At 41.4% G+C, this 68,891-nt stretch overlaps 1 protein-coding gene across 4 annotated transcripts; it reads left to right on the forward strand.

Moving 5' to 3' along the window:
* The first annotated feature begins 21,462 nt into the window (after positions 1–21,462).
* Positions 21,463–49,970, forward strand: Slc35b3 (solute carrier family 35 member B3). Of its 4 annotated transcripts, none has more exons than XM_028763245.1 (10): positions 21,463–21,543; positions 26,064–26,351; positions 27,784–27,905; positions 37,066–37,220; positions 38,520–38,627; positions 41,640–41,737; positions 43,730–43,822; positions 44,213–44,324; positions 46,771–46,840; positions 49,226–49,970. In XM_028763245.1, exons 2-10 carry the CDS (start codon positions 26,151–26,153, stop codon positions 49,374–49,376), a joined length of 1,110 nt encoding a protein of 369 aa, XP_028619078.1. In that variant the 5' UTR covers positions 21,463–21,543; positions 26,064–26,150; the 3' UTR covers positions 49,377–49,970. The 4 variants fall into 4 exon arrangements, with proteins under 4 accessions (XP_028619078.1, XP_028619080.1, XP_028619079.1 ...); XM_028763247.1 differs by having other exon boundaries at positions 21,532–21,623; XM_028763244.1 differs by lacking the exon at positions 21,463–21,543 and adding an exon at positions 21,652–21,820.
* Positions 49,971–68,891: the final 18,921 nt, after the last annotated feature.

Genomic DNA, 68,891 nt, shown 5'->3' on the forward strand with positions numbered 1-68,891 from the left:
GGTGCTGGAGTTTGAAATCCAGTCCTCCATAAGTGCGGTCCACGATGTTAATTCTCTGAACCATCTATCCAGCCCATAAAGATAAGGTTTAGAACCAACACATGTATTACAAATGGAAAAGATATGCAATATCATTATTAAAACAAAAACAAGTATGAAGCAGTGCTGGTATGAAACACTACAGCATGAAAATGAGCACCAAATGAAATGTTGGAATATAGAAGGGAGACCATCCATGATGCGAAGAACAAGCACGGTTCATACAGAGCAGATGAACCACAAAAAGCGAGTTCTTCCCAAAAAAGCTGGTTATCAATCAATTGGCAAGAGTGACGATGGTACAGGACAGAGTTGTAGATAGTAAGCACTAAAACCTCAACAAAACTTGCGGCTAAAGTGATTGCTTGGTGGCTACAATGCTTGCTGATTTTCCTGAAGACCCAAGGTTAGTTCCCAGCACCCCAAATCAGATGGCTAACAATAGCTTGTAACTCGAGCTCCAAGGCCTCAGACACCCTTCCTGGCCTCCTCAGGCATCTTCCCCACCTCTTACACACGGACAGACACACAGACACATAAATCTCTTTGTTAATGGACACAATTTGGGAAACTTGTGAACTGAAAGTGTAATAAAATTATGAGCAATTTGATGCCACCCAATAATATATTTTATTGTCTAATATAGCATTGGTGACATTGGAGATGCACACTAAAAATCATGAAAATGTTAGGCAAGCTTGTTTGTGAATATCAATGCCAGATCCATAAACTGTTATTCAATCCATTTTAGTGATAAGACATGACTGTATCATCCAGCAGGTGATACCAGACAGCATCACAGCCATGGAGCCAAACACAACAGGAGTTTTTTCTCTTAGAGTTGTGGAGGTCAGAATCTGCACTCCAAGTAATAAATCCTTAAAGTGAAGGTCTAGCCTTGACTCTCTCTTATATTTTTGGTTGTGAGCCTAGCCTTTAATGGCTGAGCTCTCTCTCCAGCCCAGCCTTGACTCTCTCAAGTCACAAGTTGATGTCGTGATTTATTTGGAAAAACACACCCCCAGCCTCCACAGTAGGCACTATGTTGCTGAGGGTCTTGAGTTCACAGGTTTAACATCTTAGAAAAAAAAAGTCTATATATTGAAATTCTTAAGTAGACTCAAACAGAGCGTAAAGTCTAACTTATAAGTAGACTCATGAAACAAAATAGAAAGAGCAGAATGGGAAATGTTTTACAATGATGTGCTATGAGTAAGGAACTATGAATCGAGTTAATACTTATTGTATCAGCAATGATAAAGCTAGCTGAAATATCTAAAGACTCTTGGGTTTACTCTGGGAGTCATGCTTTCTATCACAGTGTACAGTTAAGGAAACTCCTGCAGTGGGTATTGGAATCTGTGCGTGGGCATGGTGGTATCAGCCTGATGTACTTCCTATGTTAACACACTGTCGACTGGTTGCTTGCTCCACCTCTTGACCTATCATTGACTTTATTTAATCCTGTTTACAGAAAGCTCTTTGTGTGTGTGTGTGTGTGTGTGTGTGTGTGTGTGTGTGTGTGTTAGGGCTAAGCCACACAACAACCTGTTTACAATAAACCAATAAAAGGAAAGTTCTTGGATTAAAGGTGTGTGCTAGGGCTGAGCCATACCACAACAAGAAACAGATTTTTTTCCAGTTAACAATCTTGGGGTTTGCAGTGTGATTAAATATCCTGCAACAGCAGCTCACTGCTCTAAACTGAACACTCTGGAAATCATTGTACTATACTGGAAAAGATAATGAACTACGTTGGTTTAATAGAGCATATGACAAAGCAATGAAAATAAACTATGTCTTCTTACATAAATGAATATCCAAAACGTAACGCTGAACAAAATACGTTACAGAAAAAAATGCATCAACAGGTAAAACTAATTTGTTATTTGCATATGTAATTAAGAAAACCAAGAAAAAGAGGTCATCAAGCCATAATCCCATTATCACCTGAGAAGAAGAGAGGGTATTATAAAACCCAAGACTGTTCTATCAGGAATTAATCCAAAGCAATACTTTATGTTAGCCCAGGTAGTACATTTATGGAGGTTTTTTTTTAAAGTTATTACTTTATACATAGGTCATGAATTGTCATGAGTTCTTTTACATACAAAATTAATTCCACAGTTTAAAAAAAATAAGCAAATGGCAGGGGTCAAGAACAGAAAAGACATTCTGAGTAAGAAAGTCAGAGTGCGTTTGCATGAAAACTCCGATGCTTTCACATAACCATCCTTAGTCGTTACACTTCTATTACAATGCTGTCTCCCTTCCGGTACCAAGAGCCACAGACTTGGATCCTGACAGATAATGGCTCGTATTGCTGTGGCTCTTGGTATCTGAAGGTTTTCCAGGAAACAAGAATCCCTGAGTATATTGTGGGAAGAATATTGTCCATCTCAAGTATTAATAGAAATGCTACCCATGGAAAGGATTCTCAATAAGTAGCTACCTTCCAAACTTCCTGGGTTCCAGTTTCCCAGATTAAAGGCTCAGTGTGAAATAGCTGAAAAGATCATTTAAAACCATGTGTTTGTAATTTTACATTTATTAACTATGTATGAGAGAGATAGAGTTGTGTGCCTGTACAAGTGTGTGTGTGTGTGTGTGTGTGTGTGTGTGTGTGTGTGTGTGTGTGTGTCAGAAAACAATTTTCAGGAGTGGGTTCCTTCTTCCCACCATGAGTCCCAGGGATTGAACTCTGTTCCTCAGGCTTGTTTGCAAGCTCCTTTACCTGCTGAGCCATCTTGCCAGCCCATTGTTTATCAGATTTCTGTCTAAAGTCACAGGCTTTGATTTTTAAACAGCTTTGAGAGATAAACACATACCCTCGACTTCATATATTCAGTACCTAGTATAAAACTTTGCAGATAATGACTTCTTAGGAAGTAAATACTGTTGCACTGATGTAAATCAAAGGAAGAGAAAGCCACATTACTATAAAGAGAGAAAGAGGCAACACGGGCGTTGGAAAATGCCATAGCTTTTCACTGCTGTGTGGAGAAAAAAACAAAGCAGTGTTTTAAAGGCCAAATTTAATGGATTCCCAAGGTTATGCCACTGTGAAATTATGCCTCTGTGGAAGAGGAATTCGAATCAGACCTTCCTAAATGCAAAATATCACGAAAGATAAAGTAATAAAACATAGTATACTTTAAGTGAATAGTCCAATTAGCCAAACACCAGGGAGAACTTGAGAAAGAACATAACTTTATATGGGCAAAGAAAGGAGTAGCCATTAATGTTCACCGCAATGACAGCAAGCACGTGCTCACACGCCAGCTCAGCAAAGCCTCCTCCTCAAGCAGCACAGGCCATCTGCTGTGACCCCGCCGTTCCCTGTGTCCACAGCTAAAATCATCCAGATCCGGGGGAAAAAATCAAAAGAAATAAAAACTGTGCTTTGTCCATCTTCAAAGAATAAGCTACATACCTAAAGAGCTAGAGACAAAGCAGAGTAATGTCCAGGTCACCTAATTGTGTCTTGTCTTTTTAGACACTGTCTTGAATATTTGTCAAAATGAAGTGTCACAGAAGAAACACACGAGCTCATTGCTGCCACTCACGGCTAAAATACTGAAGAAAATATTTCTTTTGAAACTCATCTTAAACACTTTTAGAGCACTTAAAAATACATCTCCCCATTAGTTCTGTTGACTTTTTAATTAATTTATTTTACAAAATTTTCAAATTAGTTTGTCTTCTTTTTAAAATATGCAGCTGAGCTGTTTAACTGTCAGAACTACAATATCATTATCCTCTAACAAAAGTGTGTGTGTGTGTGTGTGTGTGTGTGTGTGTGTGTTTTATTTCTCAACTAGGAACATCAGAAGCCTTTTCCTTCTGGATTTTCGTTATCATTCTGGGGTGATCAGCTGTCGTATATCAAAGCTAGGTCTCCCAAGCTATTACATCTCCCCGTCTGGTTAACCTTATCAGGAAAGCACAAGAAAGCCAACCCCACACATTAGAATTCATCTGTTCCGTGAGTTATCCTGGCCATAAAGTGCCGCGCAAAACTGAGATAAATTATGATGGAGACCAGAAATGGGTTACATTAACTCTGGGTGATTGAATTGGACTGGAAGAGCTGAGTGAGTGTCAAGCCACAGAGTACAGTGCTTGGTTGGGGACAGCGGCACATAGATAAAGAAGTGCAGACTCAGAGATACCTGTCATTCAGCTCACCCTGATGCAGCCCTGAAGAAGCATGCTGAAAATATCCAGCTACAAACACATCTAGACTTTGGAATCTTTACCAATAAGAGTATAGGACAGGCAGGCATGTCTCAGAGCTCTGTGAGTCTTTATACGACCGCCCTCAGCTCCAACATTTTGAATCAACTCAGATTTGATGCAGATACTATATATAAGGATCCTAGAAAGATGCTGAAACTAACACCCTCATGAGCAATAAGAACTCAGGAAAATCTGTGAGTAAATTTCCATTAGGACCGACAGCCCACTCCAAAGAGTGATCCCAGCGGGTGTCAATGGTGTTCACAGAAGACACACAAATATCTTCATCATCTCTACTGGCACTAAGTTCAGGTTGGAGTGGCATTGCTAGTAAAATTATAGCACACAAAAAAATTGTTAATGTTCTAAACTATTATGGAGATAAAGAGTCGCTAACTTTTAACAGCAGGGAATGTGCCTCCCAGAAGATACAGCTTGTGGTCGACTCGTCACCTCTTGCCACACAGTGAGAAATCTGTTTCACACTCTGAGAAACCCATCCCATCCCTTCCTGCCCCGTCCTTGCATTCCCACAGAAAGTGCAGAACTTCCAAAAATGCATTACCATGCAAATGTCTAGGGTGCTTTTTACCACACATTTATATTGTGAGGTAATCAATAAATTATTATTTCAATATTTATTGGAATCTCAGAATAAGAAAGGAGATGGATTACACAAATTCGTCTTCTGTGATTAATGGATGTTCCAGCAGAAGGCAGCGCTGATGGAGGAGGTCAGTATGCAGACTATATTACTGAATATTTCAGCTCAGGCTGTAAATACAGTGTCTGTTTCTCTTAGGGACTGTCACACTGAGTGCAGTATAAAAGGTAATAAATTTCAACAGATTAATTAACTCTTTGGTTACTGGGGCTGTGTATCACCTACCCTGGCACCTAATAAAAATTCCTTAATGCCAGGACATAAAGAAGGGCCTCTTTGGAAATGAGTTATTAACAGCGTTTCGTGAATAGATGGAGAAATTGTAGCCGAGCCATTTAAGTGTCATAAAGAGCGGCAAAGGCTGCTGGAGGCCTCTGAGGGACGCCAGGCAATACCATAACAATCAAATCTGAGATGGAAGAGGGATTGAGCTGTCCACTCAGAATTTTTATATTGTCAAAGAGCGGCGAGGAAATAATATGATCAAGAAGTGAATTAACCTTGTGTGTGAAAGAAAGGGGATGATCTGGAAATGGCAGTAAAGGAAAAATCACTCCATAATGCAGACCTTGCCAGAACACCACACACACCGGAGCAAGGGGCGCAGCTGATGCCTGGGCGCTGTCAAGGAATGGATGTCTGCCCTCTACCCCATTGTCATAACCCCATTACCTGCTTTCATAGGGATGCACGTGAGGATGAGATTTGACTTTTTCGACCTCTGTGTTGTATGTTCACAGAGCGCTAACTCCGGACACTGTTTCCGCAGGCTCCCGCAGAGCTAGTCTTTGTCCGGAGCAAACACTCAGAAGACATGCACCAGACTCATCTGCCCTCCACCTCACTCTGCACAGCTCCATTTAGCAGCTGGACTGCACCCCCCCACACACACACACACACATGTCCTTGATGGTTGTTTGGCAACTATATTTTAATATGGTTTTATTTCAGAGCAAGAGTTTCCAGCAAGCAGAAACCAGTCAATTTCAAATGCTTTATCTACTAACGTTCAGGTCTTTCATTTTCTCTCTTGAGGTTAGACCTCAACATGACACTTGTTTAAAAGTCTTATTCACTACAGTCCAAAGAGAATGCAAAAATCAGAATAAAGTTTAACTCAATGGTATTTTTCTGAAGGCAGCACCTTTAGCCTAATTTATTTAAGAAAACCAAACCCAGCATCTTCTAGGAGACAGGGGCTTGGCAGACAAATCATCTACCACACACCAGCCTCTGATGTGACCGAGTTATGCAGATGAAGGCAGTTGCCTTAGATGAAGATCCTATAAAGGGTGTGCTGCTTATTAACTAGGGAGCTGCAGCACAGAGAATTCCTCAAGCCGCAGAGCTAATTTGAATTCTGCCCTCAAATAGTTCTGTAGGAGAGTGGGTGCTTAGGCATTTTGCAGAGTTTCCTCACCAAGCAATAGTTAATACAGGGCCTGAGAATCGCTCTTTTTGGGTAATGTGTTTGCTACAGGAGCGTGAGGACCTGAGTTTGGATCTCTGGATTTGTTCCGATGTGCTGCAAGAGAAAGTTTCTTGGATGATAGTTGAACAAGGCACTGGTCTGGGAGTATAGGATAATGTCATTAGGAGTCCCGTTCTGTTTTGTTTTGAGAATTGTAGTACTTTGTTTTGCCTTCATTCCCATGGGTTATCTATCTAGGCTCGGGTTCTTGGTCATCCAAGCACTGTTGAGTATGCGTTCCATCTCATGGATTGGGCCTTAAATCAAATGATTGGTTACTCCCACAAGCCACCATTGTGCCTAGCATCTCTTGAAGGCAGGACACCTGCAGTGGTTTGAATAGGAATGGCCCCAAAAGACTCATGTGTTTGAATGCTTGCCCATAGGGAGTGGCATTTTAGGAGGTATGGCCTTGTTGGGGTAGGTGTGGTCTTGTTGGAGGAAGTGTGTCACTGTAGAGGTGGGCTTTGAGGTCACATGTGATCAAGCTATGCCCATTGTGGGGCACAATATCTCTTTTTCCAGCCTGAGGATCAAGATGTAGAACTCCAGCATCATGTCTGCCCGAACACTGCCATGCTTCTCCCCGTGATGACAATAGACTAAAACTCTGTAACTGTAAACCAGCCCCAATTAAATGTTTTCCTTTATAAACATTGCCTTGGTCATGGGGTCTCTTTGTAGCAATAAAACTGTAAGTAAGACAACACCATTGTAGAGAAAGGGTTTGTGGATAGCTTGTTTGCATTTCTCGTTGATGCTGTGCAGAGTATCTTCCTATGCCAGCGACCCTGGAATGTATGGGTGAAAGCTCTCCGTAGGTACCAGTTCCACATCTCTGTTGTCAATGAGTTGTCTAGATGTTGTCTTCAGCATTAGAGACCTTGCTGTCAGTTTGTGGAGAGCAACCTAGAATCTTGGCAACTGTTGGTTTGCTTAGGAATTTCCATGGAACCCCTTTGCCCAACAACTCAACTAGATGCAACCAAACCCTGACACTGGAAGCTTTGTTTAGTGACAAGAGATGTCCAGCTGGGACTCTGTCTTCCTTATTATTTGGTGATTTTGTTTTGATTGCCTTCATATATGTATGTATTTTAGGAAGTTCCTACTACATTAAGCTTACACGTTACCCCTCAAATGCCCTCCAATTTTAGCTGTCTCTCACCATATCCTCCCACAACCCTTTCTCCCCCCCCCCTTCACTTGATCATCCTATTCCAGCCACTTCTCATCCAGCCATCCGGCCATCCGGCCACCCGGCCACCCAGCCACCCAGCCACCCAGCCACCCAGCCACCCAACCACCCAGCCTTAACTATCCTTTCCATTTCCCTTTCCTAAGGAGATCCATCTGTCCCTCTAGTCCCTTGGTCTATACCCATCCACAGCCAGACATTATTAGAGTGACATCATTAGAAAGTGAGAGACCTTGCAACAATAAGACCTAAATGTGATGTCTCCGTCAATGCCCTCCCCTCAGAGCTCAGGAAACCCCGTAGAAGAGGCAGAATGAGTGTAAGAGCCAGAGAGGATGAAGGACACCAAGAAAACAAGCCTCTTTCAATCAACCTAACACTCACAAGAACTCACAGAGACTAAAGCAACAAGCACAGGCCCGGCAAGGGTCTGCACCAGGTCTTCGGCACCTATATTATGGCATCTAGTCTAATGTTTTTATGGGATTCCTGGGTGTGGGAACAAGTGAGTTTCTGATTCTTGTGCCTTCTCTTGAGCAATTATTCTTCTGTTAGTTCATATTGCCCAACCTGATGTGGTAGCTTTTGTTTTATCTTTTTATGTATGACTTTGTTATACTTCTTAAAAAATGAACAAATGAATGAATGAATGAATGCCTAGCCACTAGGGTAAAAGTTAGCAGTCATTTATACTTGCTGGGAGAGGGAAGAATCAGTTTTCTCCAATAGAATCACACTGGGTATATCAACCACACCAGGGCAGGCCTCATGTTCAACATATAATTACCTCCATAGGTTTTGCTTTTTGTTTTTGTTTTGTGTTTTGTTGCTTTTGATTTCTGGTGTGTGTGTTTGTGTGTGTGTGTGTGTGTGTGTGTGTGTGTGCTTCTATTTGGTTACATTTTAGTGCTTTTATTTTATTTTTTGTTCTTTTGGGATGTGGTATTACTTATTTTTTTGGTTTGGGTTTGTTGTTGAGTTGGTTTTTTGTTCTAGGGAAAGAACTTAAAGTTCAGTGGGTAGGGAGTAGGAGAGGATTTGGAAGGACTTGGGGGAGAGGAAGACAATGATCAAAAGGTATTTAAATTTAAAAATGTTTTAAGTGATAAAAATACATTTAAAAGTGGGGAAAAAGACAAAAGAAGAAAAGCAAAGCTGGAGGTCGATGTGGTACTGCAGGTTAGTCTTCCTGGAGATGGGAGGCTCCCTGGAATCTCCCAGAAGCTGTCTCAAAGGAGGGGAGGGACAAGGACTGGCACCTGAGGTTGCCTTATGACTGCAACAGGAGGGCTGTGACATGCACGCACCTGTACATACACACACACACACACACAAACACACACACACATACACTGTTAATGAACAGATCCATTTAATACCAACTTGAACAACTTTCCAATGAATATATTTCTATACTAAGCACTCATCTTAAAACTGCTCATAAAATGATGCTTGTGCATTGGGGGTGGGGTGGAGATGTTTACTGTCTCAGCTGTCTCTCACTTGTCTACATGATCGGTTGTCAGCTACGCCAGCATAGCTGACTGAGTTCCTTGGATCGGCGGAGGGCTGAGGGCGAGAGAAAGAAAGACAAGGAGTCATCTGGTAAAGACCAAATGCTATATTTTCAACTGCATAGCTCCCTTTTATACTCTCCACAAAACACGAACACAAACAGGAACAGAAACAAAACAGGAACAAGGATCAAAACAGGAACAAGGAGATACACTTGGCAGCCTATCACCTAAGTTTGGATTTCTCCTCAAGCAGTCTTTTTGGGGAAATGCATAGAGACGGAGGAGTGGACATAACAGCACAGGTGCACAGGATGGTGACTCACAATCAGTCATTCTTTTCTGTGTGGGAGCATTGCTATTAGCCCACTCATCTTCTCGGCACTCATACCTTAACTGCCTTCTCCCCGATAATCCCTCTCCATTCAGCCCTGCCCTCTTCAGACAGACTGTTCAGAGTTGTTCTCACTAGCTGGCTCCATTTCTGCTCCCAATACCCCAAGGAACCTGCTCTACCATGCCAACTCTCAGAAACGGCTGCGCTAAATCCAAAGGTCACTTTTATGTCTTCATTTTGTTCAACCTTTAGCAAACAGGACACAATTACCCACCCACCTGCTGCTTCCTAGACAACAGCTCCCTGACTAGCTGCTTCTGCTTACCCTGGACCCTGCCTGGTTTTTCTTCTTGTTCCTTGCCCTCCCCTCCCCAGCTGTCACTTACTGAAGCGGTTTAGATCCTCCTGTGGACTTCTCTCTGTTGTTAACATCCACTCCCATGGTCAAGTCATCATTAAATAAATCCAAAATCCATCTTTTGCTGATCCTACATACTAACAGCAACAAATAAAAAAGAACTTTATATATACCGGGCTGGCTGCAAGCTCTTTGTATAGCTGAAGATCTATGAGTTCTGGGATATAGACATGCCATGCATACAAGATGGAACCTTTACATATGCAAGGCAAGCATTCTATAAGGTGAGCTACACCCCAGTCCGTGCTTACTTACATTCTTATCTCTTCTCGGTCCATACATGAATGCCAACCTGGCACCATAGTGTGCCAATTTAGAAGTCTTTCAGACCTCTCAGATTGAACAAGTACAAATTGGAACTCTTGACTTCCACGAATGACTCCTGGTCTTCCCCTCCCTATACATGTGCACACATACACACACACACACACACACACCAAACCTCTCCAGCCCATTGATTGATATATCTCTCCAGTATCTCCTCTGTCCATTTCACCTGGCAGCAACTGCTTGGAGGGAAGACATTTCATACCATAGAGTCTCAGAAATCCTCATGTCTCTTCCCCGCAGCAATGGTACTGTAAATATATACCATACCAGTATTTTTATGTGCGTTCTGATGTCAGACTTAGGTCCTCTTGCTTGCAGAAAAAGCACTTCACAGACTGAGCCAGTTATTGTGTGCTACAACAAAGTCTACACTGGGTTTAGAAATTTGTAACTTGTTCTTGTGTTATTGGAGTTAAATGCCTTCCAATCACCTCTCCTTAATATATTTGCATAACAAATTACCTCAAACTCGGGGACTTAAGCCAGAAATTTAGTATGTCTCAGTTTACAGTCTGGTATCTGCTGTTGGCAAAGCTCTCAGTTCCCGACCATAGCATCCACCCCAGCTGATAGGAGACCTCACATCATGGCAGGTGGCTTCTCAGAGTGGCCTTCTGAGTGTGAGGAAGGTAAGGCTGAGCTGTCTTCTTTAGAACCTAACCTCCTAAGTCAAAGAGCCTCACTTCCACGCCATTCTATGCACTCAGAGGAGTCACTAAGTCTCAACCAGACTTAAAAATTAGTCTGCCATTTAGGTGGGAGTTTGGAGACACATTAAGTCACAGGTGCCCTTTCTTATTGCTTTTTTGTCACTGTGACCTTTTATTTCCTAGAGTTCGCTAACCTTTCTGTCTCCAAATGCTTCCACACATGCATGAGTCTGACTAGAGAACATTCTCCAGCTCACTGTACCTCAATACCACTTCCCCCACCAACCAATGTCATTTATTTCCCTGTATATTTCAAATGGAGGACTCACTGTGGCTCATGTATGATCACATCCAAAATCCTTTGTCTTGTGGAGAATAGGCACGCCTGTGCACACTCACGTGCAGAGAGAGAGAGAGAGAGAGAGAGAGAGAGAGAGAGAGGAAGAAAAGAGGAAGAGGAGGAAGAGAGGAGGAAAAGAGGAAGAGGAGGAAGAGGAGGAGGGAGGAGGAGGGAGAGGGAGAGAGGTTTGTGAATGAACGTGAGAACGAGTGAAGAAAGGTGTAAGGTACACATTCACAAAATGTTTTTAAAGAGCTACAAAGCAAAGCCACTCAGAGGAAAATGTCGAAGATGATAAGGTAGTTAATAAGCTTAATGTGCAAAGTGACATTACAGTTCTCTTTAAAATATTTAAGGGGCTACTGTGAGGGAAAAGATTAAGTTTGTACTTTATAATTCATGTGACTGAATTAGAGCAGATGAGTAAAAATTATGGGAAAACAGAGCTTAGTTGAATAAAAGATGGAGCTTTGTAATGACTAGAGCAATCTGAAAAAGTAGCCAGTTCACTTCCCAGAGAGATCATCCTGTCATTCAAAATGTTTAAAGATAAGTAAGCTATAACCAACCTGCCTGCAATATAAGAGAAAAATTTCAGATCCAGAGAATGGCTGGACTAGAAATACTTTTATATCCCAAGACCAACAGTTCTCAATCTGTGGGTCGTGACCTCTTGGGGGAGTTGGTGAGCTTTTCACATGGCTCACACACTAGATATGCTGTATATCAGGTATGTAATTACAAAATTACATTTTTATTTTTGAACAACAAAAATAATTTTATGGTTGGAGGGTCACCACAACATGAGGAACTGTATTAAAAGGTTGAAACATTAGGAAGGTTGAGAACCACTGATCTGTGACTCTATACAACTTTTCCTGGGGAGACATAACACAACACACACACACACACACACACACACACACACACGTCTACTCACCCCAGATAGGGAACCCACAACAGATGAAGTACAGAAGCCACTAAAACCCAATTTGGAGAGCCAATGAGTTTTATTTGGGTTACTTACAGGAATGTAGGTGAGGGGTTACTCAGCGGGGCAGAAATGACTCAAAGACAACTGCATCAACAAAGTCTACCCCAACATGGGTGACAACTCACGAAGGCTAGGAACCTGGAGCACACTGCACAGCTTGTAAACAACTCGACAAGTTGAAAAGTATCCAGCTCGGCAGGTTGGAAATTGATCTTTCTAGTTGACTCAGTTGGTCTGGCCTCTTCCAGGAAGCACAGCTAGTCTTCCCTTCTAGACAATTCATCTGGTCTCTGCTTTTTCCTGGCTGCCTCGCTCAAATCAGAATGGTTTGTACCCATTTTTACTGCTTATATACTCTTAAGGAGAAAGGGTCTTAGTCAATCTGGTTTAGTTATGTGGACTTCCGGAAGCTATTTTGAGTTGTTTACTTCCTGTTTTAAAATTCCCCTGAGGGATGGAGGGAGAACCTTCCCCTAGAAGACCCTGTTGTTTTACCTCCTTGTAAACTACCTGTCATAAAACACCCTGGTGCTTCACTTTCCTTTCCATGGCCATGTCTTTAAAAACCTTCCATCCAAGATGGAAGGTTTCATCCTGGGAGGAAACCACTATAAAACAGACACCTGAACAAAATGTGTGTTTAAAACAGCTAATTATTTGAATGAGGTATAATAGAAAGAAAATTAAAATGTAATGTTATTGATGACGTCCTTCCTCCTACCAATGATAAATATAATGATCATGTAGGACAATGCATTAGCCTACTTTCTGTTGCTGTAACAAAATGCCTGTTTGGCACTGCCACATAAAATATCTATAACTACTCACACTGGTCACAATCACGAGCTGCTGTGGGCCCATGAACGTATTCTTGTCTATTGGGAATGGTGCACCAAAGAGACTTGTAGCTGTCAAGTGACCTTAATGGATTGACATGGCTGTATAAAGAGCAGTGGTCTGGACAAGAGCATTGTAAGGTCAGGAACTCTGAGGGGATCTCCAATTGGGATCCACAGTCCAGGGCCCCATGTACAGTAGCATCCTAGAGGATTTTCACTCACACTTGGCTATGACCCCGTGACACAGCCCATTTCACTTTGGAAAGCTACAGTACACCCAAAACAATTTCATATCTCAGTTTAGTTGTAGCCCTACCTCCATGGCCACATAAACATAGTGGCTGGACACATGTGTCCTTTGGTACTTTCTCCATCACCTGTTTCAAAGAAACAATTAATAAAACTGAATGTCACAATTAAATGCACAATGACCATTTAGACCAATATATATATGTAAAAATATAAATGTGAGAACAGCTCTAAATAGTATACAAATGTGTGTGTGTGTGTGTGTGTGTGTGTGTGTGCATGTGTATTGAACTTATTGCCATGCAGAACAGGCAGGCAGAGGACACACAAAGGCCTGACTACCACCACACAACACAAGGGAGGAAGATGACATCCAGAGACCCATCCATCACCATGACATTCTGAGCAGGCAGGGAAAAATGCCCAGAGACCCACCTGCCAATGAGACAGGCTGACTCCATGACAAGTTTCAAATTGACAGTTCAGGAGACTAGGCCTAAATCTCTGTTTCCAAGAACTGGGCAAATCCAGGCAAGTCAGTTACGGAAAAAACCCCAGGCCTTAGGCAGCCAGTCAGAAACTTCTCTGCCATCAGAAGCTGCCCTCCCACCTGGCCTGAGGCAAGGGCAATGGGTCAGCAACAGTTTCCAGACTTTTTCAGCAACAATTTTCAGACTTCCTCAGCAACAGTTTCTAGACTTCCCCAGCAACAGTTTCCAGCCTCCCACACCTCAGCAACGGTTCTAGAATGTCCTAGAGATAGAGCCAATGGATTAAGAAAAAGATCACCTACCCCTCCCCAGAATTCCCCTAATGTGTTTTAAAACGGGCCTGTGAGTTCCCTGGGTAAGACTGCAGCATGCTGGACTTCCACAGAATAAAACCCTCTTTGCTTTTGCATACTATTTGAGTCCGGGTATCATTCTTCAGCGAATCATGGACCCTTGCACTGTCACACACATGGACGGCCTGTAGATACCTAGAGGTAAAGCCAGAGCAGGTCATCCAGAGGCCTGACAGCTGTGAGGTCCAACCACAGTGGGAGCCACTAAAATATGTATGTATGTGGTGGATAGATAAGAGAGAAAGAGAAGCAGAACTGTTTGAGCATTATGGAGAGGGAACAGAAGACTCAAGGCTGGAGAGGTATAGCTTATTATGAGTAGCCAGCCTTGCCATCTGAGGCCATGGTAAATTCCCAGCCTGTGCTGCTGAGGGCCATGCTTGGGTCCATGGTCATGAGGGGTCAGAGTTGATGACTGTGGGTCATATTACCAACAGAGATCATGTGTATATTCATGATCTGGGCAGCCTCCTGGGACTGTGTAGATGTCTAAGGACTATACAGATTTGTCCCCACACCTCACTGGCTGCGGCACTCTGGAGAGCAGTCCATGTACCTCCTCATCTAGGCAGCAAAGTAGAGTTGGCCCTGGTTGATGGGGGGGTGGAGGTGAGCTGGCTCAGAGGGTGTGAGCACTGGAAAGCCAGCCTAGCTCCTCACTGACTGCAGCGCTTGAAAGAGTGGGCCCCGTGCCTCAACTGGGCAGCACAGTGGAGCAGCCTCTGGTGGCATCAGAGTGCAGGTGAGCCTCTGGAGAGCTGACTCTGCCCTCTACCGGTGACAGCATTGGGCGAGCTAGCAGGGCAGTGCTAGAAAGCCCATCCTGCTGGTGGGGATAGCAGAGAGCCAGCAGGCTGACCAACTTAGCTACCATGCAGACCTAGATCTAGGGCTTTGAGCTGGCCACCCCAAACTCTACATCATCTATGAACTGTTGAAGCATGTGAAAGGGCCAGACCTGCTGATCAAACCTGCAGGATCTCCATGACACAGGGGGAAGTTCCAGTGAAGATTCAATATTGATAGTGTAGCAGAAGCCAGAGGCTTCAAACCAGACCAATGACTCATCGACATTTGCAAATAAAAACATGTGGATAAAGAGGTATACTGTGGGACACACTAAAGCTTCCAAGATAGGATGTTTCCTATGCTTTGCTTTGTCTTGTTTTTTGTTTGTTTGTTTGTTTTCCATTTTCTTTTAGGGGAGAGGTTGTAAGGTCAGAGGGCATATCTGAGGGCCATGCCTGGGTCCATGGTCATGAGGGGTCAGAGTTGATGACTGTGGCTCATATTACCAATAGAGATCATGTGTATATTCATGATCTGGGCAGCCTCCTGGGACCATATAGATGTCTAAGGACTATACAGATTTGTCCCCACACCTCACTGGGCAGATATGAAGGGACGGGGAGATGAATGGGACTGGGGTGCATGATATGACTCTCACAAAGAATAAAAAAAAATTTTAAAAAAAGGTCTTATAAAAAAGAACTTATTACATCTGCACAATCTAAACAGTTTTTTCACCTATAACCTAAAAGCAATCTCAAAAACTGTAACTTTAGATAAAAGAAAGATGCAGAAAGTCATATATTGTATGACCATCTCAAGTTTCTAAAAAGTAAAAACATTGGTGGGCATTTCTCATCTACATGCTATTGCGGGAAGAACATGAAGCTCCAAGTTCCATCAGCTGCCACAGGATAGGAAAATTAAAAGAATTAAGTGTGTGATTAAAGTTTTACCACTTATGCTTTGGTAACTTAATTTTTAATTATGTGAATGTATTTTCTAATGTAATTTTACAATTATAAATAGCAAGGTAAACTAAGAAGGTAATAAACTATAAACTGAATTTAAAATCTCATCAGTGGATAAAGTGTGACTGTGGCACCCTCTTTGGCCTTTAGTGTAATTTACAGCTTATTCACTGACCACAAGGAGATAAAATGATCTAGTGTAATTCAGTCCTGAAATTGTTCTCTTCCGTGAGAGACAAACCTAGACACATAATTACAGATGTATAGATACAGAAGAAGTAAAATAAGCCTCCTGTTTGTCTATATTTAATATCATTGTCTTTAAATTTTCATTCCTTTGCAAATTTCATCCAGAATAACACCATACATTATGTCCTGACTAGAGATTTCAGGAAAATGCAAAACTACGAATGATATCATTGGTCATTTCAGCAATGATGGTAGACCTGCTCTAATAATCACTCCATTAACTGCTGCACGTAAGTCCCAGCATGAAAGCAAAGATCAGAAGAACACCATCTCCTTTGTTACAGTGGGGTAAAGTGGAACACACCCGGTGCTGCCATTCCTGTTTATTCCAAGATAACAGCATTCTCCTTTTCTAGAGGAATCCAATAGATTGATGTTATAAGAAGACATGGAATAACATTTTCAGCCAATATCACAGAACCTAAATGCCTAATGAATACACGTCACCCATAGCATTTCTAACATAAACACTGGCTTGTGTTGTCACTAAGACCTAAAGCATATCAAAGTAATCACCATGTGGAGAGACAAACAGACATACACATATACATACATATACATAAACACACATACACATATACATACACACACATACACATAAGCATATACACATATGCATACATGCACATAAACACACATACACATATATGCACATACAAATAGATACACATAAATACATATAATCATATACATACATATGCATAAACATTCATATATTTGCACATATACATTCATACACATAAACATATATACATATACATAAACACACATATACACACCTACTCATATACATACATACACATAAACACACATATACATACATAAACATATACATATATAAGTATGTATATATACTTTCAGTGAGTGAGCATTTGTTAAGGTTCTTGGCATTTCCTCTGCTCTGCAGGTCTTGGCTTGACTGAGCATTGCTGGGGAGCCTGCTTACTCGGGAGACAAGGCCTATGAATTCATAAGCCGCAATCACTGCAGTAACTGCACTGGTGCTGTGCATCCTCAAGGCGTGTGGCTCATAAAGTGTTGTAGGAACGTTTGTGGGGGCTGGGGTCGTGTTTCCTCTGGGAGGCAGGGTGTTTGAAGAGTATGGTGCATGTATGTCAGGTATGGGTGGGTCTTGTCTCTTCACTTGCTCAGTTGGGGCATGCACACTGTGATCGGGATGTGCACTGGAGAAGGAAAGGAAATGTTTACCTCTAGCCCCCCGGCTGGAGTGTAGGGAATTTTGTTTGGGGCTGGATACCCAGAAATTTCCAACATGCTTATTCAGGATTAGTATATTGAGAGGCAGAAACGCATAGTTGGGAAGAGGGTTGGGAAACTTCCACCTATCCAGCCAGGGCAAGTGCTGCGTGACAGAAGTTTGCACAGGAGGAGGAAGGACCACAGTCTTTTAACCTGTTTGTGTAGGGTAGGTGGAGGGCACTGGACTTATGCAGGAGGAGAATGAAGAACTCTAACCTGACCAGTGAGGGTGAGCAAGGACTCAGCAGAATATGCAGCAGGGACTTGTCCAAGAAGGATGCTCACAGGGAGCAAAGTACGCTTGGGAGTTGGAGGGTCTGGAGATCTCTAGCCTACCCAGGCGAGGTGCTAGTGGGAAGCCTGATTTGTTTCCGTTTCCCTGGTAGAATTGTTCTTCCACAGAAACCAGAGCTTCCAATCTAGAGCAAGAGGCAACACAAATTCTGTTACTGAGTCATTTGAACTCACAATGAGAAGGGCATTCCTTTTCTAAGTTTTGGGTCTCAGACTGTGACTATTCTAGCTACTGGAGAGTACATGCTTCTGGTTCTGTAAGTATCTCAGACAACAGCATCCCCATCCTGCTGAGGTCACTGTTCCTGGTGAAGGAACATTGCTGGTGCTCGAAGAGGATGCTCACTAAGACCAATGACCTCTGGTGGCAGAGCCAGTGTGTGTATCCCTCAGTCATATGCTCCATTGTGTCATCTTCTTACCGTGAATGTTTTCTGTGGTCAGTGGTGATCTGTCAGATAAGTGTGTAAGTCTATCATACTGGAGCACAGGCAGAGAAACTGTGAACAGAGCCACTTCATTTCAAGAGTGCTAGTAATTTCCTTTAAGGCAAACTACCGATCTTTACAGGAAATCCATTTGAGATTTCAGTCCTGATAAAATTATACCCACTTCAAAGGGCAACACCCTCCATAATGAGATCTGGAATGCCTTTCTTCCTACTGGTCTCTCCCTTATCTACCTTCTGCTGCCTGCACACTTCAGTCTCAAATCCTTGGTTGGGATAAACCAAAGTAAGAAAATGTTGCAAGCACTTTCCAAATCAGATGTCCACAATACTGGCAGACTCCAAACTCCTGGTTTTCTCATCCACCCTACTTCACATGTACCACTTCCCTAGGAATATAGCTCTTGCCTCCTCTCTACATCTAAGTAGCATGTTGAAACTACAGAGAAACAAGGTAAGCTGCAACCCTGTATGTCAGTCACAATTCCTGCAGGGCTGGATCGTAACTGCATACTCCAGTCATTTTCATGAAGGAGCCAACCGATCTTGCTCTACTTTACTAATGGGGCCTCTGCCAGCTCAATAAGCACATAAAAACCTTTCATTCTCATAAAGCCTCAGTTATTTCATAGCAGCTGCTATTGGAGCTACTTGGATAGGTTTACTAGAGCCCAGCAATTCACATCATGGCTTACCTAACTACTGCAGAGGACCAAACAAACCATGGCAACCTGCAGATCATAGCTATAAAACCCAATCTGGTCAGTGTACCCTGAATCTGGATATGACCTTCTGCCTCACTTTCATGCTTTCCCAGATATAATCTATAATACATGCCAGGCAATTGTGTTTCAATTGCTCTGTCCTGAGAAAGTTCTAGGAAAGGGCTGCTCTGTTAACATTTAGTATGTGCTTGCTGGCATTTATTTACATGTTTCTCTGATCATGTTTTTTCTGAACTCAAACAAATCTTACTTGGATTATTGCTTTCTTTAGTTATACTCATGTGCTTTTTGTACACTGAAACTGGACTAAGATTGTCTGCAATGTTACACCGTAGTCTGCTCCATTCTCTTTCAGGTCCTTGGATCCCAGGTCCAACAGACAAGATCTGTGCAGGTTGGCTGAAAAAAAAAATGATACCTCACTAGGAGAAGAGAACACCTGAACATTTTCCAAGTCTACCCAGTAATGAAATCTCAAATTTCCTTATATGTGCAATTAGTCTCTAATTTCCTACCTTGGGCCCTAAGAGGTAGATTATTTCAAGAGTTTCACCTACCCCTTCCTAGCATCAACAGTCAGCACAGATCAGAGAAGACCTTGTCTGATGTTAACTTGAATATCACTCATTCTCTGAAGGATTCTACAGACCTCAGGGACATCCTTGTGTGACATACTATGGCCAGCACGCCTTTCACCACTAGGACTGCACTTTTGAGTCTTCAATAATAGTATCAACTCAGCATCTGTGTCCAGTGTCCCTTGGTGACTTGGTAATTTGCTTTCCATGGAGTAAGTCCTTGTGCAAATAGCTTCAAGTATGTTGGGAGATGAACACCTTCTGGAAGCACTTGCAGTGGCAATACAGTGTTCTTCATCAAGGGGTCTGTTTCCCCCTCAAGGAAAGAGTTTGGGCATGAGGTTATTGTCTGTGGGAGTAGTTTCCTGGTTCTTCTGTTTGTTCTGTGGTTAGCCAAAGCAATCAACACGCTGAGACTGCACATCTGTCTTCACATTAAGAGCATGCATTTTTCATGAGTCCACAGGCAATGGTAACCCCGTTTCTGCTCTAGCTTTGTGGCTGGCTGTAACTGCAGTTCCCTTGCTCCTATTGGCAAACAGGGCTGCTCTTACCTGCAATTCTATCACTCACCTCATCCCTAATTCCACGGCAACAGCTGGGAAATGCTTCATTTTCATTCTCAGTGGACCTATCTGAGGGCAATGTGCCATGCCAAAGGAACAGGAAATGCAAAGCGTGAGGCATATTGTGCCTGACTGGGGTTAGATGAACTCTAAAAGGCTGTTTGGATGTGACCTATCAAGAACAAGTTGCAAACCATGGGGAGGGAGTTTTAGGTTTCAATGAGATGGTAAAAGCCATTAAAGGGTTGTGAGCAAAACAGCATCAGATCCTGCTGTTGGGCAGAATTAGGCTGTAAGGAAGTAAAATATAAAAGAGAAGCCCACTAGGCTACTGTGATTGCCCAGGCAAGAGTGGGTGAACATTGACTCCTCTTCTATTCTGGGCTTATACTACCATTTACCATCTCACCTGTGTCCTCTAACTCTTTAAGGGCAGGAAGCCCTTATAAGCTACTTATAAATTATGCTAATGACCTACACATATGCCCATTCAACAGGTGTTTGATAAATAATGTTCCTTTTTGGCTAACAGTTGTTCAACTGCTACCATTTGCTATTGTTGACTGGCAGAATGACATCTCTAAATGGGCTTTGTTATTCTCTTTAGGGTGTTTTTTCTTTCCTTTTAGTTTCAACTTTCGTACAAAACTGGTTTATCGGGGTTTGTATTTTAAAATGTCTAGCTGGACCTTTCCCCCCTCACCACTTAAGAGCTTCACTCCCAAGGCACAAATGCTTCCCTTCCTGCATAATTCTTGTGAAATTTTAAAACTTGCATGCAACTGATTGGATCATAACGTTTCTGTTGGCACTATTCACCTTTCTTCCTACCGAGGCAGACTCTCGAATACTATTCCAATTACGGTAATCGTAATAACCCTTATCGCTAAACCCATTTGGCATTTTCTTCATTGTATCACAGTAACTGTAGGTGTAGCTCTCAATGTGGGTTAGTTTATGATATTTGGAGATCAAATATCATAGATTTTATAATACTTGTCAGGCGCTCCAAGCAGTGAGTGGCCTGTCAACAACCCTGGTTAATTTCTGGCCAATTACAAACCATCGTCACTGTAAGGGCATGTGACGTAGACTCCCTGTTTCTTCAGTCCACCTTGGCCAGAAGGGCAGGAGTGAGTCCGGAGAACTGGGACAGAAAAGGAGTTGAGAAGCAACTCCATTCTTTTGAATCAAAAGACGGAGGCTGGGGAAAAGGAACCTCAAACTGCTTAGATCCGGTTCGAACATTCTAAACTTGGCTTCCTTCACACGCCTCGACTCCTGATCGCAGATATGAAGTCAACTGGGTCATAGACTCCACGATATGGACAAGACTCTGCTTCAGAACACCAAGGGGCAGGCGCCAGAGATAGAAACAGCAGAGGGCGGGCGAAGGGGCGGGGCCACGCGCCGGCGCACGCGCACAAAGACGCATAGGCGGAAGTGGCGCGCGGGGTCCGGCGTGTGAAGACCTTCCGGGGAGGTGGCGGCCGAGGTGGCCGTCGCGGGAGCTGGACCAGAGCCGGAGGCGGAGGAGGTGACAGCGGCGGAGCTGGGAGGGGTTCTTGCCTCGCGGTCAGGCGTCCTCAGGCAGCAGTCACCGTGTCGACAGAGAAGGTGGACGCCGCCTTCGTGGTGGTCGGGGGCGCGCGGACCTGTGAAGGGTAGCAGGAGCGCGCGCTTCCGGGAAGAGCATCCTCCCCTCCGGGCCTGAGAACCCTTGCCTGCACTCCTCCTCTAGCCTGCTCACTGTGCTCAGAGACTTGGTCTCTTGGATTACCTTGACTGTTTTTGCAGCTCAGAGCCACTTCCGGGTCTGTGTCCGGTCTCTCCTTTACCCGGTGTCTATTTGCCTTGCAGCGAATTGCCTGTTCTTTCAGGGCTATTAAGTTTTTGTCGCTGAAATCTCTGTATGTTCTTTCGGGCTTTGCAGCTGAATTCTCTTCCTCTTTCTTTCTTTCTTTCTTTCTTTCTTTCTTTCTTTCTTTCTTCCTTCCTTCCTTCCTTCCTTTCTTTCTTTCTCTTCCTTCTTCCCTTCCTTTCTTTCTTTCTCTCTTTCTCTCTTTCGGGCTTTGTAGCTGAATTCTCTTCCCCTTTCTTCCTTCCTACCTTGTCTGTCTTTCTGTCTGCCTTCCTTCTTTTCTCCTTCCTTTTCTCTTCTTCCGGAAAGACATTGAAAGATTTTGTTAGTTTGCTCTCACGAGTTGTTTGGTTTTTTTTATGTATTTTAATGAATTACATCTGCACCACTTCTACAGTAAATTATCAGAATCCCGAATTTTAGTTAAACGTTTCTCTTACAAATGAGCTGAAATAGTTTGAGACTTGGAGGGGAAAGATAACTGACAACATTTGAAAAATACTTTAGATAGCATTACTTCTGCTTAAAGTCTACTTTAAATCCTAATGTTAGCCCTTGAGGGGAAAGGAGTTTCAGAAATCACCAGTCTCTCACCCTTTGTGTGATAAGGTACAGAAGAAATCACAGTCTTGTTTTTTTCTGCTCTATGATCTTATCCCACACCTGGAACCCAGTTGTGAAGACATGATTGTTACTAGAGTGTCGCAGATTACCGGTGGAGTTGGGACTTTTCCAGGCTGTGCACATGATAAGTTTTCTTCCCATTCCAGCTCTGCAATAGAAAGCTTTCCACCTTCACATTAGAAAAAGACTGGGTTAAGCGCTAAGGTGAGACCAGGGAGATGGCACAACAGGTAGGAGCACTTGAGGCCAAGCCTGGTCCCCAGAACCAACTAAATGCAATGAGAACCAGTTCCCAGGAGTTGTCTTCTGACCTCCACTTGCCATCTGTGGCGTATACACACAGACTTGTTGAAAGACATACGCTTGTATTTCAGTGCGTCATTGTATGGCAACATCACCTGTTTCTGATTGTGTGAGCCTGTGTGTACAGTATGTGCTTACCCGAAGCACTCTGTTTAATTCCATTTTAGCTGTTATGTCTACCTTCAGTGTGCTAAGAAGAGACCTGAGGCAGCAATCCACTTTCAGGATTTCTTTCTGTTTTAGATTCAGGGGTTATTGTGAATTTCTAAAGCAAAGCAAGATGTTGGCTATTTGATTTGAAAACTTTTAATCCTGTTCTTGAGCTTTTGTTTGTTTGCGTTGTTTGTTTGTTTGTTTGTTTGTTTGTGTGTTTTAAGATCTCTGTAGCCCAGGCTGGTATTAAATTCTCTATGTGGTTTAGGCTTTTCCCCCTGTACCATAAGGACTTTGTCCGTGTGTGTGTGTGTGTGTGTGTGTGTGTGTATGTGTGTGTGTGTGTACATGTACATGAATGTATATGAATGAGAGAGATCTACTGGGAAACTGAAGCTAGAATTAAAGTCAGTTGCAAACCTCCTAACACAGGTGCTGGTAACCAAACTTGGGTCCTCTGCAAGAGCAATAAACATTCTTAACCACTGAGCCATCTCTCCAGTCCTGACTTCTGATTCTTTAGATAACAATATCAGTTATTAATAATAGAAACAGAAGTAAGATTGCAAGCATCGGGGATCAGAGTTTGAGAGTAGCAGAGGCCTTCCTTGATCATGCTTTCTGACCATGCTTTCTGAGTAGTGTAAAGCTCCACACTGAACGCCAGACTTTAACAGGGCAGGTTTTGTGGTGCTGAGACATCGTGTTAGCAATGACAGTAAATCCATTTCCTTGTTCATCAGAAGTGTTTGGTAGGGAATCCAGGAGAGATGAGTATTGTGTTGGACACGTTTTAAGGGTAGTGCAGAAGTTACCTATGCATGCAGCCTAAAGCTGCAAGGACGTGTTGGGGAGTGTTGAGGCGGTAGAGGAGAATGGAGAGGAGTAATGTTGGTCACGTGTTTAATAGAACACAAGAGACTCTTTTTTTGTAATAGTGGGTGGTGGAAGAGACATTTGTAGGACAGGTTAGGTGGGAAATCCAGATCTCTGTTTCCTACTTCATGTCAGGAGGGTGAGTCAACTGAAGCACACTAGACCACTTCAGCAATGTTTCTGAAAAGCTGAATAATAAAAGGGAACATGTTTGGGCTGTCATACCGTGTGCTGTGCACTTTTACATTTATCTCATAGATTGCACAAAGATTCTTAAATCACTGCATTTTACTTTGCCAAGTAGAGATACAAAGCCTGAATCTCAGAGAGATTACTTTGCCCAAGACTCCTCAGGTGGTCCCATAGCTCAGACCTCAAAGTTGCAAATCATGGGGTGCTTTCTTGTCCTGTTAGCTGTAGTTACGTTGCTGCTATATACTTGGCATTTTATTTATGAACATTTCAGAAGGGAACAAAGGTGGCACAGTTGCCTTCTGGATAAATATTTCGACGTCAGTAAAAGTAGGGAAGGGATTTTATGAGACTCGCTCTGTGTATGCATGTTTGCCTAGCTGTAGCGTCATTATCTGCATTCTCCCTGTTGTTATCTACTGTGGATTCTCAGTCTTGCTAACCAAGTTTGCTAACATCATAGTCCTTTCAAAACCGTATCCAAGTGAAGGGTGCTGTGAGTGGAGTTTGAGGGTGGCTGTCAGAGGTGTGCCGGTTTATTTATTCACTAGTATGGATAAGAAATACTTGTCAGATACCAAGGTGCAGCTCTTGCCTGTGTCTTCTAACCAGAGGGATTAATGAAGGGTGTCACAGAAGCGGGGAGGGGTGTCAACACTAAACGTAAATCTGACCCAAAGAAAGACATCAAGCAGAAGGGACATCATGAACAGGAGGGCATTTGGAAATCTGGGGTACTCAGGAGTAGATGAGTGGTTTAGACCCTTTATTGAAAGACATCAGGGAAGAGGCGCTCAGAACCTACATTTATTTAAGTAGTGCCCTATGCTTTGTCAAGGTGCATACAGAAAGCAGGCCAGAACATTTTTTTTCCTCAGTATGGAAACACAGGACAATGGGGGGTGGGCAATTTAAAACATGGCTTATCATGAAAATTCTGTTTCGTGGATGTCCTACAATATGGCATTAAAAAAGTCTTATGGAGATACAAATGATTGAGACACAGCAAGGGAAGGGAGAATAAAGAAGAAAACAAAACACTTAATAAAAGTACTTATAAAGTTTAGACACAGGGCACAAGTCCCACAGAATAAATGTTTGGTGCTTATATATTAAAAGTTTGATTTTACACAGAACCTCAACCCCATAACAATCACCAAGAGGTGACTCTAGTTCTTGTCACTTCAAACTATCACATGACAGTTTCTTTTATATTTTTTTAAGTGAGGCCCCCTGCCATGATTGTTCTCTCCTGCCCTCAGATTTGTGCTCCCTGAAATGCCGACAGTGAGACTATCTAGGAAGATAGTCCTTCCTTCCTGTGTGTGCTCTATGATTCTGCACTTCCCTTCATGTTTACATAGAATTCATTATTTTCCATGTATGTAGATGTAGAGAGAAACTGACAGTCATCAGTGGTGCCTTCACATTTTTTTTTCTGACAAAATGACGAATTTTCTGCCTTTTACATTCCAAAGACGTTAAAGTAGAATACTTTCCTCCATATGGTAAGACTTCTTAGTCATGATGGTGGCTCATGCTTTTAACCATAGTGCTCAAGACACTAAGGCAGAAGGACTGTCACTTCCTTGCCAGCCTGGACTGTGTACTTTTTTTTTTTCTTTCAGCCTAAGGAATGTTGTTGCTAAATCTCACACCTGAATCTCACACTTTATTTTTAAAACTTCAGTAGCAAATAGACTGTATGCCAGCCCTTAAACATCACTCTTTACTCTCTTACAAGGCTGGCTGTAATTTGAAACTATGTTACATTTTATTAGAATTAGATATATACTAGATGATATACGCATACTACCATGTGTAGCCCTAGTTTTGGTTGCTATGGAGATGAAATATGATGCTCTCCAATGCTGCATGAGTATAGGGATGGATATTTGCTTGTTTGGGAGCTGAGGTGTGGGTGGTAGCACCGATACCCAGAAAGTAAATTTTAAATCCATAAATTTTAAAGAATATTTTGGATTATTCTTTGACTCTGACACTTCATAGACAAGGTAGCTTACCATAACTGCTCTTCCCTTCGCTAGGCCCAGCCAGCAGAGGAAAGACAGGACCCAGCAGTGGAAAAGAGCAGAGACAAGGTTGCAGGCCTTGAATGTGGCAAAGCAAAAACAATGGACCTCAAGTTCAACAGCTCCAGGAAGTATGTCTCCATCACTGTACCCTCCAAAACCCAGACAATGTCACCGCACATCAAGTCAGTAGAGGACATCGTGGTGCTGGGCGTGAACCTCAGCAAGTTTAACAAGCTCACACAGTTTCTCATATGTGTGGCTGGAGTTTTTGTATTTTACCTAATTTATGGATACTTACAGGTAAAAAGTAGTCATCTGTCAATAAAGCTATTAGTTATTTTAACACTTAATGTCCATGTTGGTTTTAAGTACTTATTTTCACCATGATATTTTTATTTACAGGCTACTGGGTGACTCTTAGCTTGAGATTTTTACAGAATAATAATAGCCTCCTAAAGGAGCTGCTAAGAGTAAAGATCAGAATCTGCAAATTAAGTATCTTAAATTGGAAAGAAATCTTACAAAATTAAAATTATGAAAGTAAACTTGTAAATATTTAATGAAACATACATAATTGTAGCTGTGTGTTTGAATCTTTTAAAATGTATTCATTTACTTTTTATGTGTCTGAGTGTTTTACTTGCATATATGTAAGGGTACCACGTTCCTGTCTGTTGCCCAGGGAAGCCAGAGGAGGGCCTTGTGTGCTCTGGAATTAGAATGCAAAGAGGATGTGAGCTGCATAGATGCTAGGAAGTGCACCTGGGTCACTGCAGACGCAGTAGGCGCCTTTAACCTCTGAGCCAGCTCTCTCTGTCTCTCTCTCTCTCTCTCTCTCTCTCTCTCTCTCTCTCTCTCTCACACACACACACACACACACACACACACACACGTTGATTTTTTTAAAAGACAATGAGTTAGGCATTGATTAATGTCTGCTTATTGATTTACTGAAATGGCCAATTAGTAACTAACATACATGTTTCTTCATAATATAATACTGTATTTAAGAGCTGGGAATTTAGCTCTTTTCGTAGAGTTTTTGCCTAGTGTGCACTAAACCCTGAGTTCATTTCTCAACCCTTCATAAACAGGATGGTGTGTGGTTTGAATCTTAGTGCTGTGGACACAGAGGCAGGAAGTTCAGAAGTTCAGGGTCATTCTAGGTTAAGTAGTGAGTTTGATGTTAGCCTGTGTCCATAAGACCTTGTCTCAAAAAAGAAAAGGGAAGGGAAGGAAGGAAGGAAACAGGGAGGGAGGGAAGAAGGGAGGGAAGGAGGGAGGGAGAGAGGAAATGGATACATATTGTTTAGGGAAATTAAATATCTCCTGTACAAGGAAGATTTTTATAAAATCTGAGACATAATTTTGAAAATGCTGAAATTTGAACCATATTCCTATAGAAAAGCAGCTTGTAGATGCCTGGCTTTTAGTGTGGGTTCTTGAATTGACTCAGTTTTGTTTGGGGCAACTTTAATTTTGTTTTATTTATTTTTTTAATTTATTTTTATTTAAAAAAATTTTTGATGGAGAAGCATAAGAAAATGTTACATTTTAGTTACTTCTCTGTTGATTTTTATGCCTGTGTTATCTTACGAAGCCTTGTGATTTGGTGGGAGTGGGGTTAGAGTGGAGTTGGGAATGTGGCTTAGCTTCTTTGAAGATGTACTTATAACAGTTGAGCTGGAATTCCTCTCTGCCTCGGACCTAACAGACTCATTGTCTTCAACAGGAGCTGATCTTTTCAGTGGAAGGCTTTAAGCCTTACGGCTGGTACCTTACCTTAGTGCAGTTTGCATTTTACTCCGTGTTTGGCCTAATAGAGCTCCAGCTCACTCAGGACAAAAGGAGAAGGTAGGTGGTGGGGGGTTAACGTTACTCTCATCAGTTGAATCTGGGGGGAAAAAGTCAGCTTGCTGAATGTGCATGAACTCTGTTTTCTGCTAACATCTGATCATGACTTACTTAAAATAATAAGTTTATTTCTTTTGTGCACTGGGAAAGAGTTTTAAGTGCAGTGTCACACTAGAGCTCAAGTCAGTTCATGATTGAGCACACTCCCTCAAACACAGTGCTCAGATGCAAATTTTTCATAACTTGACCAAAAAAGGTGTATGCTTAGTGAAAGATTGAAAATGTACCTGCATCACAGTGGTTAAGTGAAAAGCCAATATTGAGTTTTCTAATAGTTTTTGAAGTGTGAAGTTAATGTATGGGCTATATCCTGCTGACATTCTGATGAAATGCCTAGTAATTGAGACTTGTGTTCATTTTTTATTTTTTTAATTAGTTAATAGTAAGGGTTTCATTCTGGCATTCTCATGAACATGTGTCCTCATGTGTTGTTCTAGTTCATCCCATCCCCCAAATCTTCCTGCCCAGCTCTTGCCCCTCCCTCTCTCTCTCCTGCTTTTATGTCACAGATGTTTGATTACCCTGTCAGGTTCCTCCTCTCCCTACCTAAGATCTCTTCCTCCATCTTTATTGTCCCCTGTCTACTTTCAGGTATCTCCCCATACATCATCTCAGGTACCCTATATGGGGGAGAACATATGGCTGTGTCTTCATGATTCCCCCTTAGTTCATTTATCGGAAAGAATTCTAGCTCCATCCATTTTCTTTCAGATGTTGTGATTCCATTTCTCATCATGGCTAAATAAAGCTCCATTGTGTAGACACACCTTGTTTTCTTATCTTTCATAGGTTGTTACATGTCTAGGATAGTTCTCTTACCTTGCTATTGAGATTACTCAGGATGTGCAGATGACACGGATGTCCAGGATTTCTGTAGCATGCCATCCTTTCAGTAGATTAGGAGCAGCAGAGCTGGGTCATATGCTGTGATATTATTCTTTAGTGTTTTAGAAAAGCCCTTACTGATTTCCATAGTGCTGGCACCAGTTCATATTCCCACAGGCAGTGTATAAACATTCCTCTTTCCCTCATCCTCTCCAGCACTTATGGCCGTGTGTTGTCTTTCTGGTAACCATTCTGACTGGATTGAGGCTGAATCTCAGAGCAGATTGAATTTGCATTTCCTTGATGGCTAAGGATATTGACCACGTTTCAAATATCTCCTGGCTATTTGCATTTCCTCTTGAGGATTGTGTATTTGGTTTCTTAGCCCATTTCTTTACTGTTTGATTTGTTTTATGATGCGTAATTGAGGGAGAGAAAAGAATAATATATTCTCAATATTAATCTTCTGTCTGGCATATAGTTAACACAGATATTTTTCTTTCCCTTTCTGCCCCCTCTTTCTTTATACACTATCTCTTTACTCTGATGGCTGTTGTCTTTGTTAGACAAAAGGTTTTTAATTTTATGATATGGTTTATCTGCTCTTTGAGTCTATCCCACATGGCTAATGTCACTGCCCACACTTGTATCTTGAAGTGCTTTCCCCTAACAGTTCTTACATTAATATGAACACCAGATCTTATTTTAAGGTCTTTGATCTATTTTTAATTCATTTTTATGCAGGGTGAGGAATGTGAATCTGGTTATTCTTTGACATATCTTTTACATGAGTATCCAGTTTACCAGCACCATTTGTTGAAAGGGGTTTCCTTTTTCCCATTGTGGGTTTTGACACCTTTGTCAAACATGAGTTGGTGTAGTTGTATGTTTCTTTATGTCTCTTCTATTGTGTTGTTCTGTATCTGTTTGGGGGTCCACTGTCATCCTTTTTTATCAGTATGGCCTTATAATACAATTTACTGATACCTAACAGCATTTCTGTTAGGAGTGCTTTGAGGTCTCTTACGCTGATGAATGACTTCTAGGATTATCTCATCTAATTGTGCAGAAAAAGGCATTTGAATTATGATGGGATTCTGTTGAATCTGTGGATTGGCTTTAGTAATACAGTTCTTTTCACATTGTTAATTCTGCCAATCCAGTGTCATCTTCAGTTTCTTTCTCTGTTGTCTACAAGTATCATTGGAGCAGTCTTTCAGGAACTCCTTGGTTAAATTATTCCTAATACGTTGGTTGTTTCTTTTTGTTGTTTTTGTTTGTTTGTTTTTTCTAAACAGTTAAGTGGAATTTTCTTCATTTCTTCCTTAGCAGGGTTGGTTTGGGTTTATAAAATCCATATGAAGAATCCTCTAGTGGAGTCTGTAAGTTCTTTAAATATAGGATCATGTTGTATACAAATAAGGATGGATGCTTTGACTTTTCTTCTTTCCGTTGCGTGTCCCTTTCATTTCTTTCTCTTTATGTTCTAGCATAAAGAATGTATATACTTTTAAATTTTCAAAGTGCATTGTGTATGTGTGTCAAACAGTGCAGGAGGAAGGAAGAGAAACCTTGAGGGTCACAGCATTGAGAGTAGAGCTAAGGACAACTTTCAGGAGTCAGTTCTCTAATTACACTGCACGCAAGTCCTGGGGAACAAGCCCAGGTTGTCAGCCTTCGCAGCAGGTGGTTTTATCCGCTGAGCCTTTTGCTGGCCCTCTAGCTAAGGTTTTGAGCACTTTAAGTGTAACATTAGCCATAGGTTTGTCATGTAGAGCCTTGATTTTGTTGATGTGTCTTAGAGAGTAATTCCTTCTTTAATCAGGAAGGATTGAATTTTATCCATGATCGTTCCTGTTTTCTACATCTAGTGAAACAATCTTGTGATTTCTGTCCTTAAGATTATTTATATGGTATATTACATTAGTTTGTGTATATTGAGCCAGCCCCTCATCTTTGAGATGAAGCTAATATATCTGCTAAATCCATTTGAACAGTGGTATAGAGTTTCCTTGTAGATTTTTAATTTGAATGACGGCTCTAAAGATGAGAACTAGCAATAGAATCTCACTGTGTTGTACTCTTACCCAAGTGACTTTTTAATGCCTGTTCATGTCTGAAGTCATGAGCCACAGTGTTAGCTGCATATTTATTCACAGTAGTTATGACTGTTGTTCAGTTGTTCTCTTTATTACAATACGCTGACCTTTTTGTTTGTCCTAACTTGATTTCAAGTTATCAGCTATCAAAATACTACACCACCATGTGTGTGGTTTCCATTTGCTTGGTAGGCTGACTTCTGTCTTTTGAATCACAGTCTGTGGGTATCCTCCAGAGAGATGCTTCTTGGAAACCTTAGTTTCTTTGTCTCTTCATTATTGAGCTGTAGTCTTCTACACTTGAGGTCATTTATTCTTAGAAATTATTTGGTAATCACTGTAGTTCTGTTGCTTAGATTGTTGTCCTTTTTCCCTCCTGTCAGGGGTTTGCTGGTTTAGTGCATCAGACATGATAGATTCCCTCTGAGCTCTCCTTTGTTGTCTGCTCCTCTGTGAAAGTCTTACTCCCTTACTCTCTCATGACTGAGAGTGTCTTTGCATCTTCCTCTGTGTATAATATTCCTTTAACTATCTTCTGGAGTGCTAAGTTGGTGGTCATGAACTGCCTTAATTTGTGCTTATCTTCAAATATTTGTATTTCTTTATCAGTTTTCAAAGATAAAGCTGCTGAATATAGCAGCTGGGTCAGCAGACTTGAACTGTATCGTTCCCTGATTTCCTGACTTGAAGTGACTGGTGAGAGGCCTATGTTACTCTGATAGTTGTGTGTGTGTCTCTGTAGGTAAGCGGATGTCTTCCTCTTAGCAGCTTCTAATCTTATTTCTTTGTATTTCTGTTGTCCTGGCTATTATGTACCTCGGAGACATTCTTGTCTGCTCATTTGGTATTCTGAGTGAGCTTTTGTGTTTTGATGTCCATTTCATTCTCTGGGTCTGTAAAATGTCCTGCTATGGTTTTATGGGCTGCATGCCTGCCATTCTTACCTGAGTTTCTACCCACAGTTCTTAGGTTGGATTGCATAGTTCTTGGGCTTTGAGGTCAACCCCCTTTATTGTTTTCTTTATGAGTATTGGAATGCAGTGTTTGCCTCTTGTACTCCCAATCCTGATACACTTTCTTCCTCTTGGTCAAGTTTCTTAGCAATGCTTTCCATTGGCTTTTATTTGATTCATTGAGTTTATTTCCAAGTTTCTTTGTTCAAAATCTCAATTTCCTTGTTGATTTTCCCTCTTACCCCTCCCCCTCTCTCTCTCTCACACACACACACACTTTTTTCAATTTCATTCCAAGTCCTGGATTTTATCCTGCAGCTTGTTTGCATCCTCTTTAAGGTCACTTATCATTCTGACTAATCACTCTTGAAGTCTCATCTGACACTTTACCATTTCAGTAATATCATTGAATTCAATAATTGAGTTATTTCGAAATCACACTGTGTGCTTATTCTTTCTCCCTCTCCCTCTCCCTCTCCTCCCTCTCCCTCTCCCTCTCCTCCCTCTCCCTCTCCTCCCTCTCCCTCTCTTTCTCTTTCTCTCGTGTGTGTGTGTGTGTGTGTGTGTGTGTTTTCTTTGTAGCTGTTTAAGGCATCTCGTGGTTTGAGTATTCCTTCAGCTCTATCTGTAGATCACCTTACTGAGCACCCTTTCGTGAAGGCTCACTCCCTACCTACTACAACTCAGAAAGGAGAGCAAACACACATTTTGACAGCAACAACATAAAAGAGGATAAAGTACACTTAAAGTCAATACAGCTTACACATCACCAAGGACATAAAACAAAAAAATACACTTAGAGTCAATACAGCTCACACATCACCAAGGACATAAAACAGAAAAATGGCAAAAGCCAATGGCAGATTGCTGTTGTGTTAAGAAGGACTGTGGTAAATGTGGAAATAGTGAATGAGATGGAAAGGAAGGACAGTAGAGAAGCAGCAAGGGTAAATAGAGGAAAGGAAATAGGAGGAGAGTATTACAAAAAAAAAGGAGAAAAAAGAAAAAAAAACAGTAAACAAAAGCTTTTCCAGTAATGAGACAAGTTCCAAAACAAAATTAGACCAATATTAGGAAAGGGAATTTTTAAAAAGGATAGGTTTATTTGTTTCCTAAAATAAGGTCAAAGTGTTGGTAAAGGGATTGGAAGAAAAGCATAGGAAGTGTAAAGAGAAAGAAAAGAAAAATGCTTGCTTAGTAATGAAAAAATAGCTAAACAGAATTAGATGAGTGTATGAAGGAGAAAAACATATCTAGTTTAAATTCAATAAAGTAAAATTACTACTGAATGTTCCCAAGAAAGAAAAGCTTGGGAGACAGAAGAGTGCAGCCACGGCCATCTCCCTGTGGGTCCTGCCAGTTTCTTGTTGGCAGAGGCAGGTGGTCTTATGACCTGTTGTCTTTGCTGTGTTCTGTTGTCTTTGCTGTGGTCTGTGGTGGTGCACAAGTGCCTATGTTGAGTTTAGATCTTGTCTTTGTAGCAGAATCCCTCTGTAGAGTAGGCAGACCCTCACCCCCTGTGACTCCTTACCTAGAATCCCTTGATGTCACTGAAATTCCTCTTGGAAGAGGGCATCTCCTAAGTGTGCCAGAGTGTGGCACACACAGAGCTTTGAGATCTGTGCAAAGCAACCTGTTTCTATTTTGCAGCCCTCTTGAGTGTTGATCACCCTCTTAGAGGATGCAGCTGTGGATGTCAAGCAGCCTGCTGGGTTCTCAGCTCCAACAGCAGGCTCTCTGACTTGTTCCCTGTTTTAAGGCCACTCCACATAGATAAGTTTTAAATAGTGAGTTTCCTCAGGGCAGCTCCAAGCCCCTGCCTCTAGGTGGGATTCCTCTCCAACACTGACCTGTCTGACTGAAACACCAGTCTCATTGAAACCCACCACTGAATCAGAGGCTTTTTCTGGCCTGTTTCCAGGATAGAGCTACCTGTGTCTTCACCAGGACTGATTTCCCTTTTGGATAAGGCTCCTGCACCACCCCAATCCCCACCCACCAACAACAGCCAGAGCTGTTTGGCTTGGCTTCACGCTTGTTGGTATACCTACTATGTAGAAATAGAAATTTTTTTAAACTTCTGTTTCTTCACCAAGTCAGGAGGAGCTGGCAACTAGTATTGCCTTGCCTAAGAGCCCAAGATTTCTGTTCTTTTAATTGATCTGTTTTACGTGTGTGTGGTGTGTGATGTGTGTGGTGTGTGTGTGGTGTATATATGTGTGTGTGTGTGTGGTGTGTGTGTGGTGTGTATATGTGTGTGTGTGTGTGGTGTGTGTGTGGTGTGTATATGTGTGGTGTGTGTGTGGTGTGTGTGGTGTGTATATGTGTGTACACTCTACCCCCACCCTTCCTTGTCTCCCTCCCAGCCCTGTGAGCTTCTCTTCTCCGTACAAGTCCATTTCCCACATCCTTGTCTTGGTTTGGAAGTCTGTATTCCTAAATACTGAAGAAACACATTTCTTTTATTAAATCCAGAACTCTTACTTGAAAAATCTTTTCAATTAGTAACCATATAGATTTGAAAAAATACTTTAGCTTATCTCTAATGGCATATAAAACAAAATACAGTAATACTGTGACCATAAGCAGAAGGTGGTTAGGAATAGGGGCATGCAATCTGGGAGTAAGTGAAGCATGTTTATCTTTTCAACGAGTCTAGGATACATATATTTGTGTGTCTGTGGGACAGTTAAAAGATAGTAAAGACAATACTGACATTAATCTTTTCTATAAATGTTTAGTGCCTTAAAAACATCACAGCTTTTTATTTTTTTGAAGTATATACTTAGATAATTATTTAATTTTAAATATTCAAGTCTGTTTATTCAAGATTCTTACTGGAAGAATCTAACAAATTTCTTTATAGATTTTTATTCCCAGATTGTATTGCTGTTAAATTGTTACAGAAGCTGTAGGTAGTACTCAGGTTCGAGAATATCTGTATTGCTTTCATGCTCTGAAGCTCCGAGATAAAACTCGACTTATAGACTAGAAAGGAAGTAAATACAATTCCCACAACTAGAAGTGAGGGGCTGATGATTCATTAACTCTTGGAAAGACAGCTCCTGTCTGCTGGGTTTGAGAAGGAAGTGTCTCCCTGTATCTGCCATCCTGGTGAGAAGTGCCTCCCTGTAAGGCCGGTCAGGTGAGATATGGTGTGGGCTCGGTTTATCTCCACTTTCTAGCCATGTGGCGATAAAATATTTGAAAATAAAATAACTTGCATTTATGAAGCTATCTTTTTATGAGGCATGTTGTCTTGACATATTCAGAGATGCTTTACAACCCAGTTTCATTCAGCCACAGGGTTCCTTGTCTTTAATGTACTTTCTTTCTGAAATTCCTTGCCTGTTATTCTCTTTAGCCTTTGACCTACACTCGCCTTAGTTGTTTTCTCTCCCTAGTCTGTAAGGTAATGAATGATACATTAGCACGAGAATAGAATTTAAAATTTAAAGATTGTGGATTTGGCCACTGCCTCTCATCTGCTCTGTCAAGGCCTGGGGAGTCTCTGAGCTCTGGGGTTGCTTGTGTGTTTTGGGAGTAACATCACAGCTCCCATGTTTGAAACATGGTGCTGTTAATGCTCACCAAATAACAACTTTTTAGCCGTTGCCTTCCTTATCACCCATGAGGAAACAGGACCTGGAGCAGGGCTGGCATTTTTGTAAGGTCATGTAGCAAGTTCATCTGGGAGTTAGAGCTTCTGCCTGAGCCCCTAAGCCTTAGAATGACCCCTTTCTGCCTGTATTCTGCTTTTGGAACCTTTCCTCATAAGTTTTTTGACTGGTATTTTTCCTTTCTGACCACCATTGTTCACAGTTTATCTTTGAGGAAATTTATGGTTTTTTTCTGGTTTGTATCCTTAGCTGGGAGAGTGATGTTTCCTCCTTTGCTTATTAGGACAGTGACTGGCCAGACTCTAGGGACACTAAGGAAATACAGTTGTAGTAACTGAAGGTTACCCTATGGTGAGCCAGTTCTTTGCACTGGATTGTAAATGTTTACTCCCGCATTAGTGCTTAAATAGAAAAAAATGTCAAAGTTGAAAGGGTAAATGATATGTTTCAATTGAATTTTTTGATAAGATATTTTAGTGTCTATCTACCCGTATAAAAGATGTCTAGAGTTTCGGTGTAGCTCAGTAGGTGGAGCCTTTGCCTGGCATGCTTAAAGCTCTGGGTTCAGTCACTGACAGCACATATGCCAGGCTTCAGGGCATATACCTCTAATCCCAGAACATAGGAAGTCCATCAGAAGGAGCTTCAGGCTTTCCTGTTACATAAGGAATTTGAGGCCAACCTGGGCTAGAGAACTTGTCTCAAAGAAAGGAGGAAGAAAATAAGAATGGAGGAAGTATGACTTTGTGTCTGATTTAAATGCCAATGTAAATGCCTAAATGTAGGTTATATCACAGCATAATCAAATTACGTGAATAATTCTTTTTATGTCCATCACACCAGTATGCCAGATTATTATTTTAAACTATTAATAAGTATTCAGAGTGAACATATGCCTATATGCCCATATGTGGCTTAAAGTTCTAAAGATACCAAATTCAGACTCTCCTTCAGGAAACCCTGGTAGGGCCAATGTTAAAAAAATTAGAGGTTATAAAAACAGCATCAGAAACTTTACCTGCAGCTGGTTGTTACAATGTGGAAAATAGAAAAGTGATCTGTAGGCTACTGAGGCAACCTCGCGCATAGAGTTGTCAAGCCCAGGAGCTTGCTCTTGAGAAGTTCTTGACTTGTCTGGTGGTCAAATTTTTCCTAATGCTGGATGGAAAAGTTAGGAAACAGCAGCAAAAGTTAGTTTACAACATCAGTAACTGAGCCCTTTTGCCATTGTAGAGGCCTATTCTTTTTAAGTCATCTCTTTTTTTATTAATTAGATCAAGATAGTTTTTATCTATACCTAGAGCTACTGTTAAAAAAAAATCTTTGGTCAGCATTTATATATGAGTTAGAATCTCAGTAAGTATTTTACTCTTATAACACATGGTTGAGATTCCTCATTGATGCCATTCAGTAAAAGTATATTGTGATTTTTATCAATACAATGTACAAATAAGCAGTGTTGCAACTTGAAAAGAATGACCTTTTAAGCGTATGCTTCTGGAAACATTAACCAGAAATCAAGGAAGCACACTGTAAGCCATCATCTTTAAAGTACTACGAAACTGGGTCCCACAATGAAGGTTTTAAAAATTGTCTCTTCCAGAATACCAGGAAAAACCTACATGATAATAGCTTTTCTAACTGTGGGTACTATGGGCTTATCAAACACTTCCTTGGGCTACCTGAATTACCCAACCCAAGTCATCTTCAAGTGCTGCAAACTGATTCCTGTTATGCTAGGAGGAGTTTTTATTCAAGGTACAGTAATGATACGTTTTATACTGTTTGAAGCACACAACTATGTTGTGGCATCTGGCATTAGGAAAAACGGTTAAATGTCCACAATAGTGACAGTATCTGGTAAAAATAAGGTGTCATAAAAACACTGATATTTCTCTAAATACTGATTTGAGGTTCATAACTTGGATGGAAGAGAGACTAGCCGGTATTTTGTTTTATTTTATCTTGGAATTTAATGTATCCCCACAATACTGTATTCGCATAGTGAAGCCCATGTGAGTGGACCCACTTTTTCCCTGACCACACCAGCTATCCGATGATGCAGAGCCCATCTGGGTCAAGCTGGATAGAAAGAGGAGACTGTTAGAACAGCAAGCATTGGATCAGGTTGTTGCCTGGCCCTGTCTTGAGGCTTTCCATCACCAAAGAGCTCAGGCAGTGTGCTCTCAGTGTGCGCATCATGATGCCTTCCCAGAGTTGACCTTTTACAGGGGAAATGGGGCAGCCACCTCCCTGGACATTTCAGATAGTGGTTTGTTCATGTGGAAAAAAATAAGCTAAGTCTCTACTAAAACTTCTGACTCGGCACAAACATGTCCTTAGAATCTTTACCAGAAGTTAGAATACATGTCATTTTCTAAATAGAGGGGAAGGAAAATGAGTGAATTCTTCCCTGTCTAATGGTCTTCACATTGGTATTTATAAGCTGAAATGGTGCTTAAAATAGTCAGACCTATTACTATCCTAACTTAGTAGTCTTAAGCTTACAAACTGCAAGAAAATCTATAGCCGTTTAATAAATAAAAGACATACTCATTTCTATAAATAGTTAAAATTGAGAAGTATTCCTTTACTTTTTCAGTTTTTACAAATTACAGTCATGCACTATATAAGGAAGCTTTAGTCACCAGTAGACTGGGATTTTAAAAATGTTCCCCTGAGATAAATTTACCCAGTGACATCGCGTTCATCTCAGGCTGTGTGAGTGTCCTGATGATGTCACAACAAAATTCCCCTCAGGTGCTTTCTCAGGCCACATACTCTGAAGTAAGCGGTCGGTGCATGTGTGTGGTTTTGAGTTTGTTTTTCTATCATAATAAATAAAATAGGATCCCATTTCTGTCTTAAAAGAACTTGTGGTGCCTGGCTTACTCTTAAACCTCCTAGGATGGTTGTAGGCTTGATCTGAGTGTTCTTTATGTTTCGGGCATTAGGCATGAACAGCACATCCATATTCTGCTTGGTGAGGCACTGTGATCTGCTGGTGTGCTGGGCAAATATTTGGATAACGAGGCCAGCTTCTCTTGTCTCACATAGGAAAGCGGTACAACCTTGCAGATGTGTCTGCTGCAGTGTGCATGAGCCTTGGCTTGATCTGGTTTACCCTCGCTGACAGCACAATTGCACCAAACTTTAATCTGACAGGTGAGGAATGAATTTGTGTTCCTTCCTAAGTTACATTTTATTTTGAATAAGAATTTGTAAAATTTCTTGAGGATTCTAAATGATGTTAGAGTGTCCATGAGTCTCACACTAACAACAAGGCTTTCAGACTTTCCAAATTAAAGTATAATTATCACAGCTCTAGAGCTGTAACATTGAATTGTATGTCAGGAAGCTCCAGGTTACATCAGTAGCTCATGTAAAGACAAGAGAGTTGACATGTGTGTGTTGACCTGTACCTGCACACAGGAGTGTGGGGAAGTAATGATGATGAGGTGAATGGAACTGTTTGTGTGTGACTTCCTCCCATGTTTCCTCCAATGTGTGCTATGCTAATGTTTATCAATTAAATTTAAATTTTTAAAAAGCCAAGTAAGTATTACAATATGTCCAGGGATAAAATTAAACATTAGAATCCTGTCTTTATTTTAATAGTCATTCAGATAAATTGTTTGTGGGTATGTGGGGCATTTACATATACAGTACTTTCCTAAACTTACTTAAAGAGTTTTACTAAGAACACAATGTCATAGCATCATTTATCTTGACTAAAATTGCATTTAAAGTCTCTATATCGGAAAAACAAAAGCAAGAAAACACATAAAAGACCAAGCAGAAAGGCAGTATTGGAATACTAGCAAGCACAATGTATAAACTAATTATTTCTATAATAAAAATATTAGTTATATTAGATCCACAATTGTTCTCAAAAATCAGACCCATCGTCAGTCAGTCTTCCTAGCCTTAGTTATGAGCCTGGGCCCCGTGTTTAAATAGAACCAGTTGGGCCTGGGGACAGCCCTCCAACAGCCACAGTCCTGAGGGGCTTGGTGTCTCAGGTTCCTTGGGAACCTCCCTGCTTATTCAGAGAATTCTCACAGTCACACCTCTGGCCATCAGTCAAGAATTTTCAGGAAATTTTTACTTTACATCACAGACTTTCACATTAAGAGGTTACTTGAAAACAAACACCCTTGGCTCTTCTAGTTGAAAAACAAAGTTAGAGAAGGCATGAATTTGCAATGAGTGAAATTAAATTTAGTAAAAATAGAACCAAGAAAGGGTGACCTGCAGGCCCTTTACTCTCCTTCTGTAGTATGGAGAGAACACTTTGCCTCCTACAGAGCTGGTGGGAAGAGAGAATGAGATGGTGGAATGGGTAGGAACCATTTTTCATGCTGTTTGAACCTAACCAGGCTAACAGTATGCTTTGAGGTGATTCGTAACTACGTATTCATTCTGCTATATCCTAGTCCTGTTTAAATGTAAACTTTACTAAAAAATAATGTAATCAACTTATGTTTTCGACTCCCTACTTCTTGGTGACCCATTCATGCCCTTGACTCAACAGTGTGTGCGTGTGTGTGTGCGTGTGTGTGTGTAAGGTTGCACGTAGATGGTAACAATGAAGTGTTGAAAGCAACACATGGCTATAGAGTGATAACATCTGGGTGTGGCTGGATGTGCTGTTCCAAGTCAATAGAATCAGAAAAGCAGAAAAGATTAAGACAAACCTTACTCACTCCATGTACTCACTCCTTTTCAATAGCCCTTTTGCCGTGCTCTTTAATAATTAAGAAAGGTGGTCTTCATTTGAAAGAAGAGATCAGATCAAGAGAGATCAGAACTCTCCAGAACACATCAGGCCCACTCTTGGGTAAAGGGCACCAAGGGTTAGTCACTTTTGTCTTGACTTTATGTGGCATCGCCTCAGGTTGGAGAGCTGAGACCACACACCTGGGGCAGTAAGAGGACAGCAGGGGCAGGCAAGACAGCCAAGGTACACCTTGGGCACTGGGAGCTTCTCCTTCCAGAGGTCATGGGCACATTTGGGAGAGTTAGAACCCAGCATACTTCATGAAAGAACCTGGTGGCCACTGGTCCCTTCTGTTTTTAGAGCAATGGTTCACACAGCCTATGGGTTAGGACCCTTTGGGGGTTGGATGACCCTTCCATAGGAGTCACATAGCAGATAACTTGCTCACCTATTTGCTTTACAATTCATAACGGTAGCAAAATTACAGTTATGAAGTAGCAATTAAATAATTTTATGGTTGGGGAGTTACTACTGCACGAGGAACTGTGTTAAAGGGTTGCAGCTTTAAGAAGGCTGAGAACCACTGGCATATATGTTAAGCCTGTGAGCCTCCTGAAACCCACAGATAGAACTATGACTCCCTCTCCTTCGTGTGTGAGGCTCAGGGGCAACCAGGCCTGTTCTCATGCACACCTGCATGCTGTTCCCCAGGAGTGAGTGGTGTCACCCAGACTTGATACTACTCAGTGTGTGATGACTTAATATTGTTCATATATATCCTCAGGGACATGAAAGGGATGCTTCCTTATGTGAACAGTTACTAAAGACAGTTTGACTGGCAGGCTAACAAAGTCACTGTTGCATTAGATGCAGCTAAGACAGCTGTGGAATCGAGGGCAGATCCTAAGTTGTAACTGCACTTGTCAAGAGATGCTGCCTGGAAAGCGTGGAGGCAGTGACTATGAGTATGAGTTACAGAGGAGAGCATGTAGGGTTCCAGGCAGGGCTATGCCACAGAAGTGACCTTGGCAAAGGCCCATGGGGTTCCTTCTAAGTTGAACGTTTTAGAAGGACATTTTGTGTATGTGATTTTCCCTCTAAATATTTGGGGGTTGTGTTTTCCCCCCTCAAATCTTTTGTGCAGTGCCCAGTCCCAGTAGACCCAAGAGTTTCTACCCTTGTTCTTCTATCACACCATCCTTGCTAAAAGGAGAACTTTGATGTGATGTTGAAGTGTAGTCCTGATGGCAGCATTAATCAGTTTGTTGGTGTCTGTCTTTTTTTATGTTACTATCATCACTATCTGCCTACCAAAACAAACTATAGATCAGAATAGGTAGCATTCCAGCCAATTGGGAGTGACAGTCTGCTTTGGATTTTTTAGTCCAGTTAAATTTCTGATCAACCTTGCTTCCAGTCAGTATGTTTAAAGAGGATCATTCTCTTATTCTTTGAAGGTGTGATGCTTATCTCCCTGGCACTCTGTGCAGACGCTGTCATTGGGAATGTTCAGGAGAAAGCTATGAAACTTCACAATGCTTCCAACTCTGAAATGGTGAGCACCCAGCACTTCACTCCAGTCTGTAAGGTGCACGGCTGATTTAATGAAATAGCTACAGTGCCAGAGAGTTAATGTGCATTTTAATCTACTTTATCACTGTCCTGAACATAACGCTAAGCATAATGTGGAAGGTCAGAAGAAAGCCTGTCACTGCTGAGAGCTCATTGTATAATTGGTATAACTTTTCTCATTAATTTCTATAATCTTGTATCTGTTTAAAAAAACCTCTGTGACATTTTTTCTTCTGTTTGTATTCTTTTGCTACACTCAGTGTGGAGGTTTATAATTCTTACTGATATGGCTATGTGTTTCTGGCTGTGTCAAAGCCTCCAACTCAAGATTTTAAATTTTTCACCCATGATATCTACTAGTTTTATAATTTCCAATTTTTAGTAAATAAATCCTGCTAAAACTCAGTTCTGTTTATTAAACACCCCACCATTCCCACTTGATTTAGATGCCTTTTTAAAAAAAATCTCAGATCCTCATGCAAGGATCAGGACTGAATTCTCTAAAATTGATCCTTGCCTCCACCCATAGAAACATGAGCAGCTTCTTCATTTCCCCATCGTTAGGGCTAGTTACCTTTGTCACTTTTTGCCATAAGCCTCCCATAGACTAGAAATCCCACCATGATTATGACTGGTGGGACACTGAATTCTAAGATAATTTAGGAACATGACATCTGTATACTTAATTCTTTCAGTGGAAGACCAAGGTCTTTCCTTTTATTCAAATGTCTTAAAAATATTTTTATTTTATTTTTAATTGTATAGTATTAGAGAGAGAAAGTGTGTTTGTGTGTGTGTGTGTGTGTGTGTGTATGTGTGTGTGTGTGTGTATACTAGTGCATGATCACAGGTACCAGCAGAGGTCAAGATCCTCTCAGAGTTGGAGTGTGAGCCACCCACCATGAGTACTAAGAACCTGACTTTGCAATCTACATTCTTAATTCCTGAGCTGTTTCTCCAGTCTTCTAAATTGTTCCTTTTAGATGTCCACTGGATTTAAAACTATTCTTCAGAGAAAACATATTCTGGTTTTGTTTTTATATAGGAAAAATAAGTGTGTGTGTGTGTGTGTGTGTGTGTGTGTGTGACAGAGACAGATAGACAGATAGCAAGTGCACACTTGCTTTGCTGTTCAGATGGAACACACTGCATTAAAGCAACCATAGTTGCTTTTTTCCTTTTGCTGTCTGGGCACAGCATGGGTCATTATAAGTAACATCTCAATAACAGGAACCTGAGCTTTGGTAGGCATTTTCGTGATCACTGTCATTACACTTCATGGCTGGGGTAAAGATGGTCTCAAGTTAAGACCAGGCAGGACACCTGGAAACTCAGAGGTCCACAGGCTTTAAACTGAAGCCTTCGTTTCTCTCCTAGATACTTCTAGCCCTCCTTTGGGGTAAAGTTACAATCTCAAGCTTCAGTGTCTTCATTTAAAAGTCAAGTCTTAACATACCAGGTACCATAGCTGGCCTGTAGCAGGCTCTTGGTCAGAAGCTGTTTGACACGCTTGCTCGCTCAGTGAGGAGGCTAAGAAGCTGACATGAAAAGTGGCTGGGGAACTTACAGTGAGGATTCTCTTATCTTTTACACCCTCCAGTGTTTGGGGTATTTTTCATATCTTGTAAGTGGTTTTAAGGATTTTGTTGTGTTTATGCTTTTGGAATGATAAAATCTGCTTCAAAATTAGCAGTTAATCCAGAAGTAAGTAAAATATAAACATATATAGAAGGTTTCATATGGCCATGGATTTTTGTTATATAATGCTATATATCTAGATATTGGTTCATGGACCACTAGAATGAGCCAGTATTTCTAGAAATATTGCCCTTTAGCCGTAGGGCATTGATAATAATGTTACTTTAGAAATGTCTTGTTTGTAGCACGGCTTGAGTAGATTAATTATTCTGTGTGTTCAGACCCCTCAGTTTCCCCTTTCAGTGTGATAGTCATTTCCGGCTTCTGCCTCCCCCAGGTTTTGTATTCATACTCCATCGGTTTTGTGTACATTTTGTTGGGATTGTCATGCACTAGTGGACTTGGCCCGGCAGTGGCCTTTTGTTCAAAGGTAAGCACTCACTGCGTTTTAAAAAATAAACATCTTACATTTCATTTTCTCTGTCCTGTTTTTGCCTAGTTCAAAAATGGCTACTGTTGATATAAATTGGTAACTCTTTGAATACAAGATTACAGATCCTCAGAAATGATTGATATTTAATTTTTTTATTCATTCTCTACCCTGTAAGTTAATTTTTAAGAAGTTCAGAATGTACCAATCAAGGGTTTTTCATTTCATCAATATTTTCCCATTAAATAAAAACTGAGTATTGTTTGCTTGACTGCATTGTGCAGTGACTTAATACTGCTCAAGAGGTTGATTAAAATCTGTGGCTTGATTTCGTGTGATACCTCAGGGTTTGCTTTGTACTTTTCTAACAGGCCATTTTACTCCTTGCAGAACCCTATTCGGACTTACGGCTATGCCTTCCTGTTTTCCCTCACTGGATACTTTGGAATCTCCTTTGTTCTGGCCCTCATTAAAATCTTTGGTGCTCTTCTGGCTGTAACAGGTAGGAGACTTGCTTAGACTATGAAGTAAAAGATAACATTTTTCTGATGTTGTTTTGTGAACAGAAGAGCGTGACCTCTTCCATAAAAATAGTCCTTGTCTCCATCTTAAGCTCAGGTAGCTCGTGTGAAGTTCTAAAGGAAATGGTTTTGGTGTTAGTTTCCTGTTTTGAAGACTTCATTTTTTTTCCTTTCTGCAGTACTGAGGAAACACCCTCAGCCCTCAGCATGCTGGGCACGCATTCTGCACTGAGCTGCATCCCCGGCCCTGCAGGCTTCATTTCTATGTCATATGTATACATTTTCATGACAAACATTAAATACGTTAGAAAACAATTGCTCTAAAACTATGATGGAATGAAACCCCCTCAGGGAAATACTACTTTCATATACTTTTAATTGATCACTGAAATTCCAATCTTCCTCACACTTAAAGTACGGCGGGTGCATTTTGCAGTTTGCAAGTCTTTCACTTGGATGTTTCCTGACACTATCCCCAGATCAGTGTCTTTCTTCAGCAGTGATGAGTGTGTCCATGTCCGCACTGTAGAGGACTTAAGGTTGCCTTTGATGTATTTGGAGAAATGGGGAGCAAAGTGGGGGGAGCCAGTGACTGCTGCATCGTTTCCCAGAGCTGTAAATGCACACCTGCTTCCATGACAGAGGCTGAAAGGGTTACTGTCAAATAAAAGGCAGAGGAAGGAATAGTAAGAGCTAACACAGAACCCTTCCTGTGTACTAGACACCATTTGGGTGAGTTCCAACCAGCTGGCACCATAAACTCAGGTAACATGAGTGTGGAGAGGTTACGTGGCTCACATGATAGCCTGTGGAGTCAGGACTCCGGGCAAAGCCTGGCTCCATGCCTGCTGTCTTCACCATGCTTCCTTGGATGGTCCTCAGTGCCCTCCCTACCATCATGGCCTCCTGCTGGGCTGCTGCATGGAGGCTGAGAATTTACAAGACATACTGTCCTCTTCGTTGAAACTTTCTAGGATGCTGCACTCCTGTAAATAACACATTTAACCACATTTTCCTGGCCACAGACTGTCACATGACCACACCTAAGTGTAGGAAAGACAGAAACACATACCCAGCTAACATAGGTGCCCTGAAAGCAGTCATTAACGCTCAGGCCCTGATGTGTGCACCCAGAGCAAGCTCTTGAGTCACTCACATTTGAATGTCAAGTGCCAGGAGCAGGAGTCTGAGACATAAGGCCTGGGACAGAGAGCAGCAGTGTGAGGGTGGAGTGGAACACTAGCATGGAGAACTATGTGGCTCCTCTTCTGCTTGCGCTGAGTTGGACAGTCTCAGGCCTTACAGCAGAGGATGATGGGTAATACCCAGAGTGGGAAGAAGTGTTAATCCAAATGTGTAAAGAGCAGGACTGTCAGTTACTGTCCTATTCACAGAGGTCACTGTGCCTAAATACTGTAAGGCACTGTGGAGTGCATGCCTGGAATCTCAGTGAGATGGAGGCTGGAGCAGGATAAGCAAGACATGGCAAGACCTGTCTCAAAAACAAACAGAATACCGGGATGCTGATACACCTTTCACTATTTTAAAAGATAGCTGTAGGCATAGACTTTTTTTGCAGCCTACTTTTAATAAGGGTTCAACCTGTCCTGTAGCCCACCACCCAGCAGAGGTAGTGGAAGAGAAAAGTTACTAGGATATGGGGTAAGTGGACGTGTTCAGCCATAGTTCTTTGGAGGAGATCTTGATTGATCTTCTTGGGCAGCAGTTCAGTCCCATAGCAAACACAAAATATGATTCAGCAGCTGCGGACCAGTCCTTTCAGCAAGTAAATACCAGGCAGCTGTAGTTCAATCCTAAAGAAAGTACCAGGCTCACCAACCTGCCTGAGGCAAGACTGCAGAAGCAGCAAAGTGCCACAGGAACCTCACAAGCAGTTCTTGGGCGAGTTTCTCTCAATGGCACCATTATTACAGTTTGAGCTCAACAACGCTATGTAAGGCAAACCAATACGTGTGTGTTGTTAGTGAAGAATAGCAAGGGGGAGCAAACCAAACCAAAATCTCCTGCTGTCTGTGGGTCATAGTTACACTCCTTCATCAAATGTCCTTTCACCTGTGTGCCCCAGCAAACCATCATGTGACAAAACTAACTTAGCCAAAGAAATTAGAAGCTTCCACTTGAGATAACCCTTGCTCTACCCAATAGTTGCTTACTCTGAAAGCCTCTCCTCATGGCTCCAGCGTGCTGTGGCAGCTGATGAGCACTTACTACAGTTGAGCTTAGACATTTGATTGGTCAGTGCAGGCTCCAAACCTTTACCTCTGCAGCAGTGGGAAGTTGCTTGGTTGGTTGTGTTGTTTCTGGCATCTTCGTGATTCTGGCAGACACAGAGCTATAACTATTTGAAGACAGGTGATTTCTCAATACTACTGTGACAGTAAGATGCATCTAACTCTTTCCCTGCAGTGACTACAGGACGGAAAGCAATGACCATCGTCCTGTCCTTCCTATTCTTTGCTAAGCCGTTCACATTTCAGTAAGTACTTTGTATACAAGGGTCCCAGGGTTAGCTACTGGATTTCATATTTCCTCTTAAACAGCAGTATTGTCTAACTTTTACTGTGTGTTAATTTATGTTAATATGTGTTAGCCTATTGTCCTCTGCAAAGAATTCTTTTCATCCTAATCTCTTATCTATTAAATGCCTTTTCCTATTTTAAGAATCTGTAGATGTCATTTTATATACGTAAGTTGCCCAGCTAATGCCCAGTAGAAATGTGGTCTTGTTAGCGTGTGACTGCATGAGAAGAGGGTGTTTGACGGATGCAGAGTGACTGAGTCGATTCAGGGTACACACCAGTGTGACCGAGTGTTAGTGGGGTGAGTGCACCAGTGTGACAGTGGAGTGTGTACACCAATGTGACCAACTGTTAGTGAGGGGTGTGCACCATAGTGACCAAGTGTTAGTGAGGGGTGTGCACCAGTGTGACCAAGTGTTAGTGGGGTGAGTGCACCAGTGTGACCGAGTGTTAGTGGGGGGTGTGCACCAGTGTGACCAACTGTTAGTGAGGGGTGTGCACCAGTGTGACCGATGTTAATGGGGTGTGTACACCAGTGTGACCTAAGTTAATGGGGTGTGTGCACCAGTGTGACCAAGTGTTAGTGGGGGGTGTGCACCAGTGTGACCGACTGTTAGTGGGGGGTGTGCACCAGTGTGACCAACTGTTAGTGATGGGTGTGCACCAGTGTGACTGATGTTAATGGAGTGTGTGCACCAGTGTGACCAAGTGTTGGTGGAGTGTGTGCACCAGTGTGACCGAATGTTAGTGGGGTGAGTGCACCAGTGTGACCGAGTGTTAGTGAGGTTTGTGCACCAGTGTGACCAAGTGTTAGTAGAATATGTCAGTGTGCCAGTGAGAGTGGAGTGTCCAATGAAGAATGGCTGACAGAGTGCTTGTTTCTCATGACAGTGAGCACGAGTGTTATGCATGTGTTAAGTAAACGATTTTTCTTTCCCACTTGTATATATGTTTAAAGTTCATGTGTGTAAAACTTTTATTTTATAGCTTCTTTCCACAGCAATAAACAATAGAAAGATATTCTGTAAGCTGTATCCTAATGGTTTAGTTGTGGCTTTTGTGAAAGTGTTGAGCAGTCTTTTTACTATCTTTTATGTGTTTGAAAGTAATTTGTGTGAATATTATAGGTCAATAATTTCAAACCTAGTTTACAAATATGTAATTTAAATAAAATTTTAAAATAAATACCCATCAATGTATTACAAGTTGTGTGTTGTTTATAGATAACCTTTTATACACTATAATACTTTAGTAATTAAATTATAGTGAGCCTCTCTTCCTGCAGACTGTGTCTGTCCTCTTTTTATCATCTGTGTCCCACTTAACTGGGACAACTAGTTGGAGTACTGGGTTGAATCTGCAGCGTGGCCTTTGATAGATAGGAATCTGGTAGTTTAAATAGAGTCTAAATCTTTTGGTAAGTGTTAGACTTTGAATATGCCAATAACCCCAAAGTTTAAATTATTCTCACTTTGTATAACTTTTCTCTGTATGTAATCAGCGTAACTTTTTAAGACTTCTATACAGGTAGACAATGAATTTTGATCAAATCCACCTCCTGCTCCCTCCTCTTCCAACTGCCCCTGGCTCCCCACCTGACGTTTCTGTCCCAGCTTAATCTACCCTCTCTCTCCTTTACTGCTGAGTCTAATTGGTGCGGCTGGTATGTGAGTGGATGTAGGGCAATCCACAGCATATGTAACTAACCTGGGCTACATCGCTAAAGAAAATTGATACTCCTCCCTTAGCTGCCATCAGCTGCCGGCACCTTCACTAGGGTGAGCTTCTTGCTGCTTATATTTTATGTCAACTGGACACAGTCCGGGGTCGGCTTATAAGAGGGAACCTAAATTGAGCAAACTTCCATCAGACTGGCAGGTAGAGGCGAGCCTGTGGGCATTTTCTTGACTTATGACTGATATGTGAGGACCCACCTCGCTGTGCACAGTGCCAGCCCTGGGCAGGTGGACCTGGAGTGGATGAGAAAGCTAACTCTCCAGGCCAAAAAGATGGAACAGGTAACCAGTGTTTCTCCAAGGTCTCTGCTTCAGTCCTGCCTTCACCTTCCTCTATGGAAAGGGACTTGGGATGGGTAAGCCAAACAAAGCCTTCCTTGTGTTGCTTTTGGTTATGGTCTTTAGTACAGCAATGAAAAGCAAACTGGACCAGGCTTCATGAACCCCTCCCCTCTCCACCCAACATACGATTCTGATACTATTATTTTAGACCTCTAATAGCAAGTTTTTATGTGATTAAAGTTATTACAGACTAACCACTATATACCTTAATTAACAGTGAAGTGTTACCTTGTTAATGTCCACTTTTTCATTTCTTTCTTTTAGGTATGTATGGTCTGGCTTGTTAGTTGTCCTTGGCATATTTCTCAATGTTTACAGCAAAAATATGGATAAAATAAGATTGCCATCGGTGTACAATCTGATAAAGAAAGCCATGGACATGAAAAAGTCAAGGACGTTGGCACAGACTGTGTAGGAACTGTGTTTACCTATTTAAAATAAAACTCTAAGGGAAAAACCAGTAATCAATTCACTTTCCAAAGGCTTGTGATAAAAACCAAAGGATCTGAAGGCTGCTGTCGTATGAGCAGATTGTACACTCGGCTGTTCCTTGGCATCCGCCTCTATAGAACACACGCTTTTGATCAACTCCAGACGATCAAGGGCCCACACCTAGGACATGTTGCAATAAAGTCAGTATGAAGGAAAGTGCTTCCTAGCAGTGTCCTCAGCATTTCACTGGAAATGGACCGTGTTGCAAGACTGATTGGAAATCCTTCCAACGTGCAGCACGGTGCTGTGTAGTAGCACTGTTTGTCTCCATTCCGTTCTGGTGGTGTTATTTAAATTGCTTCTCTGTTATAAGAGTGAACTGATGATTTAGAAAAAATGTTATTCATTTATAAATAAAATTATCCTGTGATTTTTTTTAAATGGTGTTTTAATAAAATCTGTTATGGAGGAAAATGAAGATGGGGCGAAGGGCTAATGTATGCTTTAAAACTTGAGTTTTTAAAGTTTAGAGAAAATAACATTCACTTGAATAAAATCCTATGATTTTTTTAAAAAATAATGTGTTAATAAAATTTGTTATTAAGGAAAACTGAGATGGGAAGAAGACTTAAACATGTACTGTAAAATTTGTGTTTTCACTCATGTTGCGAAACTATTCTGAAAGCATCCTCATCTGTCCACAGGATGAAGTACTTAAAAGAAATATGCTGGGTTATAGAATGCCGTGGTGTTTGGCTTTACTTTGGATTTTTTTAATTGAAGGACTGAAGTTAACATCTTAAGTTATATGAAATTATCCTAGTTCTTTGTATGAGGATGAAATTTGATTTGAAGGTTGAGATGGAGTGAGATGGATTTAAGAAACACAGTTGTCAAACCTGAACAGCACTGCTTCTCAGATGCTAGTGAAATCTCACAGTGTGGATAGCTTTCTTTCCAGCGGACAGTTCTGGATGCAAGGAAGCCCTCGCTGAAGGTACTAGCAAACCTTCAAGGGTGGCCTCCTGCTCTCTAGATGGCATCTTCTTGTTGTGTCCTTAGGTGTTAAATTCTAATCCCATCAAGAGGACCCCACCCTCATGACTCAGTCTCCTGGTGCTGCCACTAGGGAGGTGGTATGTTACAGGTGAATATGGGGTACATAAACATAGTCTGTTACTTCAGAACATAACCATACTACTTCAGTACTTTTGAGTCTAAACAGATTTGGTGCCTTTCAGTGGGGATTTTAATAATTGCTGTATGCTCTGTGTGTGTGTGTGTGTGTGTGTGTGTGTGTGTGTGTGTACATTCACACATAATTGAATGTGTGTATAAAAGCTGTTACTCCTTATTTTAGCCATAATCAATACGGTTAAAACCCTTAGTGTTTATGCTGTGACCATCGTATTTTGTGATGATTACTCTTAAAATTCCATTACACCTAATGAATACTTAACCTATTCTTTGCTGTGTGGGTCCTGCTGAGCCTGCAGTTATGGAAGTGTCTCAGGTAAGGAGTTGTCCTTGGATTTTATTCATCAAATGCTGTGATGATTCTTTTATAGTTGATATAGATGATTCCCTTATCCTAAAAGGGAAAATTTTTAGATCAGCTTCTCTGTGCTGCCTTGAGACGCTAAGTGTTCTGCTTTAGACAGTTAGCTTTCCCCAGTCCTTGAGAAAATTACATTTTGCTTATCCAAGCATCAGTCTGCCATCATACTTTTCTGTGGATTGTTTCCTTTGCCTGTTGCCAGCTCCAGCCTTGATTTTAAGTCACCACTTGTCACCTGTCAACTATTGCACTGGTTTGCTTCCTCACTCGTCAGATGGAGACACACGTCACCATTTATATGAACGACCAGTGAATTGGTCGAACAAATTTTGTTAAGATGATATTGAGTGTATACTTTGAGCCAGGTTTTGTAACATCTTTCAGTTACACTGTTTTGTTCCAACCACTAAAATAAGAATTAAAATGCAATTGTAGATGGTTCTGTGTGTATCAGGTGCCGGGGACTATTACATATAATCACTTATGCTATCCTAAGTACATCACTGAGTGTATATACTGTCCTTCTCCAAGTAAGGAAGCTGTACCAGAATGCTTGATGCTCCTGAAGGTGGCAGGTTAGTATAACAGCTGTCTTCGAAGCAGTCTGGTCAATGTCATTTGTCACCTAAGTAGATGGGAGTGTGCTTGCTCACATTTTCACAGCTGTGAAGGCTGACTTAGTGATCAGTAGCTCTAGATCACACACTGCTGCAGGGCCTGGAATGAGTTTCAGAGCCAGTTCTTATACTCCGAAGTATTTTTCAGTCCATCGTACTCCATGCTGAATATTTAAATACCCACATTTAATATGAGGGCTGTGGCTGAAGTTTGTCCCCTCCCAACATGTTGGTTTCTGGCCTCCAAAGCAGTGTGATCTAGGAGGTGGAACCTTTGGAAAGGGGTTAAACTAGAGAGGCAACACTCGTGAATGAGACTACTGTGTCTTTGTTAGGAGTCCTCAGAAAACCTCCCCTTATTTTATCACATAGAGGTGCAATAAGCTGGCAAACTGAAGCCCAGAAGGATGCCCTCGGCAGACCTTGGACATCAGCCTCCAGAATGGGAGAGAAATTTCTGCCATGTGATAGCTGTAACTGATAAAGTACTAAGTGAAGAATTTGTAAGAAAAATAAGCCGGGATCATTTGGGACATACACACATAGATTATGGATAGATATATTTGTTTTAAGCATGTGGATACAGATTATTTCTTCACCTGTGTCCATATTTTCCTTCGTCTTATATAAACAGTCAATCACTGTGTCATACAAGAGAAACCAAAGAACAATAACATTAAACCAAAAACACTGAAAAATTGAGACTTTTGCTATGTTGTGTTCCTTCTTCCCCTCTCCCCTTAATATGGAAAAATAACAAAATCTTTCTAAGAACTTTCAATCATGTTAGTAATGTTTAACCTGTAGGTAAGCTAGACAGGTCAGAATTCTCATTTGAGACCTTCTCTAATAAGGACTGGATTGGCCATTATCCTCCATGCCTAGCAGGGAGCCTCTAAATCCCTGAAATTTTCTAAATGATGAGAGTGCCTCGCAACCCTCCCAAACCGACCAATAGGTTTATTTTACTAATTGAGCTGTTTCCCCAACTTTTGACCTTTGTATTATGAAGCACAGTCTTACTAAGTTGCTTAGAAATGACCATGAATACGTTTATCCCAAAAAAGTGTTGAAATTGTAATTATTTTAGTTCAGCCTTTCTTGTAGATGGGACTGCTGGCCTGGGGCACTAGCCCGGCCTGAGGATCTTGTTACTAAGATCCTTGCTGGTATATTTATAAGGCTTAAGTAGAGTTGGACTTAAGCTCGAGGTTCTGCTCCAGCAAACTCCCATGTAGCGTTGATGCTGCTGGACCACAGACCACCTGAGATTACAGGTCCAAGCTTCGGATGGTTCCCAGTGTCTGGATACCTTATTTGAGTAATTCTTACCTGATTTTCCTCCATTTTTCCCATGGCCCAGTTCTTTCTATATACATGCTCCCAGAGCCTCTCTTGAAAATAAAAATAAAAAGTTAGCTTCTAGTGGCAGTAAAAAGTCCTTTGATCATAATAGATGGTTGAGACATTAATATTCATCACATCTCCATGAAGATGACTCTTTTCTAGTCTTTACCAAAGTTAGATTAAACCCTTAATCTCCTCCCAGCTGTGATAATATTATCATAGTATCATGGCAGGCAGTTAAAGTAAGTTTTTGTTGTAGTGACATGTAGAAAATACTTCAGTGGTTTGCTGCTCTTGGAGAGTAAACTGTACATCACAGAAATAGGTGACATAGTCTTAACACTTAGGAGGCCTTAAGAATGTCAGTCACAAAATGTTTTATTAGCCATCTCATCCTTTAATAGTCCCCGTCTCTAAAGCACTACAGGTCATTTTAATCAGTGTTAACACAAGATTTAAGTAAAGAAACAGCTGTGGATAATATCACACCAGATAATCATCCTGACACTGTGGAGTCTGACTGTCACAGATCACAACCTAGATTTCTTCTTTTTCTTCTAATACAGTGAAAAGAGTGAAGCAGATGACCAAGCTTGTCACCTTCCTGTCTCAGAAGTACATAAGTACATAGAAATTTAACTATTTTTGAGATGAATTTTTCATCTTCTCTGGACTAATTCATGGCTGATCTATATCCTGAGTGTGAGATTTATTTTTATATGTGATGAGAGAAATCCATAGGAGCAAGTAATCATCTTTGGTTTCTAATTATATTTTGTTGATAATACTGGCCACAATATCTGTGCTGAGCAATGCAAGCCTGTAAAATCTCACGACCTTCCATGTGTGGAAGGATGTGTGAGGACCTTCTGTGAAGCCAGGGGAAACAGTTTGGTGACGTAGATACAAGTAGGAGTTATTGATGGGTTCAGGCAAAGCAGGAAGGGAACAGTGCAGTACAGCAGCCAAGCGAGCAGTAGAGAGGACCCAGCTAGGGGTGCATTGGGGAGGGAGGGAGGGCAGTAAAGCCACACACTGAAATTCTACCTCTCTGCGTTCCCAGGACCTATGACTTACCCATTTCTTATCAGCTTGCCACTCAGAAATGCCCATCATTGTTGGTTTTTTGTATATATATTATGACTCCAAAGACTTGTCTGTTTACAAAGTTTTTAAGAACATTTAACAATTTGCTCTTCACCTGATCTGTCTTCTGATCCTGAGCTGTCTTTCATGGTTTCCAGCCTGATGCTCCGTGCTGATGTTCTTTAGTCTGCTCTTCAGACTGCTTTGTTCTTCATCTGTATACCCATTCCCATGCAAGCGCTCTGACACCTGCTGTGCACCCATTCCCCATACAGATGCTTCTGACACTTCTGCTGTGCACCCATTCCCCATACAGATGCTTCTGACACTTCTGCTGTGCACCCATTCCCCATACAGATGCTTCTGACACTTCTGCTGTACACACATTCCCCATACAGATGCTTCTGACACTTCTGCTGTACACACATTCCCCATACAGGTGCTTCTGACACTTCTGCTGTATACACATTCCCCATACAGGTGCTTCTGACACTTCTGTTGTCCACCCATTCCCCATACAGATGCTTCTGACACTTCTGTTGTGCACCCATTCCCCATACAGATATTTCTGACACTTCTGTTGTGCACTCATTCCAGGCAGCTAGGATGACGGTCTTAAACCCCACACCCACAGATCCATAGAGATGTTTCTGACACTTCTGTTGTGCACCCATTCCCCATACAGATGTTTCTGGCACTTCTGCTGTACACCTATTCCCCATACAGATATTTCTGGCACTTCTGCTGTACTATTCGCCATGTTGAAAACTTCTCACACCATCATTGTTACACATTCAGACCTTATATCTTTAGAGTTTTAAATTTGTTTTCTTAACATGTTTTATGTCAGCAGTATTTTAACCTGTATCCTTGTTTTTTGGAACAATTTAAAGTCCTGGGTTTGCTCTTCTAATCATTCTGCTTCCAAAGGCAGAATCTTTTTCCCCAGTTGTATTCCCTAATATTATCCACTTTATCATTGCCAGCTCCTCTCCGACCTTTCCTCTCAGTGTCTCTGACAGATCATGCAGATCACCCTCAGAAAGTCTCTCCAGGACCTCTCTCTCCATAGTATTGTTTTGCTTTGTCCTGGGATATAAAGATACATACGTCTCTTTCTCCCACGTTCCATTTTTCTGTGTCTCCCTCTGTGCTGGTTGATCTTTGTCAACTTGACCAAAATTAGTGTTCCCACCTCCCGGGAAGACAGAATACCAACTCAGGAATTGGCTCTATCAGATTGGCTTCGAGGCCATGTCTAGTTGCATGTCTGAGGGCGTTTTGATGAATGATGTATGTAGGAGAGCCCAGCCCACAGTGGGTGCTGCTGCCCCTGGGCGAGAACATGGCAACATCCAGGCAGGCATGGTGCAGGAGGAGCTGAGAGTTCTACATCTTCATCTGAAGGCTGCTAACAGAGTACTGGCTTCCAGGCAGCTAGAATGAGGGTCTCAAAGCCCACACCCACAGTGACACACCTAAGAGGGCCACACCTAATACTGCCACTGCCTGGGCTGAACATATATAAATTATCACACTGGTAGTGTTTTATTACAGGAACAGGAACTAAACTAAAACATCCCCTCATTCTCACGCTTCCCTCCTCTCTCCCTCCTTGATTCATTTCCTTCCTCCTGTGTCTGATTCTCGCTCTCCTCCTGCTCTCCTCCTGCTCTCTCCCTCTTCCTCAGCATCCTCCTCTCATCTCTCCCACTGTCTTAGTTTCTCCTGGTGGTTTTGGGAATTGGAATTTCTAAACCTTCTCTCAAAGATCTATACTTGTGTTTTTCAAGTTTCCCACATGAGCTTCTTGGCTGCTATCTTGGGTTCTATTTATTTCTGAGATGTTTCATTTGCCAGTGTAATTTGGTAGAATTTAAATGTAAGCAATATTTTTAATGTTTATGATTTAAACAAGGACTTCAAATTGGAGAGAAGAAAATAAGTGATAGAAATATAAGCTATTCTCTCCTAAAGATCATCAGAAGTTGATATTCATATTATAGCTAATTAGGGAAGATTGCTTTAATATATATCTCTGATTGGCAGAGTTTAGAAAATGTTCCTTTATCATAAAGCTCTGACACAAATTCATACACCTTCTGAGAGTCCCCAGAGCTTTAATCATCCAGTGTAAATCATCAGAACAAAGTCCAGTGAACTAGACCTCAGAGAGATCAGTTGCGTATCTCAGGCCTTAGTGATGGGCCTCAGGCTGATAAGCACATGAGAAAGGCTCACATACAGTAGGTGGCAGAAGAAAGCTGAGGTTGTCTAAGTGAAAACTGTCTCCCCTGGGCTCTTGCATTTGAACACTTGGTTCTCAGATGGTAGGTCTATTTAGAGAGGTTTTGGAACCTCTAGGAGGCGGGGCCTTGCAGGAGGAAGTACATTAACTTGGTGGCAGGGCCAGTGGTGAGGGTTTGAAGTCTCATGCTTCCTCCAGCTGTTCTCACTGCTCCTTGGTTTGAGGTTGATCTGTGATTTCTTAGCTTCCAGTCCCCTACCATTTGCTGTCAGGGCCTCTGTTTCACCGTGACGGGCTCTCCACTCGCTGGAACCTTAAGCTCATGTAAAGGCCTTCATCTAAAAGTTGATTTTGGTCATGCTAACTACACAGCAACAGAAAAAAACCACTAATTCAGGACCTGAATTATTGAGCCTGCGTCTGTCAACCAGGAGCCCTTTCCCCTTCCCAACACTATACACAGGTAATGATTGACACTCTCCAAGTTGCTTGTTCTCCCAGGCTGTCTTCTCTGGCCTACTTAAACTGGTGAGGCTCTTGCCAGAAACATGTAAACAATCCATTCACATACCAATTAACCAACAGAAGGAACTGGTCTTCCTGGCAGGCCCTGCAAGATAGACACAGCAGTAATGAAGAGTTACCTTCCTCCTACCTATCCTCAAACAGCCAGATCCACCTGGGTGTGAAGGGATGGTCTGTGTTTCAGGCAGATGCCCTGAGTAATGTACTAGCAACCGAAGCACACAGAGATGCTTAAGATACTGGAAGAAAGGGTGGAGTCAAAGGACCAATCTATCAACAGAAGGCTGTTGGGAGCCGACTCTTAGCCGAAAGTGGCTATCATCTTTACAGCCATCTCGAGCCATATACCCTGACAAGAGACTTGTTTCAACAGCCTGCAATAGCTGAGCGCACTCTGATAAACATCTTGTTACACTGTTTAGTGCCCCCAGCTGCCAGGTGCTCCTGGTATCCATGGCTACAAGGCACGTGACGTAGTGGCTTCAGTTGAGATTGTCCACGAGGGCAAGTCACGTGGTAAAGGGTATAAATACCCAGGATTTCCCTTCTATAGGAGAGTAGGGGAGTAGAAAGTAGGAGGTAGAAAGTAGGAGGTAGTAGGAAGAAGTAGAGGAGTACAGGAGACTGAAGGAGTGAGAATATAGTAAGAAGACAGGAGAATAAAGAAGACTTGAAGAGACTCCACCGGACTCTGGCTTGTATCTATCTTTTGCGTCTCTCGCCCCTTTTTTCCCCTTCCTCCGTCCCCACGTTCTCTCTTGCTAGACCCTGACCTGCCGACCGGAGCAGCAGAACCGGCCGGCCTTTACAAAGTAGCAGAACCTGACGGCCGTTACAAAAGAAACGGCCGTTACAGAAGGCGTTGAGCACCGTAAGATGTCAAGACAGAGGAGACAGCACTGGAAATAACAAGGCAGATGCATAATCATAGAGAATTCCACTTCTAAGGTCAGAAAAGAGACGAAGGAATCTGGTTTGCTGAGCTGAGAGTTCCAAGACAAAAGGCGTCTTCTCAGCAATGGACCCAGTGAGACTAAGCCTAACAAGAGGGCCGGAATAATAGAACAGTGGGCAAAAAGATTGGGCATGGAAGTGGGCAAAAGATTGGAGTTCTACTTAATGATTTCATGGGACTCTCCTGAAAGCTGAAAACATTGTTACCGTAGTAAATTATGAATCTGAATTGCTGTCAGTAATGAAATAAGAGTTAGCACAAACTGCCACCTGTGGTTCATTTACCACAATGCCAAAGAGATAATTAAAACTAAAAACAACTTTGGAGCTGGACAGATGGCTCAGAGGTTAAGGGCTCTTGCCACTGTTCCAGAGGACCTAAGTTTGGTCCCCAGCATCCACACCAAAGCAGCTTATAAACTCCTGTAACTCCAGCTCCAGGGAATCTGATGCCTTTTGGCCTCCATGGGTACCAGCTCACATGTGCATACACAAAGGTTTAAAAAGTAATAAATATTTAAAATATATGTATATATATATATATATGTGTGTGTGTGTGTGTGTGTATACATATAAAATATGTGGAATATATTTTATATATTACAACAAATTTTATGCATTACATATATTTTATATAAATATATACATAAATGTGTATATAAATATATACTATACAAATATATAAATATATACATATATGTGTAAATAATATATTATCTATACATAAAATATATGTAATATGTAGATGTATACATATCTCTTCCCACAAAACTAAATTAGTTTCTTATGATAGTCTTGTTAATTAAAAATTATGATATTCAAAGTTCAAATTACACAGTCTTATGTGTTTCTAGGCAGAGAATTTCAGTATTATGGTTTGTCTGTCATCCCAAATCTGTATGACTATTAAAATGAAGTGGCTGTAAAGTCAAATGGCTTTATTATAGCCCTGTGGCAAAAGTCCACTCAGATGAATAGTCCCATCCTAAGTGACATTTGAAAACAGTGAAAATCCAGAGACCTAAACCACAGAAAAGTCTTAAGTTACTGTCAGCCACTGAGAAGGCAGTCCGCTTCTTCACAGCATCCATTGGCAAAGCCCATGGTAGAGAATGGAAGGCCCTTAGGAAGTAAATGGTGACATAGAGAAAGGACTGGGAACATTAAAGCCAAGCCTTAGGAGCTGCTGAACGAGTGGCTCTGAGGGTCACAGGAAGTTTCCTTCCATGACAATAGTCAATGTTCCAAGCCAAGGCAAGTTTGCCTTCTCTTAACTGTACTGAAGACTTTTCAAAAGCGAGGATTCCCTGTACATGGAGACTGGACTGGAATTGTAGCTTCAAAACCCTGAGGAAATGATGTGCCTCCTTTTCATCAGGAAATACAGAATTAACATGTATTCTTGCAAAGTGATTGTGAAAAGCAAAATGGCAAGTAGAACAGCGTTTTACGTCTGTAAGTGTTACATTAAGCACCATTTTAGAGAAAATATGCAATAAGTAAACCCTAACACAGAATGGGTAAGTAAAAAGAATGGGCATGTTAAATCGTAAATTAAAATGTATAATACAAAGAGAAAAATGGTTATTTTAAAAGATTGTGTTTTTAAAATCACTTAGCTGATCAACAGATTAGATAAAATAACCAGCATCTTAAGTGAAAAGGAATGATCGTAAATATCCTACAAAGAGCTAAAATAAAATGTCACTTTTAAGTACTTTCTGTCTATGGATTTAAAAATGTAGATGAAACCAACCAATCCCTACTGTGATATATTTTACCTAGAAGATACAGGAAAACAAAACATCTGAATAGCTCTTGATCTACTTTTAAAGATAAATTACTTGTAATTAAGAGCTGTCCCTCGGAAGAATTTCACTGAACCTTTAAAAACACCCATCAGTCTTAAAAAAACATTCTCAAAGACCTGCTCCGATTCTCCCTTTAGGCCAGGATGATCATGAGAAGGAAGCCTCCTCGGGGAAAGGGAACTTTGTGACCAGTGCTCAGTACACAGGTGAACACAGCAGGAAGAGCCTAAGAGTGTGCAAACCACATTCATGGGAATACTAACAGAGTAATACCTCATCCTTCAAGAATTCAGGCTGTCACATCATTTGAAAATCACTACTGTCCAGTACATTAATAGAAAGAAAAAAACCTCAATGGATGTGTTAAAACTACTGAAAATAATTCAATATCAACTCATGACACATACTAGCAAACTAGCACTAGTTAATAAAGTATCTACAGAAAAACCTATTTGAGCTGGACACCTTTTGTAAATTGCTAGAAGGATTCTCTTTGACTTCAGGAATGAAGGGAATTTCTGTGATGGAGGAAGTATTCGAAGTTTTATTGCAACTCATTCCATGATATAAAAAGCAAGAAAAGGAAATAAAATTATAACAAAACCATTTTATTGACAAATGAGACAACTGTGAACATACAAAAATGCATGTGAAACTTCAGATACTACATTAAGTTTAAAAAGTGGATTTGGCAAACCCTAAATCCAAGATTAACATGCACAAAGATTACATTGTTGTACACTGCAACAACAAACAGTTGGAGAATTTTAAATTGAATTTTAAATTTTATTTACATTAGAATAAAACACCATGAATTTGGAAAATATATGAAAGGTAAATGTAAGATCTCTACCAGAAAAATATAAGTTACTGAGAGTAATCAAAGAGTATATGTGTAAATTTAAAAATATCCGTTGGTCATGCATGAAAAAGTACTGAGGTAAATGGTCATCGCTAAAGAAATCTATTCAGTTCAAACCCTATGTGTTTAAGAGAGAGAAAAGTAACAGTGGAAAGAAAATGGAAGGAAGGCAGGAAGGGAGGGAGGGAGAGAGGAAAAGGAAGGAAAGAAAAAGGAAAGCAAGAAAAAAAGAAGAAAGAAGGAAAATAAAGAAGTGTTATATATACACATATGTTTATACATATATATATGTGTGTTGTGTGTATATATATATACACATATATATGTATATATGTATATATATATGTGTGTGTGTGTGTGTGTGTGTATATGTAATATATGTATATACACACCCTTAAGATGGCTCCGGTCTCCGCCTTCTGCCATCCCGATGGCGAGTACTCTTAGGAGTAAACAAGTCCTTATTTGGCTGTAGCTAGTGATCTGGCTTGCTTCTGTGTATGTGGACCTATCTGCTGTTGCCACATGGCAGATGGGGATAGGCTAGTCCTAGAGTAGTTAAGCCTGGGAGACACTTCCCCTGGGATCAGAGAGAAGCTTATTCAAGGTCCTGAATAAACTGCTTGGAGAAGAGCTCGTGTGTCGCGTCATCCTTGCTGGACTAGGGTGGGCGCGACATTTATATATGTGTGAATATATATATTTCTTTTTTTGTGCTAGTCAGCTTTTTGTGCGTACCTTTTCCGTGTGTGTGCGCCTGTGTGTGCGTGTGTGTAACAAAAAGCTGACCAGCACAGAAAATTGGTACCGAGAATGGAATCATAGCTGTGACTACATGTGAGCACGTGGATCAGAGGCCTTTGGGATTTTGGAAGAAAGTTTGAAACATTTGGAGAGATGAACTGTAGAAGCCCGAGAATGCTGAGAGAAGGCCTTAACTGGCTGTTACCATGGCCACCGAGAAGACAAGAATTCTGGAAAAGCAGTTGTGAAGGTTGTACTCAGAGGTCTTCCAATTGAAACAAGGCCCCTGTGGGAACTGGACTGGGAGGCTTTGGTGGACAAAATGTCAAGACAGCACAGCCTTCAGCGGGGATAGTAATGGCTACTTCTATAAAATACATTTTGTTGCATTTATGTATTTATTTCATTCATTATATATTTATGTTTTATTTCATTCATATACAATATAACTAGTATTGTGTGTGCAGATACAAACAGAAGCAGAGGAAAAGTATTTGGAAACTTTACAGTCTGTCAAAAACAAAAACAAACAAAAGGTCAAGGAAGGCACGTCCTGGTTCTGCCTAGAAGGGTATATGAGCTTGAGTTGTTCAGCGCCATTTTTTTTAAGAAGTGCTTTGCATTAGAACACTAAGAAAGATGAAGCCTTAATGGCATCTTGGGAATCAATAAGACACACAAATTACAAGTTAAAGATATTATTGAACTCTTCCAAAGACTTTCTCGTGAGACTACATCCCCCAGCATGCCCTAAGCACACCAAGGACCTGTTTCCTTGGGATTTTGCTCCATGTGTTCAGTTACCCAGACACACAGAGGTTGCTCCCATAGCTGTGATTCGAGACAGTCCCAAGTGTAGTTCATGCGAGCAACAGAACTCAGTGTCTTCCACGTGGCACTGGTTTTCCAGGCATGAATAAGTCAAGACTTCCAAGGCTGTGGAGGCAGCCACCAAGATTTCAAAGAAAGGGCTGGGAGACCCGGTGTGGCATGGGAGTGTCAGAGTCCCTGCAGATAGCTCTTTGGGAGGATGGTGTAGCATACCAGTGTTGCCATGGAAATCCCACTAAGGATTATAGAGGACACGCCTGAAAAAATACTTCAAGAAGCAAGCAGACCAAGTTCAAGAGAGTATCCGGGGGACTCCAGAGAACAAGGCAAAGGTGCGGCTGTCCAAGTCCTAGAGACTTCAGACCATGCCAGCGTGTGCTCCATGCTCGACAATGGACCTCTGTGAGTCAGCAGCGAGTCTGATGGCTACTTGGTCTTGCTTTGGTCTGACCTTTGTTGTTACTTCCCTGTTCCTGTCTTTTAGGATGGAAATGTTTACCCATGCCGTCATGTCTCAGACATGTAAGTGGATTCTTATCTAAGTTTGCCAGGAGTCTCAGAAGAAACTTTAGATTTTTTTCAGTCATGCTGAAACACTGAGGACATTTTGAACTGTGAACTGAGTGTAGTTTCACTCTGGTGAGACATGAGATGTGAAGGACGACCAAGGAGAAAATGCTAAGGCTTGACCTCGAGTCTCCCCACCTCTCAAAGCTCGCTTGTTAGGCCTCGGTTATACTAATGGGAAAAATGGCAGGGTCTTAAGGTGGGATCAGATAGCTGGAGTGGACCCTTGACAGGAGTATTGTGAGCCACAGATGAACTGTCCCACGAGCTCTCTTTGCCCAGTTTTTCTTATTTTCTGGCCACCACGAAAGCCAGGCATCCTCCACCACATAATCTCTCCAGAAGGCACAGTGCTGACACCAGCCCAAAGCAAGGGTCAAAATACTGGCTTGGAGTTGGTACCAAATCATCTGAAACATGAACCACCCCGCCCCAAAAAAATCTTTGAAGCTGGTTCTTTTGTCATAGTAATGAATATCTGACTAACACAGTGCAGTTTCCAGAGGGTATACTAATTTCCAATAAAGTAGAATTTTCTAAAAAGAGGAAATAGAAAACTTCTTAAAGGGTGGCTTTAAAAAAAAAGACTCTAACTATGATATTTCTTCATCCTAGATCTTGTTTTCTTTATCAGAGAAAGCATCCTTTAAGATTGCATTGGGTATTTTAATAGAACATGACATTGTATTCTAACCAAACTCTCTTCTTAGCCAAGCTCTATGTGTACACTAAAACAATTGTCCTTTGGTTAATGACAGCAGTGACAGGTTACATAACTACACAGAAACCTCCCTTTTAAATCTTTCCTTCACAGTCTATGTAACTACCCGATGTGCACTGCATCGGATACTCCAGCATCATCGCAGGCTGTGTTAGATGCTGTCCATTTAGAAGACAGATCAGAAGTACCAGCCCTCCGTTCTTAGGTTTGCAATTTAAGTGTAAAATCTTGCCAGAGTGGCAATCCATTGAAACAAAACAGTCCTGGAAATTAAGGACTAATTTCCCTTCAAATGGCCATTTCTGGTTCTTTCCTTTCTAATTACCATTGTAATGAAGTGGCCCCATATTATAGGAAGAAGCTATTTCAAAGGCAGCAATCTCTTATTATGAATCATACACTTGATTTTCTACCCTAATGGGAATCAGCCTTAGTTATAAAACATGCACGTGCAGATCCCCTCTCCACTGAGACTGCAGTGGTCCCAGAACTGCAAATCCTTCTTTTACTAATTGTGGCTCAGAGAATGAATAGGCTTGCAAGCATTGCACTGTAGCAAAGCTGGGGGAAACCACCCCGATCTTCATGGCAGTGTCATTTGCAGTCTCTCAGATTTGTTGCCCCTGATGACAGTCTCAGTACCTTAAAACACTGTTGTATTAAATACCATCCAATAAAACTTGCTTGTCTCAGAAAACCTAGGGCTTTGGTCTGACTTCACCCTCCTTGACCACAGCCCTCAGTCCCATCTGCTTTCACATGGGTACCTCCTTTTTTTATTACCTGCCAAAGTGAACTATCTGCTTCCATCAATTTAAATAGAATTTCTCTTTCACTTTGACCGTATCTCCACTTGGACTTCTGGTCCTGTGTCTCCCTAAGTTTATCTTACATTATTAAACTGTTCTCAACATGCCACTGTTCCTGGTCTATGCATTGCAGGATAGTGACGGTTGTGATCATCTGGGTCTTTGGACATCTTATTAAACTGATATTACAATGATTTATTCCAGTGAAATAGTGATAAATGTGCACTCAACTGCTTGGTATCAGAGACATCAAACATAAATAGCAATGGCATCACAAAGAAGCTAAGGCACTGGAAAACTCCTAAACAGCACAAAGGTTGCACAAAGTTTTGGCCATGGCAGTTGCTCCTTCGTGCCGCTGGAGATCTTATTACATTGGCTGTAGGAAACAGACAACACTAGCCGGTGCTATTGAGAACTAGTGGTGGAGAAAAGGAATCTGTCTATTTTCCCTGGGAAGTCCAGTGTCTGTTAAATCTTGAATGTGTTTTCCATCATCATTCTTTGGCCCACAGCATCTCTTGATTGGAGATGCATTTACTGTGGCTTCATGGGAGAAGAAAATGCAATGTGTACCTTGTAAGAAAACTACCTCTATGTCTTTGTTACATTTTTACTTAAGCAGAGGTTCTTGGAGGCACACGATGTTTAAGTACAATCCCTGCCACTTAACAGTTGGGGGTGGGGGAGTTGTTAAATGTTTTTGAGATCCTACAGGGAGATGGAGAATTATGGGATTAAATGTGTTAAGTGTATATAAATCTTTATAACTCAGTAAGATTCTCAACTCTTGTCTTGTAGTCACTACATTTGTCCACACAAATATTTGTTGATAGTCGGGAAATTCGCTTATATTTTACCCCAATACCTGATGATAGGCAGGACACAGACCCTTCCTTTCTGGTCAAGGTTCTGACACAGGTATGTGCAAAGGGCAGTTGGCTGAGGGCCTCCAGCACCACTTAAAGCGAATTCATTGGAGCATGGCTTAGTGTTCTCTTGTCTTCATCAACTTAAACGTTTTACTTGATTTAAAGCTATGCTGGATAATTTTCTTGGAGAATCAGAACGATGACAACTTCTAGAAGGTTCTTCTAGGCCCAGAGATTAATTGAAATGTAAAATTGTGGTGACACTCTTCCCCACTCTCTTATCAAGTATATAAGCTTATGGCATGCATACATAATTTATGCACCTGGATACCATATGCAATGATATAATTTGATTTTATATATTGTCCAGAAATCAGCAGAATGTATCTTTCAGTGTTTGGTAAGTGAGCTCAGTTATTATTTATTTTTCTCGCCCTACTCATTGTTATTACTTTTATTTCTTGAGGTTATAATATAATTACTTCCTTCCTCTTTCCCTCTCCCTTCCCAATCCCTCCCAGACAATCTCTTGCAGTTATCTTTCAAATCCGTGGCTTTGTTTCCATTGTTATTACGTGTATATGTGGATAAGGCTTTACCTATTGTAGTGGTTTGAGTGAAAATGGCCTCCATAGGCTCATATATTAGCATGTTTGGCCTCCAGTTAATGGAACTATTTGGGAAGGACTAAGAGGTTTGACTTTGTTGGAGGAGGTGTGGCCTTGTTGGATGAGGTATATTGTTGGGGGTTATCTTTGAGATTTCAAAAGCCCATGCCTAGCCCAGTCACTCCCTCACCAACCCCACCCCATCTCCTTCTCTCTCTCCCCCTCTCCCTCTCCCCCTCCCTCTCCCTCTTTTTCTCCCCCACCTCTCCCTCACCTTCTCTCTCTCCCTCTGTGTGTGTGTACATTATGACTTTCAGGCAAGAGTCAACCATGGAGTTACATCTCTGGCCACTGATTTCATTTTCTTAATGCCTTTCCAAGACCAAGGAGCCTTTTATTTCTATGTAGTCTAATTTATCTTCTTTTGTGGAACTTGGTCTGCTGGGTTCTAAGACATACTTGTCTTACTTTTGGTTAGCAGAATGAGTTCAATTATATATTTGCACAGTTAATAATTCCATATGATATAAAGCACAGCTCAACTTCATTGATGCTCATGTACACAGCATGATCCAGCATCATTTGCTGGAGAGATGTGATTTCCTCTATTAAACTCCTCAAAGGATGATACATGGATCCACCTCTGCACTATGTGTATTCTGCCCATGTATCTGTAAGTCTTGTATCTTGTATCTTTGTAAGTCTTAAAACAACTTGGTAGATCCTGTACATTTGTTCTGCTTCTCCTGACATTTGCAAGGTGTTTGAATTTGTTTCTATATGTATTGTAGAATTGCCTCTTCAATTTCTACAGTAAAATTGTTGCTATGATTTTGATTGGAATTGAGTGGAAATTTTAAGGACAATGGTGACTATTTAACTTTCTATTCCTTGCCATTGTCTGTCTCTCTTCATATTCATGCTTTCTTCAATTTCATCTGTGTTTCTTTACTTTCATCATGTGCACTGTACATGTCATTAGATTTAGACCCAACTGTGGCTTTAAAAGCTACTGTAAGTTGCACTTCATACTAACTTGAATTTCTCCGTGTGCATTGTTGGTATATAGAAACATATTTTCCCTATATTGATGAGAATTTTATTTTCAATTATAAAATTTCCACTGGCCATCATAAATATGCTAAAATAATGGTCTTCAATGCTAATCTTCAGCATTACCTAAAGAATTATTTACAGATTTCCAGACCTAACCTTGTCTCCTACAGGTTCTTTACCCACAGCTTCGAATGGGCCAAGGAATCTGTGTTTACAAAGCTCCCCTGGTTCTCAGTGAGGTCTGGGAATCACTGTTAGGCATTTGTGGGTATAAATTATTCAACAGATGTGACAGATAACTGATTCACTCCCCCCACAGACATGACTAGCCTGCACTCACTCAGCATTTTAATTAGATTTCTGGTGATGGATTTGCAGTGAAAATGTGTTTTCTGAACCAGCCCTTCATTTTTAACCAACCACACATGTTGGAAATTGAGCCAGATCATTTGCTGAGGTTAGACATTCATTAAAGTTCAATCTGTGGCCGGATTTGGTCGGATTAGCACATATTGCTAATTATTTGAGTGAATTATGCAGACTTGCTTTGGAGAAGGAGCAAATGAAGAGATACTGGCTGGGAAAAAAAAAACAACTTTAAAATTGGCTAAATTCTAAAATGGGATTTAAAAAAAAATGTGCAGAGAAAGGAATTGTGGCACCAAAGTCACATTTAAGTAGCTTTGTTTAAGTGGCTTGGAGAGGTGGCAGGCAGATTTATAACCAGAACACTGTGATTTCTACAGAAGAATCCAAGACAAGGAATTTGAGGCTTGTTCCCCAGGAGACCAGAAAGCTCTTTCTTCAGATTTAACTATCATTAAGTGAGCAACTGGGATGGCTAACCTTCGTTGTTCACTTGACTAGATTTAGAATCACCCTTGGTGATTCTATGAGAGTATTTCCAGAAAGTTTTAACTGGAGAAAGAAGAGACAGCCTGGACACGAACGACACCACCCAGTGGACCTTGCTTTGAATGAAAGTGAGCAGGCGCTGAGAAGCAGAGCTCATCTCTCTACCCATGGACTGCAGAAGTGACAGGACCAGCTGCCTTATGCTCCCGCTGGACCTTCCCCACCAGAATTAAGCATCCCCTTCAACTGTGAGCTAAAATAAACTCTTTTCCCCTTCAGTTGTTCCTGTCAGGTATTTGCTCACATAATGATAAAGTAACAAATACTGAGAATTGATATGAGCCAGGCACTCTTTTAATCTCAGTACTTGGTAGGCAGAGTCAAGCAGATCTCTAGGAGTTGGGGCCAGCCTTGTTTACACAGGAAATTCCGGGACAGTCTGCACCACATAGAGAGACTCTATTGGAAAAACAAAGGGGGTGGAGGAGAGAGAGAGAGAGAGAGAGAGAGAGAGAGAGAGAGAGAGAGAGAGAATGTGGAATAACAAGAGAAGCAGACAATAGAGGGCTGTGTCTGATGAAGTTTTAGAGAACACTAGTGGAAACTGGGTTATCGGTCATTGGTGTGATATTTTGGTAAAAAGTCTGGCTGTATCCTGCTGCTGTCTTGAGAGTTTGACCCAATTGTATGTCATCCAGGCTGTGAAGTAGCTATTGTGGGCTCTGTGTACTCAGGCCTTCTGTCTGAGAGGAGAGACACAGCAGGAACAAGTTTAAAGCTTCAGAGGAGAAGGTGAAATGGCGGCTGTAATTGTTAAATAGATTATCCCCCATTAAAGTGAAACCTAGGGTTCTGTGCTGGGACAATAGAAAAAAAAAGCCCTCAGGGCTAGATCCATCCATCAAAGGCTCCAACCAGTGAAAATGCAAATTCATTTGAAAGAGAGGAGTGATTGTTGAGAAGGCCCCTGAAGGAATACACCACAGGAAAAACTACCCCCTAGGGACTAGTTTCCCCATGGTTGGCCTCAAAAGCACATGAAGGCAAGCAGCTACTGTGGCCCAGAAAGGCAAGGTTATATCTCAAAAGGACAGGAGAATTTGGCAGCATCATTCATGTATGGATTAGTTTTTTAGGCACGAAACATGTTTTTAAAAAAAGTTAAGTGCTAATGAAAACTTACAACAAGGTTCTAGAAAGTTCCTGAGGCCAGACAACATATGACAGGGTTGTATTCCTGACAAGGAGGTCCTGGGAGAGCACGGTATGTCACTGGGCATGTGAGACCCAAGTTACAATAAAAACACCAGAATGTTGGAGAATGGAGGACCATGTTCGTCCTCAGAGGCAAGCTGCAGGCACGGAGGGGAGTCAGCCTGAGAGAGAGAGAGAGAGAGAGAGAGAGAGAGAGAGAGAGAGAGAGAGAG

The sequence above is a fragment of the Grammomys surdaster genome, unplaced genomic scaffold, assembly GCF_004785775.1.
Source record: "Grammomys surdaster isolate TR1022 unplaced genomic scaffold, NIH_TR_1.0 137, whole genome shotgun sequence".
Lineage (NCBI taxonomy): Eukaryota > Metazoa > Chordata > Mammalia > Rodentia > Muridae > Grammomys > Grammomys surdaster.

Coding starts and splice junctions, on each gene's coding strand:
- Slc35b3 (XM_028763245.1), top strand. CDS start 26,151: ATGGACCTCAAGTTCAACAGCTCCAGGAAGTATGTCTCCATCACTGTA. Junction 26,352..27,783: donor TAATTTATGGATACTTACAG/GTAAAAAGTAGT, acceptor TGTCTTCAACAG/GAGCTGATCTTTTCAGTGGA. Junction 46,841..49,225: donor GCTAAGCCGTTCACATTTCA/GTAAGTACTTTG, acceptor TCTTTCTTTTAG/GTATGTATGGTCTGGCTTGT.